Genomic DNA, 69,656 nt, shown 5'->3' with positions numbered 1-69,656 from the left:
GCCTCGTTGGGTTTATGTGCTCCAGGCTTCACATCTGAAGAGCATGGCAACCTTCTCCACATGGCCCACACTCTCTTGAATGATAGTGGTGGGAAACAAGACCTCATGCATAAGGTTTCTTCTCAGCTTCTCCAGCTCAGCAGACACTGTGCCTGCACCTAGGTGGGGTGGGACATTTTGGGTGTCTGCACTGCTGCTGGCTCACCACCCCAACCCCAAAATAAATTGCGCGGGGCCCCGAGGAGAAGCTGATGCTGGTGTCTTTGCTGTGTCCTGCCTGCACAAGAGGCCCCAGCCCTTCCCACTCCATCCATACAACACAGCTGGGCGATCTGGTGTGACAGTGCCTGTGCTGGGGGTGCTGTCATTGTCCTCCCTGGGAGGTCAGCAGATCTCCTGTGGAGAATCTGAAAGATTTGGGTGGGAACAGCCAATGGGGAAGCTTATACTCCTGTGTCCCCTGTGCAAAACCTCTGAGGAAGACAACATATGGAACCTCTCCAGACCCCTGAGGAAACCTCACCCACTTTTAACCAAAGGTTCGTGGACCTTCTGCTCAGGGAAACACGGTAAGCGTCTCCCAGGCTGATTCTGTGTCTGACCCCTGTGGTGCAAAGCAGATGAACCCAGTGGCAATAGCACTGTCCCCTCATGAGAAGGTCTCCCCTGGGGGTGGAGGCCATGAAGGACAGGAAGGATTGCTGGGTGGCGATGACCACAGCCTGGCCTTGAAACTGAGCGACTTCAGGCATGCCACTGCCTCTGGTCACGGCCTCTTGGTATGGCCATGCGGCATGGAGGGTGGCTGGGGCGTGCACAACCCCGGGAGCTGGGCATGCGTAAGTGCCTCCCCAAGATGGAAAGCCCACACAGATTTGCCCACCTGGGCCTCCAGGAGTCACATCTGGAGCAGCAGATGTTTTAAAGGGACTTTGGAAGAACACAAAGCTGCTTCTTTGGAGGCCTATTTTCTGGACTGAATATAAATATTTGGTGGATGAAAAACACTCTCCCAGAGGTATGTACCTAATGGATCTTGAGGAGTTACCATCTCTCTGTTGATGGTTTATAAAGAAACTCAACTATTCAACCATTGGAGAAACACAACTGGAGAATTAATAAAGGCATATTTCCAATATACAAAAAATTAATGAATTTGTATGGTATCTTGCCTACAAGATGCATTAATTTAGATAGACAGCACTCAAGGCTTTAAGAGCTGGTACTGCAGAAGATGGACAGAGCGAAACCAAAGGAGAGTAAACAGAGAAGAGATTTCTAAGTGCTCATGACATTTGTTCAAATATTTTATTTCAATCAGCTTAAAAGGGAAACACAAAGCTGGGGTCGCTCCTAGAAAAGAGAGTGAAATTGAAAACCAAGTAATGCACTGAGAGCAATTCAAATGGAGCTGAGAGGCAGCCGTCTTCTGCGGAGGGGGCAGGAAAAGACCCAGGTGGGCCCCTGCTTTTGCTCTTCTTCCAATATTTTTGTTTCCACATATCATTTCACATTATGTCTTGTCTACGGAAGAGAAGCCACTCCAAAAAAAACACTGCCTGAATAACAGTGGGAGATTTTCACTTGCTCAAAATAAGATATTTTATATTTATTCTTTCAGAGAATCCAAATATTTGGGGTAGGAGTCCAGGCTGGGCAGAGGAATTTGCCCTTCAGGGGAACGCTCAGCATTTAAAGCTCATGTTTGATTTGCTTTAGAAACTCCAAGAATTGTTGCAGAAAGAAAAAACAAAACCCAAAAGATTATTTTAGAAAAGGTGTGAAATTTCACTTCAAAGCTAAAAATTCTTGTTTCAAATTCTCTCATCACTTTGTCTTTGGACGTTCTTTCACATGATCTGGGAACATGTCGGGGGTAGGACGTGGTGGGTAAACGCCTGGCGTATGAGGGTCTTTTCTCCTAGCCAAAGAGCAGCACCAAGGGGGATATTTAGGAGCAGATGGGAATTGCTTGTTAAATCTGGTTTTGGTGGAAAAAAGGGGTTTGGGGCAAAGTGATATTTTTGGCAGTGCTTGCTTTCTGAGGAAAATTGTGATTTTTTGTTTGTTTGTTTATTTGAAAAATGGAAAACCAACAACCTGAGGAAGAAAGAAGGTTATTTCTGACCACCTCTAGACTGGTCTGTCTTACAGAACAGTAGACTGTGGGGTAAAAAATGTATTTGTCTGGCAATGTAATTTACTTCTAGTGACATAGAAAAAAAGGTGAGGCTATTGATTTATTGCTATTTTATATTTGTTTTCTTCCTTTTCATATTCATTAGCACATAGAGTTTCTTTTATCTGGGCACTGTGTCTGATAATATTCAATACTTTTACCATTTCTATAAATATGTAAATAAAGAAGATCTGTATGTGTAAACACACACATGCATAAATAAAATGGTAATGATGTGTATATCTATTTTTGTGTATACATAAAAGCTAAATTATCTGCATCATATCCAAAGTCCTTTATCTCTCTTATATGTATCCCAAGCCTGCATTATGCTTCTAAGTACATATAGTCTTCACATTTGTATGAAAATGGCATCTGTGAGGAATACGGATAAAAGAGAGTAAGAAGTGTTTCTGATGGACAAAATAACTATTAATTCCTTAATTTCTTTTTACCTGCTCCTCAGGGCAAGCAGTGAAACATACTTAAATAAGTCTGCAGAAATTTATTTAGTGTCGTTGTTTAGCTGTTTTTCCTGTGGTTTGTATTACAGGTATCTGAGGGGATACTGTGAGTAGAAAGCAATTTGGAAACTTGTGTTTTATTTGTCATGATCCAGGGCAAAGTCTGGAACTGCACATGGGGAAAATTTTGTTCCATTGAATAAAGTAAAGGCTGAGAGGAAGGAAACCGTTCCAAAGAGACCTTGAGCTAAGTTTTCCTTGAACACCAGGTGAGTAGGAGGCTTACATCTTCCAATTACACAGACATCTTCTAATCTGCATGTCAGTACAGACGAGCACGCTGTGTGCACACATGCCCACACGTCAGCCAAAGCAAACGTCGCTCCTGGGGAATTCACCTGCAGAGCTGACTTCACCAAGCAGCATTGGCCTCCTCAGCACATGAGTGTATTTACTGGCATTCCTGGAGTTGTTCCTCTTAGCATGAGCTGCAGCAAGTCCAGATGAGAGTTCAAGAATAATTGGTGCTGTACTGAGCACTCAGCCTGGGGACCACGATGGGAAAAAGTTGTTCCTCCCTCAAGTCCTCAAAGTCTCTCTGTAGCTACTCAGGGTCTTCCCAGAGCTCACCCCAGGGGCTATGCTCCAAGTGGGCACAGACAACTGCTCTATTTTATACCATGCAGAAACAAATAAAGCTGGCCTCATGTGATGCACACCAGACATCGTTGTCCCTGAACTGGTGTAACATATGACTCAGTGATAAGGCTCTCATTCAGAAAACCTCACATAGATGACAGCTGTGCACATGCAAGGGCTGGGGATGGCTGGGGCTGCACAAATGCCCACATACTCCCCTGCTTGCCCCAACCCAGCTACAGCATCCCAGGGACTGTCCCCTTTTGTTGGAACAAACAGGTCTAGTTTAAGCTGAACGTCCTCCAGCAGCTAGCAAAGAAAATCAGATGAGAGAATTCTCCATCCTTGTTAAAAGTCATGAGACTGTCCGGCAGCAGCCCAAGATCCAAAAGGTCTCTCAAAGGATGAAGCCTTCAGGTCACCATAATCTTTGCTGCAGACTCTACCCTCTGCTCCGAGACCATCTCCCAGGAGATTCTGCTGGTTCAAGGCAGAAAGGCCCTCATGGGAAGGCAGGTCCATGGGCTGGGATGTTTTATAAGCATGAGCAAATTGGGCTCAAAAGGCCAAATGCTGCTGAAATGTGAACGAGAACCGGGAAAATCAGAGGGTTTTTTTAGGTTTGCACAAGAGATGCACGAGCAGAATGACCCTAGAGATTACTCCCCTTTCTGATTTATCTCAGGATAAAGCAATGCACCTTCCAGGCAAATTAGTGGGAGCATATTTGGGGAAGGGGCTTGCTCTCCCCATATGCCCAGAGAGCATTCGCTGGCTGACCTGCCTCGAAGGCAGCTGTGTGGATGCGTGTGCGTGGGTGGGTGTAGTTCTGCCTGTGAGTGTGAGTGCAACTTCCAGGGTGATGTTCTTCGTCAGCCATCAGATGCTATATACTTCATGCACTAACTGTCCCAGACTGCAGCAGTGATCATTAGGAGGGAGATATCATCCTCAATTTCTCTTGAGTTAGTTTGGAAGCAAACTGCAAGATATGAAACTTTGACTCATTTGCAAGGACTCCTCCGAAAGGAGAATCAAATTAGGAGGAAAATGTGCTGGATAATTTCTGCAAGGCGGCGCAGCACACTTTGGAACTGCACGAGCTCCCCCTGCAGCGCCCTGGGAAAAGTGGTGCGTGCCGCGTGGCCAGGCCTGCGTGCCCCGTTCTCATCATCCACGGGCTTCCCCTCATTCCCTGCAGGGAATCGGGAAGTAGATCTCAAGTCAACCCGAAATGGCCCATTTGTAGCCAAGAAATGGTCTCCGGAACGGGGTTCATCCCAGGCTGATGTGCGTGCGAGAGGCACAAAGACCCTTGCCTGTAGCCTAGATGCCCTCTCCTCCTCTCTGTTCCCATTTCTTTCGCATACCTGGATTCAGGGAGTCTGAATTCAAAAACCACTGAACAGCCCTGGGTGCAGCCTCTGCCCCAGCCACACAGACAGAGCACGCAGCAGCCTGCCCTGCCGGCTCCTACACGCAATGGGTCACAGCATAGGCAAAGGGGAGACTTCTATCAGACCTTGGCCAGGAAGGGCCCGTTCAACACCAAAGGCTCTCAATAATTTGACCTGCCCTGACCACAGCACCATGTCCAGGGAACTCCCACCACCGTGTGGTTAGTGCCTGGCTCCCCACATTTCTGTTTTAGGCAAGTTTCAGGAAGCTTTTGAAGGTGTCTCGAACTATTTTGCACCCCTATGCCTAGAAAGGTCTAATGGAAGGAAAAAATGCCACAGATATTTTGGGACTCTTGAAACAGCAGTTTCTCAGATAACAGCATCCTGGCTTTAAAGGCCACTGCCATGGGATCACGTAAGTTAGAAGCTATGCTCTGGTCCATTGCTTTGGAGATCATTTCTTACTTGCTCTCTAATGGAATAACAAGACATTTATAGATCTGATGGGTCATGCAGTCCTGGACCTTTAAGCTGTCCCTCATCCAAGAATCTCTAGTTCTGCTTTTAGGCTGGAGTAGTTTGGAGATAAGTACCCCATGAAGAGAGAGAAGGGGAGCTGTTTCCAGCTCCGCCTCAGGCTTGGCCTGCATCCAGGACTGGATGTGAGCACCACAGGGTCTCCTCTGTGAGGATGTGCCCTCCAGGGGCTGGGAAGGGCTGGGCGCCGGAGGCTCAGTGCAGGTTCATAGGGCTAGGGCTTGGCAGTTCCTTGGCCCTGGCATTTTGGGGGAGAACATAAGCAAAGCCTGGCCAAGCCCCACCACGGCTTGGCTAAGTGTAGCAGAGGCATCGCTTGCATTTGGCTGGAGTTGCTTTGCCATGGGCTTTGCAAGGAATTTTCACTGTTTTTGCTTCCCTACGAGACATGAAGGTTATTAGAATTACCATTCACTCATATTTCACTCTCCTGAGTTAAGATAATGTCCTTGGGATTATGAAGTGTTATTGGATAGTGGAGCTAAGATACAATGCCTGAGTTCTGCATTTATTTATGGATTCTCAAGAGCATGCACTCCCTTCAAGATCTCTATACAGATGACTTCTCTTTACCACAAGGACGCCAGTGCAGGGTTTTGTCTGGTCAACAGATTAAACAAGTCCCATGTCTCACGCTCTTATAAAACCTGTTAGAAAGGGAGCTCCGCTGGGTTGTTCTGCTCCTTCCGCTACAGAGAGCACGAGCAGAGCTGTGACCTGCTCCTGGGGGGTGTCTTTTTCCTTCTTTCTGTGCTGAGGAGGATTCAGAAGTGGTTCTAAGTATTTTGCCAGGAGAGATTTCCTGAGATAAGTACTGTGAATCAACCCTGGGTGAGTGTGAAAATGAGAGGGGCCTCATGTTTCACCACAGTTGGGCAAGGGAGGAGGGAGAAATAACAATTAAAGCTAACTCAGCTTTTGCTGGCTTCTCAGCAGTCAGTGAAGTTATATCAGGGATGGTTACAGCCTAATGACTCTTTTGACATGCAGGGGATTTGCATATTTCCCAGGCACAGCCCTGCTGCAGAAAGTGAAGGTTTCTTTATTATCAATTGCTATCAATGATGCAGAAATGTCCAAATGTGCGATACAGGATCTTCCACTGCAGAAAACTTACAGTGCAAGAAGACCAGTGAAAAGCATGCGGTGCTAGTGGTTTTCATCTGCAAGGACATGCTTGTGGATGTGACCGCCGAGGGGAGACCCAGTCTGGAGATGCAAGGGGGGCATTGAGCTGGGATTGCTCATGTATCCTCCTCATCCAGAGCCCTGGCTGCAAGTTTTCTCTCCTCCTGCTCATCTGACCAGCTCCCTCACCTTTGGTGGAACTGACACTGGGTGTCTGGGCTGGAGACAGAGTGGGGCTAAGGCTGAGCTGTGCCGAGGGGGGAGAGGGCCTGCCGTGGCATGGGCAGCACTGGCCACAGGGTTCCCGCCGGGACTCGCCGCAGGAAACGTCCCCCAAGCACTGCACGTAGGACTGCTTTGGAGCGCCCAGGTGGAGGTACCTCCCGCCACACAGAGGACAGAGGTGAGGGTCTGGATGCCTTTTCTCCTGGGTATGTCATACAGTTTGCCCTCTTTGCAACCCTCAGGGATTTGTTATCTGTAATGACAGTGCATGTGAAGGGAAGCAGAGAGCAGCGCGCTGCTGCTCGGTGGCTCCACAGCCATGTCGGAAGGGGCTGAGACCTGAGGTGTGAGCGCTGCCGCCCTGCCGAGCCGGGGGGCCTGCGGCACGGCCTGCCTGCAGCACGCACGCTCCTGGGGACACAGGCCTCCGCAGAGGGCACTTCCCACGGAGCGGGCCATGCTCGGGCAGGGAGCATGGGTGGCGACCATTTGGAGAAGCTGGTTTCAGAAGCCTGGGAAGAACAGGGCGATGTTTGTAAAACCCCGTTTTTTGATACGCGTGGTTTCTATCTGTGCAGCTTCTTGAAATATTACAACTAAGCATGAACTAAGCTGGAAGAAGAAGATCAAATAATCAGGGCTGAAGGCTGAAGAGAACAGGTTCAGACAGCAGTGATTCTTGGTCAGGCTGGATTACTAGCACAGCAGCACAGCCCTACTACCGCCGAACTAGATGAATCTAGATTAAAGCAGTTAGCACCCCATAAAATCTAATCTTTCCTTATCAGCTCTGACGCTAGAAATCACAGCTCTTCAAACTGACCGGTCCAGTGCTTCCTGGCCTCTTCAGCGCATACGCAGGGGCAGCATCCCCATGGCACCAGCAAAGTGCTCATACGGCCAGCTTGCTGCGAAAGGAAATCTGTAAACTCAGCCGGTTCCTGGCATTTACATCCCTCGTGCACCTGCCTGATAAAGTATTGAGCATTACTGCTGCCCGAGCAGCTTTGTTTCGATGCAATTAATGTCAAGCAAAGCTCAGCCCTGTCTGTTGAATCAGCCTGGATGGGGAAAAGACAAAGTCCCTGAGGTTTGGGGACAGACTCCAGGCAGGCGGCTCCTGCCGGCCCTTCCTCGCGGGGAGCTCAGCATCTTCCCCAAGGAGAAACCACAGAGGGTGAGAGTCAGGGATGAGGAGAGAGGCTGGAAAAAAGAGAAAAAAGACCAGATCGGTGCATAGAGGACGGGGGAGGCCAAAAAGCACAGGGACACCTATTTACCTGCCACCCCAGCCCCCGTGCTGGCCCCTCCAACTCTGCTGCCTTGGCCGGCGTCCCCTTGCAGCACGTGCGAGGGAGGGAGCTCCCCTGCGGCAGGGTCATTTCCCTCCCAGAGGTTTCAAGCCGCTGGATCTGCGTGAAGCAGCGAAAGTCATTAGCGTCCCGCCGCTCTAATCCGGCTGTGAATGGGAGGAACAGCAGGCAGCGCGTGGCCGCGGCGGGAGCCCCTTGTGCTTATTACTCGCCCAGGCGCCGCCGAACAAGGGGAATTACGCGGAGAGGCTGGGGGACGCCCCGGGACCGGCGTGTGCCGCAGCGTGGCAGCCTCCCACGCTCCCGTGCTAGCCTGGGCCCTCCCGGGGCAGGGCTGGTCCTCTGTGCCAAACTCCTGCCTCTTGGGGTCAATTTTTTCCCTGGTTTTCCTCCGTCCTGCGGCTTGCTTCCCCCTTCCGTGTCGCAGGCAGCCCTGGGCCGTGCCCACGGGCAGGGTTTGGGCTGGGGAGCCCGAAGGAGGTGAACTTACCCCACACCTTAGTGCTGCTGGAGAGCAGGGATCGCCCTGTGTGGCAGGCAGGACCCAAAGCCAGGGGGCTAAAGCCATTTCGCCACGGGTGAAACCAAGGGGAAAGCTCTAACAAACCGTTCCCCGACTTGAGGCCTCCCGCTGAGTCAAGTGACTTGCAAAACTGCTCCTTGCTGGGGCAGCTGGTTACGGGAGCGCCAGGTTTTGCCCCAGTGCAGCCGGCGGCTCCCTCCCAGCCCGGAGCGCCTCTCTGCAGCCGGAGCCGCCGGCCCACCCCGCGCACCACGTCGGAGGGCTGGCCCCCAAAACATGGGCAAGCCGCAGCTTTAGCACGCGAGGCAGGAGGGGCAAACGCCCAGAGCCAGTGCACCCTTTCCCGGGCATCCCTGCACGGCAGGCGCTGCCTCCCCCAGGGCCGTGGGGCTGTGTGCCGGCTGCCTGGGTGGCTGGGGAGGGTCCGACCTGAACCGTCCAGCCCCCTACCTCGTGCCGGGTAAAAAATCCTGGGTAATTCCTAGTGGGAAATTGCAGATCCCCCCCCGTCCCCTGCCCCCTTTTTCTAAGTGTTCTGCAAACCCTGAGCCATCCTTTTTTAACCGCCAGTGAAACGATGGCTTTCCAGCAGCAGTTTTCAGGCTTCTTTTCAAAATTCCGAAACAAGAAAAGTTCGCCCAAGATGACCGGTTTCCACAATTCTCTTTGAGAAACAAATCAAAGTCTTGGCAAAAAACGCCTGCAGCTCTGCAGCACGCGGCCAGCTGCCACGTGTCCTTTGCAACCAGAAGAGCGTGCCACCAGTGCCCGGCGCTCCCGCGACACTATGAGGACAGTCGGAGGAGCCTGGAGCGTCCGCCCGCTGCCGTGGCCTCGGCTGCTGCCTGCAGACCTCGGCACGGCTCCCCGGGGCTGCCGGGTGCCCTGACGGCATCCAGCTTTTGCCTTCGGGCTTGCGTTGCTCCAGGCACCATCCGCGGGGCCTCTTGAATCGGCGTTAAATGCCTGCCGTGGCCTCCCAGCTAACAAATTCCCTCTTCCACCCTGCTGCAGTTTGAAGAATCGCCAGGATTACTTTCCAGACTCCTCTGTATCATTCTTCACTCTGCTGCCCAATATTTCATCATACACCTCAGCAAAATGTATATTTCCCTTTTAAGAGCTCTCCTAGAATAATATATTTTTTATTATCGTGACAGTGAGGGCTCCTGTTGCCATGGTTACATGCCCTTTGCTGGAGCAAGAGCTTCCTGGGTGTTTTAAATTCTGCTATTTTTCCTGATCTACTGGGTTTGATTTTTTTTTAAATTGGTATTTATTCACATTATAGTCATCTGAAACAACAGGTCATCCATATTGCATATGGATATGTCACCATTACAGTAAAGCCTTCAAAAATAAGCATCTGCTTTTAGAAGGAATTCTGGGGGTGGGGGTGGGGTGGGGGAGAACCCTACCATGCAGCATTGATAATATATAGTATAACAAAAACACGGAAACTCTGAAAAGGTCTCATCTGTATCTCTCCACATTATACATTAAATTCCATTCCTGGCTTCAGAACTCTTGAATGAGTGTTATAAAACAAATTCCAATTTTATGTGGTTTTCATGGGCTTGCTGTAGAATAAACCTATATCTTCTGGTTGTCAATTCAGCTGTCCTCAGTTCCAGAGCCTCTTGAAACCTAATCTACTTTAGAACACACGGAGAGAAATTAAATGGATATATTAAATGGATATATATATATATCTCACTTCAGCTTTTCACTCCAGCATTTCCTCACAGTCAAGCGCCATAGTGTTTGCACTTGCAAAAGGATCTCACGCGCATGCGCGTGCGCGCGCACACACACACACACACACACACACACACATTACAGGAGCCTTCCCAAAATACCTTGTACTTTGGAATAATTAGCAGCGGAGAATCGCGCTGTGTGGTTTTGATATTCCTGGCTGCCAAGGTGCATTGGGAGGGAACAGGAATATTCCCGTTTTACAGGGTGTGAAACTGAGGCACAGAGCCAAACCATTCCTGGTCCCAAAGCAGATGAGTGGCAGAAATGGGATGTCAAATCCAGATTTCTCTGACTCTCTGCCTAGTTTTTGTCCCAGTGGGACAATCCCGTGGAGTCCTGGGCCCACCTTGGCTCCATCCACGCCATCCTGCGAGAGGTGAGCTCCGGCCCTGGCGGCCCTGGACGGCCTGGTGCAGACCTGGGGCCAATGCCACCTTGCAAAGCCCTTGGCAAAGCAAAGCCCTTTCCTGACCAGTGAGTTTCTAATGAAAACTGCTGGGGAAAAAAGGCTGAGCGCGTTTCCTGATCGCGTCCCTTCCGGCCGCTTCCCTGCTTCGCGCAGACCAGGAGGATAGTGTTTTAATGCTGTTTCATCACATGAGGAGCAGAGATGCTGAGGTCCATTTGCTTTTCTCTCCTTGTACTCTGGGCTCTTTTTATTCAGTTTTTTAAAACTGAAAATAGTAGAACTTCGTGCAAGCTGGATAACATTAACTGGAACACTCCTAAAAGAGCAAATACCCCAGAAAAGACACAAGACCCTTGGCTTTTAATAAGGCAAAATGTTTGATGCTGAAGATTTAAAAGGCAACTGCTGGAGTGAAATACTGAGTGGATTTAATTGTTCACAAAAATGTGCATATAACAGAAATGGGATACAAAGATTTTTAGCTGGGTGGGAGACAGATGTCATCAAACCTTTCCGTACTGGAGACGCTGTGGGAGATTTCTTGCACTTGTAAGGAAAGCCAAGGGCATTTCATGACTGCATCTTTGCACCAGGCCAAGGCATCGCCACTGTGCCCTTCACGTGCGCGCTGCCCGGGAGCCACGGGACGGATGCCGGCAGGACCCCGGCATGCTCAGGGCAGCACATCCTAAATGCCATGTGCACTGCAGCCCAGGTCTCCGGAGTCACCACTGTCCCTCAGGTTAGGCAAAGAAAAGCAAGATGGAGGAAAAGCTCAAGCCCAACCAGCAGGGTTCTGCCCGGGCTCTGCCCTGTTTGCAACCCAGAGAGCCATTTCCCATCCCAAAAAAGTGGCTTTGCAGCCAGCGACCTGGCTGAGGATCGCTGCCGTTGGCTGCCGCCAGCATCCGCAGGAGCCTCTCCTTGAGAGCATTGCATGGCAAAATGCATTTTTCCCTGACTTGATTGATCCCAAATGCAGAGGGGAGAAGGTTGTTCCTGACCCATTTGGTGCGCTACCTGCACGCTGTCACCTCCCCATCGGTCGCCATGGCGATGTCACCCGCGAGGTGGAGGCGGGGTGCCTAATGCCCCAGGAGCCAGGCACCAGGTGGGGAAGGAAAAGAGAAAACAAACATTTTCCATAAAGACAGGAAGAAGGAGGAAAACACAGGAAAGTGATGGCCCACTGGGTGCGATTCCAAATCTTACGCGAAGAGGAGCAGAGTGAAGGTCCTCGCGGACTCGGCGCCGTGTTCCCCCATGTTTCGAGCACTGCGGCGCTGGACTGCGCAGCTCGTGGCCGGCGTTCGCCTTTTGCTGGGAGCACTCTAGGGCCTTAGGGACACTACGATGGTGGCTGATACGGCTTCACTTGAGAGCCATCTGCATGCTAAGAGTAATTTTTAGGTGCAACATGACTTTGGATGGAAACGAGAGAAATAAGCCTCTTATTGCCTTTTCTAAAAAATGCTTTATATGTGTGTTTCCTTTATTCATTTATAAAAACACTGAGCCATTTTGCTGAAGGTGCATGCCCCACCTGCACACCGGAGACACGTTTTACACTTGCATCTGGTGTGAGCACGTTATTGCAAATGGTTTTTGCCTAAGCCATCTGCGTAGATGCAGCGCTATCCTGCTTCACAGCATTTGAATCTCCTCTTCTTCCTCTTCCCAGTCCTGCATACTGTCTGACCCTTTGTCACGCCGTAAACAAAAAACAATGGCAGAGCAACAACTGAAGACTACAGGCACATTATACAGACAGTGGTCTTTTTCCTCTGAGCAAAATATTTTCATGTACTGCTACTTTGGGAGATGCTGTTAGACATAAAGTGATTGCATAAACAAATGCTGATTCTAGCTCTTATGCAAAACCATAACGTGCCGGCCCTCTCGACAGCGCAATGGCAGCACTTCAGCAAAGCAGCACACTTAGCAATACTGAGAAAGCACAGCACTAACAAGTGCTTTGGACATCTCATTTTCTGTTTTTCTGTATTCTAAATGAATATATTAATTTCTCCAAATGTCATATTACCCACGGCTGAGAACAGTAATGACTCAGCCATGTGGGGCAGAGTATTTATGTCTATTTAAGCATATTTACAGGCTGAGGATGCTTCTGTGCAGGGCTGGAGGGTGATTGGCTGCTAAAGACCTTTTCAGAATTGGATATTGTCTCTCCTTTTGCTGCTGTTGTTTTGTGTTTGAGCCCGGCAGGACGAGCACTGAAGGTAGCGAGCTTGTTTGGGCTTTGTTTTTATGGCCTCAACTTAATAAAGTGGCCAAGCTGTGAGTGTGTGACACAGACAGTGGCACTGAGGTGAGCCAGGGACCATGCCATGGTGGTGGCGAGGGGGAGGGAAGCCAAGACCACGTCCATGCACAGTCCCACCAGCCCTGAGACAGGGCTATGGTGCGTTTGGAGCCAAGCTGTCCTGGGTCACCTGGCATCAGCCCTTCACGTCCTCCCCAAAACATTTCATGTCCACCTGAACGTGGCCTTGAACTAGCAGCACCCAAGGGTACGCCGAGTGCCCAGGCAGGTGCACCACAGGACACGCCGAGCACCCAGTTTCCGGGTGAGGATGCCACCAAGGGGGAAGGAGAGAGACCAGCCTCATTACTGGATCCTCTGCATTGAACATACCCCCCCCCCCCCCCCCCCACTCCTGTAGGGCTCTCGCCCAGGCAGGATCCCTTGTGTTTGCATTCACCAAATGCCGAATACAGTTTCTCTGCACCTGGAAGGGGAGATATTGGTGGGATCCGAGGCACCGTGGTGTAGCAGTAACTCCAGATGAATATTGACTTTTTAAAGATAAGGACTCCAGTACAAATAGCAGCTGATGTGATGCAGGCCGAGGCAGACCGCCGAAGAGGGCTGGCACACATGTTACTCAGCAAATGAATTATTTGATTGCCATTCCCTGCAGCATGCTGTCTGCTAGGAAGTTTTCATTTGGTCTCTCTAACTTGAGAACCAATTGTAAATGTCAGAGCTAAATGCTCAGATTTAAGTGTTAGGTTGTCTTGTTTGATTACGGCGCTAAAAGGTCAGGACTGACTAATGAAAAGTACAAGTGATATTGCTGGGGAAATAGCGTTCTGCCAATGGGTAAGCAAACGTCTCGGGACAACGTAATCATTCTTTCCACTGTATCTCTCTCTTCGCCGTGGCCGCTCCTCCCTTTCAAGCTCCAGCTCTCGTTCAGGGCTGTTTGCCACATCCGCCTGTTTGGAGGCGACGGCTCTTTCCTTGGGGCCTCCCACCCACTCCAGGTGCCGTTTCGTGGTCCGGGGCCCATCACCCCTGTGGCAGGACGTGGCATTTAGCAGCTTGCTAAATAATGCCCCAAACTGGTGTCCCAGAGCTGCTTAAACGCGTTTGGAAGCGGCACCCTTCACGCTGCCGCGGGTTGTCCGGGCTGGCCCTGGAGCTGGCGGTGGCATGGGGACATCTCTGTTCAACCCAGCCGTCACCCTCCAACTGCAGCCCCAGGAAGGGACCAAACGCAAAGCCCAGCTGCCCTGCTCTGCCTTGGAGCAATTTGCTTTCCCGGCGGACAGCCAAGGCCGGGGGACGGCACGAGTCACCCGGCCCCGACGGGCTCCCCACTGCGTCTCTCTGTGCACGGCTCAGGCTGGCACGAAAGTGTTTGGGTGGAAATGTCTCTGCTTCTCCATTTAAGCCCCCATTTTGGCCCCCCTTGGGCCACCATCACCCCAGGAGCTCAGCATATATACCAAAACTGGGCTTTTTTCCTCTCTCTTTCCCATTTGCTGTCCATTCCCCCTACGCTCACAGCACCTTTAAAATCCACTTTACCTGAACTCTTTAACTCATGGTGGCCAAATAAATTTGTAATTGCCTTGAACTGCTTTAGCTTGGGAAATCTGCTTTTTATCTGAGCCCATTACCATCATTCCGGTTGCATAAGCCAAGTTCATTATATTTATTTTAAAGCGGCTTTCAAAAATATTAGTTCTCATGCCATAAAAGTGGCTGGCACTATAAAAACCCATATAAGCTATTATTCGTCTCTGAGGAATAGCACTGTGAGGTCCCGAATGGGAACACTGATTGCTTCTAGCAGTCACTCTGTACAGACACCGTCCTATCACAGCAGAAGGCAGAAACCTTCCCTGTGCTGACAAATTCAGTGCCAATTCCTGATATTTGAATGTTTCCAGATATTTGATATTAATGCCACAGTACAGAAAGGTGCTCTTTGCTATAGAAACCTTCCCTGAAAATGCTCTGGCAAAACAACATGCTAGGTCAAAAAGAGTCAGAGCTTGTCCCTGTCTGAGTGCACTATAAATTCCTACAGGATCCAAGATTGTGAAAATTAGGGATTTTAGGAAATAGGAGTTTTAGGCTGTCAGGAGGAGAATTGACTGGAAGGACCTTTGGCAGAAGCCGTGAGGAGCAGAGGCAAGGGAAGCTGGAGGAGCTCCAGGCAGGCACTGCAGTTTCCTTTTCCCTTGGAGGCCTTGGCTCAGGTTGGATGGAAGCAACACTGGGATCTGCTCCTACCCTCACACGTCAGGGGAATGGCTGTGATTTCTGTAGCACAGCTGGAAAGCACTTGGTACCTCTTGGGTTTCTTGAAACATGAAACTAAATCTTGGATCGCAGACACCGTTGAACTCCTGCCGTCCCCCCGACGAGATGCTCCAGACATGTCTGGTGGTTCCCCCTCATGTAATCCAAGTTCCCTCCTCCAGGACAACCTGAGACGGGGGTGTAGGTGGGTGTAGGATTTAACTCTGTTCTTCTAGGGTAGGCACGTTTTTTGGCTTCATTTACAGCAGGAATATAAATTGCCACAAAAGAAAGCCTAGAGGGCTGGGCAGAACCGTGCAAGCTGGAATATCTGGCACAGCGTCCTCTGTGAGGATGGGGGATGACACCAGCACAGCATCCTCCATGAGCACAAGCCCGTCCTGAGCACCAGCGCTGTTTGGTCTCTCAATGCCTAAGCCGCGGCTTTGCTCCAGCACGGCTCAGCGGCAGGAACGATGTGCCGAGTTTAAAATGAATCCCTATGCTGACCCTCGCTCACGCTCCCTCCGCAGCCCTGTCGGTGGAGCACGCTTGCACCACGGCGTGCTGGCTGGAGTTTCCCGTAAGGGCCCCAAATCCTGCGTCTGAGGTTCTTATGAGCGTCGGAGAAAAAACAGCATTTTTTTTCCAGTTTGCCTGTTGAAGTTTGCCTCCAGATCCCCAACAGGACCCTTGGGTTTTGTGGAAAGACTTCAGAGTCTCTGAGGAACATGGACCTAATGTGTCCCACCTCTCCGGAGATCCCCCCGGGAACTGAAGCTGGTTACTGCTGCTGCTGGGTTGCAGAGGGACCTTCACAGGCTCCTCTCGGGAGAGGCAGTGCGTATCCTCGGGGTCTGGGTAGTTCCCGTGACAAGGTCCCAGGTGGCTCAGAGAAATAAGAGGCAGTTGTCTTAATTACAGGCCCCTTTGCAAGAGCGTCACTGAGGAAAGGGTCCCATAAAGCAGAGGATGCTGCCAGGAGGGTGAAGAGGCTGAGAAACTTCCATAAAACAAATGGGGAAAAGAATCCCAAACCCATCACCAATATAAACGGGATGGATAGAGGCGGCTGGCAGGGGGTTGCTCAAAAAAATCAAAGAAAATAAATGTCTGTTGTCTCCAAACTGAGCCAGTTCTTTCACAGCCCAGACATGCAGCAGGACAGCCCTTCTGACCTGCACTTGTAAAGTCAAGGTGGTTTGTGGTCTAAAAGATTAATAGGAAATCTCCTCTGGCTTGGGAGATATTCCCTCTTTTATTGGAATAAACCCCAAAGAGTAATGGCTGTAGGGCAGGAATAGGAAGGTAAATTGCAGTAATAATATTTTTCCTTGTGCAGACATGCCTTTGATCATAGAAAAATACACCATCTGCTTCTAAATTACTTGTTGTATTGATTTAACAGTTAGTAACATTTTTTTTCTTTTTCTTTTTCTTTTTTTTTCTTTTTTTTTTTTTTTTTTGTTTTGCACTCTATTTTGCAGGGTCTCTTGGAAATCTGACAGTTATGTGCAATAAAAAGCACGGGCCCATCCAGCATGAAAGATTACGGCTACCAGGCATGGAGGCTCTCTGGGTGAGGACGAATGGGTCCCTCTTCCGGGGCTGTACCTGCGTTCGCTCCTCTAGCGCCCTGTCCTGCCACGAGCCAGACGCAGCCCTTTACAGGGACACAGCTTATCCCAGTTAGGACCGTCCGGCTGCTGTTGCCTTGGGGGTGCATAGGATTTTATCACAGTTTCCTAAGGGGAGAGGCAGGAGGAGCATCCCTCCCTTTTTTGAAGAGCTCCAAGCTGGCGGAGCCCGCTGCCGAGCTTCGTGCTGCAAACGTGCATTCAGTCTTTCCCGCTTTTCCTGCCTGAATGGCCCTGTTCGACTTTTGCAGCAGGAACGAGCTTTTACTTCAACTTTTCACTCTCCTTTTGAAGCTTCCCTGGCGAGGGTCCCGGCTGTCGATGGGGCTCGCAGAAGGGCAGGCTGCAGCAGGCGCCGGCTCCGCAGCGTGCTCCTCAGCTTCCCGGGCCGTGGGCACGGGCAGTGCCGCTGAATGGCTGCGCTACCCTGGGCAGCTTTCCTGGAAGGCAAACTCACACTCAGCTGAGGATTGCATACTCCGTAAGAAGGCCAATTTCTTCATAGCAAAGGGGACCCAGCAGGTGGTTGCAGTTCTTTCTCCCTGATCAAACAGGATGCACTTTGTATCCCCAGATGGTTTTGCATTTTTTATTGCTTGCCTTTCATTTTTTGCAACTTATGCCCTGCTTCCCCCCATGCATCCCAATTGCTGCATCGGCACCCTGCACTGGGGAGCAGCTCTGCACATCTCAAAGCAAGTTCCCTGCCAGAAGCACATCCTCCCCCCGAAGCAGCACGCTTTTGCAGGGTTAGCAGGGGCACGCTCTGCCAGAGCCCCGGTGCACGAGCCCCCCATGCTGAGAGCCCTTTGCTGTGCACAGTAACTGCACCCACCCACCTGGTTCGTCTGCCTGGAACAAGCTCATCTTCGTTAGGCAAATCATTAATTTCCAATCTCTCCCTGGTGCTTCGAGATTTGCACAAACTGGCTCATCTCCTTGGAGCAGAAACCCAGCAGCTAGCAGCCTCCTCGTCTAGAATTGCCACCTCCACTTAATGAGCACCCAAATAGCAGCATTTTACATACACAGATGATTAGGGAAAATAGGAATTTCCTTTCTCAAATAAGCCCCCAAAAGGAGCGCCAGCTGCAGTCAGCAGCCTGGCCAGCAATGCTGCCGATGTACCCCACTGCTCTGATTAGTGTCACGCTGGGGACGAGTTCACACAGCATAACAGGATACATGAATTACATTAAAAATAATATTATTATTTTGCTGCTAATTATTTGCTATTATACTACCTGCAGCCAGAGTGTTAGCCTTCCACCAAGTTAACTCTACTTGCTTTCCTAGGAGACTCCAGGCTCCCTGACATACATGTATGGGGCCAGGACAAAAGGAAAAGGTTAACCCAGAATTTGTCACTTAACAGCAATGTGAACAAGGCCCTTTTCTGTCCCTGTCTCATTGCAGATGCTTCACTGAGAGCTCTGCTCATGCTGCTGACCCGGAGGAGCCAAGCTAACAAATCTCCGCTCCCATTAGAAAAGTGTCTTCAGATCACACATCTCATTAAAATATGCAAATACCTTGCTCCAGGCCGGCCTCTCCATGGAGAAGGGGCTCCGGAGACACAGCCTTCCTGGAGACCTGCCTCCTTCTCTGCTGTAGACAGAAAACTCCCAAATGTCAAAACTAATTTTAATATCTACAGCCAGCTCCATATTTGCCTGCCGTCTCCTTTCCCCGTTAGCCAGGCAATGCTTCTCCAGGCTCTCCAGCGACGCTCCGAGCTCAAAATCGAAGCTCGTGGCACGGTGTGGAGCTTTCCCCTGGAGACGGTGGGCTGTCCGGGCCCACGGCACAGCTCGGTCACGCACGATTTGGTTGCTAACAGCTTTCGTGGAGCGCCTGGAGATGCTTCGAGGACCGTGTCTGCTCACAGCATTGATGCTTCATGTTGTGCATCTGTGAGGATGAGGTATAACATAAAACCATGAAATGCTGCCATATTCTGCAGATTCTGTCAGTTTTTGTCCAGGATCTTTGCGATTTCTGTGTGTTTTCACTGCGATTGGAAACACCCTTGTCTGCAAACACATCTCTGCTGGCTTTAGGAAATGTAGAGCAGTTGCTGTCTGTGTGGTCCCTCAGCCAGCAAGCTCAGCACTTGGGAGAGCCATCGAGCCCCAGGAGTAACAGGAAAGCACCCAGCTAAGAGCAGTCAAAGTTAGTTCAGGAAACACCGTAAATATTGTCTGTGCTGCGAACTGTGCACAGTCAATGGGGCTCCTGCAGAGACATCATGAACGCAGTGGAAGGACTGGGTTTATAGCCTGACTTTTCAGCCAAGAGCTGCATGGTGAGGGAATACTGTTCAAAGCATCTACTACTGCCCAGCCAGACGGCATTTTTATTTGAGAGAGGGAAAGAAAAAAAAAAAAAAGCTTTGTCGAGAGCTGCCTGAAACTCTTGGTCTGAAACCGATCTTAGAAAAAAGATAATGAGATGTTAGGTCATCGGGTGAGACGCTGGGCCAAAGGGAGTGTCAGCTTTTATGAATCCCCTCCTGTCCTCTGCTAAACATTGCAAAGCAACAAACAAAGCTAATTCCACCTAGTATTTGCCAAAGAAAGAGCAAGGGTCTCCAAGGACAAGGGAAACTGAGGCAAGGTGATCTGCCCAGCATTTTGGGCCAAATGCCTCCATCCTGATCCTCTGAATCTCTCCTGTGACCACTAAAGCAGACTTCTTTCTTGCAAATCTCAGGAACTGCCACTCCGCACCGGCTTCCTGAGCATGCCCCCAGCACCTTTTCCAGCCAGTGTGCGGCTCTCTCCAATGCCCCTGCGAGGAGGTGCTCAGCATGGCGGGGGGCAAGACATGCTGGTCTAAAGCATCTACTTTGCTGGGCTCAGCCTTGAACAACTCAATGTCAGGAAGCCTTGAAAGACTTTTTGTCGCAGTCTGGAATCCCGACACAGAGACCCCAGCACCCCTGAACCGACACCACGGACTTACTGCAACACCTGATGGCCACCAAGCAAAAGCTTTCACTCCCCTTAATCCCCTGGCAGAAACACCTCAAGGCACAGTCCAGGTTATCTCCCCTTTACAACCTTTCTACTTCTCTAAGCAAAACAGGAGACAGATCTTGGCTCCCACTGTTTGTGATCTGCAATGTTTATTTCACCAAAAAAAATAGTAATTTTCATGCAGAATCTTTTGGTTCATAAAACAAGTTGTTTCCCACCAGCCACCTGACAACCCTCCCCCCATAAACCAAGAAATAAAATGATCCTGGCTGGATCCAGGAGTTAGCAAAAGAAAATGAACCATCCAAATCTAACAGAGAAAAGTGGTTCCTATCATCAGCTACAATACTGAATAACTTGGCAAATAGAGTGCTCATCTGGAGTTCCCATCTCTCAAGCAGTATGGAGTTGGCTCAGGTCTCCAGCTGTTGTGTTTCTAAAATGCGTGTCTGGAGGAACAGACACACTTGCTTGCTTTACACTATTCGAGGACTTTCCCGGGGCTTAAAACAGGGGGACAGAAGCTGCCACATCAGCATCTTTAACTGGGCTATATAAATATAAAACATCAATACAAACAGATTCTTTGTACAGAAAATATCATCTCACAAGGCACTAGAGTGATAGCATGGCCGGTCAGGTAGGCTTCTCCACTGGAGACTTTTCAAGCTTCTGGTGAGTGATGGTGTCGGAGGTGGGAGGGGACAGAGCAGCTGCTGAACGAGGGACCAGAGAAGTCCTGGCGCTGCATCCTGACTACAGCTGCCAGAAGATACCCCAGCAGTGCTTTTTTTTGGACGGCTAGTGCTTTTCCTTGGCTGTTGTGGCGTGACCAGGGGGTTCTTATCTCATCTGGATGGCTTTTGGTTTGGTTTAGCCTGGAGGGAGTTGTAGGTGCATAGATCTCATACAAGTGTTGGGTACTGCTCTGTCTGGCTCTTTCCTCTGTCTTCATGCCAGCAGCCCAAGCCGGGTCACTTTGGCCGAGAGGAATGAGTGGATGATGAAGACAATCGTTTTGGGGCAGGAGTGAAGGTCCAATTGCTGCAAGAAAGGAATGAAGGGACATGTGCAATGGTAAGGGCTGTGCTCAGAGTAGCCAACTTTTTCCTTGTGATGGCAACAGCTCTACAGTGTGCCACGAAGAAGCTGCAAGGGAGCTGGGAACCACTGGGAGCCTCCCAAATCCCACCACAGCTTCACTGGGGCTCTGCGAAGGGCTGCGGGCCACAGAGTGCCAGCACGGAGAGGAGGGAGCACAGCCCCAGGAACAGCAGGAAGAGGCCAGCCCTCTCCTCCCTCTTGCTGGGAAGGATGGGTGCTAGGCAGGGTGCTGGTTCTCCTCCAGCTCCCCTCCCAGGGGGCCCAGCAGGAGTGCAGGGGAAGCAAAGGCATGAGAGAAGCCTCGGACAAAGCCAACTCACAATCTCTCCCTCCGGGCCACCAAAGTCCAGGTAGAGCATCTTGGTGCCATCGTCAGAGGACATCTGCAGCTTCTCAAAGGGCTGCTGGAGCAGGATTGTTTTGCTGAGCCCAGGCTCCGTGGTGAAGATGGTGAAGCCTTTGTCAATGTGGATGGACAGGGTGCAGTCCTGCCCATTCCACGTGCAGGCTGAAGGAGAAGAGGTGAAGGAATCAGAGGAGTCCCACCAGCGCTTGCCCCAGCTTCCTCTGGTAACCTCCTGGGTGGCCAGGAGCTGGCCGAGCTGGGCATCGTTTGGCCCTTTTGTGACCATATCGGCTTCAACAACTGTGGCGCTGATGCCTGGTGTCTCCCAAGCATGGCATGACCAGGAGTGCGACTCCCACGAAGCCAAGTTGAGCCTGCCACAGCACCTCAGCAGTGACATACTAGCATGGGGGCAGCCCCCCCGGGGTCCCACTGCCACCCACCCTGCGCTGCAAGTGGCTTGCACGATCAGGTCCTGCTTGCACGCTTGGGGGCCTGATCCCAGGCAGGGGGACAGGCCTGGGGGACTCCCACTGCCACTGCTCTGCATCCCTCCAGGGCTGCGAAGCTGAGCTCCACGGCTGGCTCAGAGCCCACAAGCCAGGGTGACCCGTGCCCACCACCACTGCTCTGGGTACCACCACCACTTTGCCTTGCCGTGGGGGATGTCCGCCTGACCACGGCGGGGGCGGTCCGCAGTCCTTTCTCCACTGACCTGCAGAGACTTCCTGGACGAGCTCGGCCGCGCCGTGGGTGCCGTCCACCAGCATCCGCGTCCACATGGCCAGGTCGCGGTGGGTCTCCAGGCTGAAGAGGTGGGTCTGCACGCCCAGGCGGGTGCCGGTGCGCAGGGCGAAGGAGAGCTCGGCGTCGTACAGCGGCGAGCCCTTGGCGGGGCCCGAGTGCACCAGCCTGCCGGCACCGCCCGGGGCCGTCAGCGCCGCTCCGCGCCCCGCGCCCGGCTCCGCGCTCGCCCCGTGTCCGCGCTCGCCCCGTGGCGGCGGCAGCTGCGGCGGCGCGGTGCGGCCGGCAGGGAGCGCTGCAGCCCCGCGGATGGGCCCGCCCCCCCCCTCCCCCCGCCCCGGGCAACCCCTCGCAGCGCGCACAGGCGCGCGCGCACCCCGTGCACGCACACCCAGCACACACGCACACCCCATCTGTAACCAGACCCTCCGGGGATGCCTGGCTCGCTCCTTGCCCCCCTAGGCCGTGGGGCGCCCCAGCCCCACGCCGGGCCCTGCAAACCCCCCGCTGCTGTCGTGGCTCCGTGTGAGCCTGCCCGTCGCGCTGCCACCCACCCCGAGCAGGGTGGCCCGTGCAGTGAGCACGTCGGCTTCACCTACCTGGTGGCTATGAGGGGGTAGTTGTGCGTCGGCTTGTTCAGGGCATCCCTGTTCTGCGGGAGGCTGTTGTAGAAGAGGAGATCCTTTTCGGTCAGGATGGCCAGCACATTCCTCGTCCCGTCACTGGGGAGCTGGGAAGCAAAGGGTTAGTGGGACACAGCGGGGTCCTGCCGGCATGGGGCAGGGTCAGAGGGACCACCCTGGCCAGCTCCACATCCCCCTGCCCCTGTCCCCAAACGCACATTTCCAGGTCGGCCACAGCCTGAAGCAGTGGCTGGACCAGGGCTGGACCCATGGGACGGGGCGAGGAACTGGGGCGAGGAGGACTCGTCTGCCTCAGCCCCCCCCAGCACCGTCTCCCGCTGCAGCACAGTGGCCCATCCGCCCTGGCGATGGGATTACCTGCTCCGTAAGCCAGCCGACGTGCTTGACGTCCTTACTGGCGGCGATGCTGGCAGCAGCCAGCTGGGCTCGCAGCTCCTCCTTGACCCTGGGCAGCAGGGCGTTGGCGTTGGCCTGGATGGCGTTGAACCACGACTGGGCTGTTGCTTCGTCCTTCGCCCGCAGGAAGAGGGGCACGCGCCCGTCCGCCGAGCACACCTCCAGGTACCTGCAGAGCCACGGCCCCGCTGGGTCCCTGCGGGCAGCTCCGGCGTCCCACCGCGCCGCCCACGCTCCCGCAGCCCACTGCGCTGTCCTGCGCCCCCGGGTGCAGGACGCCCCGCCGGGGCTCACCGGCGCCCCGCTGGCACCCACGTGGCGCAGGAGAGGCAGCTCGGGCCGTGGAGGGGCCCGCCGAGCCCTACCTGTGCTCCGGGTCGCTTGGCAGACACTTGCGTGACACGTAGCACATTTTCAAAGGCAGGTTCTTCCCTTCCTTGAGGTCTCGCAGGGAGAGGACAGGGGAAGCCTGTTTCTGGAGGGAGGCGGCGGGAGAGGGGTCCCAGCTGACGGTGGCCCCTGAGGAGGAGTTCTTGAAGTAGGGGGAGATCTCCTTCATGTACTTCACTGCAAGGGGGGACAGGCTGCGGGTGAGGGCACGGTGCCAGGCGCCCCGCACGCCGCGGCAGCCTCCTGCAGTAAGCCCTCACCACGCCCCCACACCATGCTCCGTACCCTCTTTGGGGAGACAAGGCTCATCACTCCATGGGGACCACGGGGCCGAGCATGTCCTCTGCCCGCGCCCTGCGGTGGCGCTGGATCATGCTGCGGGGTGCCAGACAGCAGAGAGGACTGCTGGGGGGAGGTGACTTCCAGCATCCTCAAAGGCCTTTCCCCCTTTTTCCGTTCCAGATGTTGCAACATCTGGAAATGAAGGATGCCGGAGGCATACAAGGAACCGGTCTTGGGCAAAGCAGAGGCAAGGTGAGGAGCGAGGCAGAGCTCTCAGAGGGTGCTGCAGCAGCGGTCCTGGCACGCTGCAAAGGCTAATTGCCACCGATCACATGGGGACGTGGCTAACAGGCTGCAGATCCCGCATCTGCTGAATATGGCACCCCCTACGCTGATCCCTGCACGCCCAAGGGTGCTGGAGCACCCTCACGCTGCCGGCCAGAGCGGCGTCCAGCCTGGCATGTCCCTGGATGGGGGAACATCCCGTCCCAAGGCAAGAGGCAGCCTGAGCCACATGATGACTCCGCTGATGCCGTGTCGTGCGGGGAGGGCTGGCTGCAGAGCGCTGCAGAGCACGCCACGCCGCAGGCTTTTCAGCAGCTCACCCGGAGGCCCAGTTCCCTGCAGCAGAAAGTCTCCAACACAGCCTCCCTGCCTACACGCTCTGCCAACATGTAGCAACAGAGCGGGAATGGCAAAGCTGCCCAAAGAGCACGCTCGTCAGCCAGCGTGGCTCGTAGCCAGTCCATGCCCGGAGCAGCAGCACAACAAGCTCCGAGGACACCCAGGGCCCGTCATGCGGGACCGCTGTTGAAGCCGGTAGTGCATGGGAAATGTGGATGCGGGAGCATGTCTGGCCTTGTACAGGAGCAGCCAGGCAACTGCGTAAGGAGGAAACTTCCTGAGAAGGCCCTTTAGATGCTCGCTTTGAAGGCCGTCTCCCCCTCATAGCCATGCTGACTCGGCTGCACTGCTAACCACAGCAGGGAATTGAGCAGGGTTAAAAATAGCCCTTTTCTCATTTATTTTAACCAGGATCAGCTCACAGATCCAATTCCAATCTGGTCCCCCTGTCAGCCAGGGGCAGCACACAGAGGCATGGGGCGGGAAATGGGCAGCAGTCCCAGGCCAAAATTACACAGTCCAAATTGTGCTGGTACAGCCAGTCCACCAGCCAACTAGGAACAAAGCGGTAATAGCTCTTAAATACCATGGCTTGGCCCCAGGAAAAGCCTTGAACTGCATTCATGCAGCTCACATAACCGCTGGCTGATTAGTCATGAACTAGGGACAAGAAATCATCTCCGAGTACCCAGCAAGTCTGGCTCCAGAGCCCGAGCCCTCCGAGTCGTGTCTATACCACAGCCCAGCTCCGGAGGTTTAGGGGAAGGGGGAGATGAAAGTCGCTGAGAATTGATGGGGCCCCAGGGCTACATCTGAAAAATTAGGTCATTGGCTCTCAAGGCTGATCTACAGCACGGGCCAAAAGACTTTGGCGGAGCGCAGAGGAGCCGGCAAGCCCCGCTGCCCACCCTGCCGGGGGAGCCACGAAGAGGCCGGGGGGGAGTGAAGGCAACGGACCCTTTGTGGTCCTGCCCCCCAGGTTGAGACACTAAGGGTCAGCATGGGCCCAACAGCTGGCTTCGGGCAAGGTGTTTCCTTTGGTGGCCCTCCCAAAAGGAGCAGGGGATGGACGTGCTCCTGGTGCCACTGCTGATGCCAAGCCATTGCAGCTGGGCTAGGCATGGGTCCAGCTGCAGCCCCAACTGCGGGGCAGCTCTGGGACAGCTCAGGAGCGCGACTGGAGGGAGGCTGAACTGGGCAGGGGGGACACAATCGGGCGCTGAGAGTTTGGCTTCGCGGCGCAGTACTGTAGGTGGGTGGTTGGCCACTCTGGACCAGCTCCATCCCTGTGCCGCAGCCACTCCGGACCAGAGGTGCTGGGCAGATGCTCCTCCAGCTTAAAGTGATTTCATGCCAGATTGAAGCTCTTTTCAGGGCTCCTTCCCAAGGGCAGGAGCGAGGCCAGCGACACAGCGGCCTGACTCCAAAACACCCAGCTGTTTCCCTTTAACGGAGCAGGCGGCTCTTCGCCACCCCCTGCTAGGCCTGACTTACGTTTCCCGGCCGCCCTCGGCTGCAGTGAAAGCCGCTGTTGTGCGGTCAGGCCCTGACTCCAGACAGCTGGGCTGGGGCTTGGCCCCGCGCCCTGCGCCCACCCGGCGTGGCCGGCCCCGGGGCCAGGCCCCCCCAGAACCTCCCGGCTCCTCTGCCGGCGGGGTCCGGGCTGGCAGCAGGGCAAGGCGCAGGGCCCAGTGGTGCCTGTGTGCATTCCCTGAGCCCAGCCCACCCCGGGGACCCCGGCCGGCCCATTCGGTCCCGGTCATTCGCCCCCCTGCTCTTGGCACCCAGCTTGTGTCTGTTTCATTTATACTCCAGCGAGTGCTGCGAAACCGCAGAGCCATGAGGTCCCGTGCGTGAAGGCACCGAGCCCTTGCTCACTTGCAGAGCCACGACGCAAACCCGCAGAGGGCAACGGGAGTTGCGCAGATCAGCACGAGAGCACAGCCAGGCCAGAGGCCCGCGTTTGCTCCCGACAGCGCAGGCGGGATTGCTAATGAGGGATTGCTGTAACCTCTTGGAAACCGCTGCTTCCTGCAAACAAGGCGCCGGTGACCCTGGTGCCCTGTGGCGGCCAGCGGCTTGGGGCTGCGCAGTGCTGCGCGGAGCAGCGGGCATCCCGGGAGAGGCAGAGCCGCAGCACGGGCACCCGCCGCCGCTGCTCACCCACGGCTGAGCTGCAAGGTGGCAGACGACCGTTACGGTTTGCTGTCCAGCTCCTCGCAGGTTTGCAACGTCCTCCGACACATGGGGTCAGCCGGAGGAGCAGAGGGGAGGCGAGCAGAGCCCCACAGAGAAGCCGTGTCCCAGCAGCATGGCGAGGACCTGCTCAGGGCTGCTTCTCCCCGAGATGCGCAGAGCCCAGTGGGGCAGCCTGGCTGGTCACGGGAGCACCGGTGCAAGGTGACCGGGGGAACAAGGGTGACAAGGGGACCACAGGGTGCAACAGCCACTTCCGGACAGCGCTGCGGCGCAAGCATGGCTGCCTGCAAAAGTCCCGCTGCCCGGGAAGGTCCCGCTGCCCGGCCGCCTTGGCTCCCCCTCAGGCTGCAGCACGAGGGCAGGGGAGGTCATGGAGCCTCCTTCCTTTTTTGCCCCAAGACCGGAGCACGCTGTTCCCTGTCCCGGGAAGCCCTGCCCGCCCAAGCCCCAAGCTATAAACGGAGGGATCCTGCTGCGGCACAGGGGTTGGGTTACGCCGACGCGGCCTTGCACCCGGTGCCACGGCGCAGTGTGGACACGGCGCCGGGCTGCCAGCCTCGTGCTCCACGCCGCCCGTTATAAATAGCTGCCTCTCGCACGCAGGCATTGGAGCTCTGCTGGATTTTGCCCCAAGTCATTAATCTTGGCAGCAGGACCTGCCATTATTCTGGTGCCTGGGAACTAATTGGATTTCAAGAAGATATTTGTATTCTGAAACGCGGCTGCGAGGGGCAGGACAGTGCTGGCGGGGCACGGGCGAGAGCATGCGCTTTCTGGCCGCCTGGCCCTTGCCCTTGCTGCCCCACAGCCCGTGAAGCCTCTCGCTGCTGGTGCCCATGCCGCTTCCCGGCTCTGGCAGGGATTTCACACGAGGGATTCCGCCCCACAGAGGGACGTGGAGCAGCCGCTCCCTCGCTGCCCTTGCAAAGCGGATAACGGAGCTGAGGATTTTCATGGAGCGGGCTCAGCAAGCCTGTCCCGCTCTGCACTGTGCCGTGGGCACGCCGCCACCGGGCACGCTGCCAGCCCGGGAAAGCAGCCCCCGGGCTGCCTGTCCCTCTCCCCGCCCCAGGACGATTTGCACAGTCTAATTTCTGCTCCGCTTTTCCAGCCTTTGAAATGCAAACTGCCCCGGACAGGCGGCTCTGGCGTTCCCAAGGCACCGGGGTCGTTCGGTCGCCGGAGCTGGTGCCTGCTGCCGCCGTGCTCCCCAGCACCGCTGCTCCTCTCCCTCGAGGACCAGCAGCCTTCTGGGTTGTCCCCAGCCCTCCCATGAGGCACGCAGTCCCTGCCGGCCACCCCTCCTCATGGTGGGGCCCTGGCATCCCCACGTGGATTGGACTCGGCCTCCGCCGCACGAGGGACGGACCGCGGTGCTGCCTGGGCGCTGGGCACCAGCAGACAGGCGCCTCCAGCTGTAGGCAGCAGCTGACCAGCGTTGGCTTTCTTCTTCACTTAGTTTTAGCCCCAATCAGACCAAACCCCATCGGGGACATTTCTGCCACAAGGAGACTCTCCGAAGTTCACAGTCTTCTTGGCATAACCTGGCCATCAAGGGCCAAACCAGGGCGCCCCAGCCTTGAGGGGTCCCGCGTCCTCGGCTGGACCTGGAGGAGCAGGGAAGGGGGTCCCTCACTTGGAGGCTGCCCAGCCGGCAGGCTGTTCCTGCGCCAGGTCTCCTGTCAGTAGCTCCACTCAGGGGAAAGATGCCTCCGAAATCCAGGACGCCACCTCAAGACCCTAACACCTAACCGAGGTGTCTCTAATGCAGTACATCCAGGCTGCCAAACTGGCGCTTTCTGCCACAAGTTCCCCTGAGAATATGCCAAGCGTGAGGCTGGGGCACTGCACTTGGAGAGGACCAACAGGCTAACAAGGCTGATGGCCCCGCTGGAGGCACCTGCATGGGGACGCGGGACATCTCCCAAGCAGGGGTGCCGTGCCATCTCTGGGGAGCAATTTGCTTTGGATCACATGGGGAAATAAAGAAGTCTTTGCAGGGGACCGAATTTCAGGCAGGATCCAGGTGCCATCCCAAGTCACGATTAGCCACGCACCAGCCGACAGGAAGCCACGAAGAGGAGCATGAAAATGAGAGGGGCCACTAAAGGCAGCACTGCTGTTTTTATAGTGGATTGACTTAAACTTCTGCCAGTTTTTTTATTACAGTGAAATAGTCTGCTACTGAATGGATTAATTAATTACATTCTTCTCATTAAAGCAAGTGACTGGGACCATATTATGTATCATCTCTGCCACTGGCAACTCTAATTCTTATACTGGATTTTTTTTATTTAATTAACATTTTACAGTCCTTGGGCTCCCAGGCTGGCTGTGCTCTCCTTGTTAGTCAGCACCACTCCAAAATCACTCAGCAGAAATATTGCTTCACTGCTCTTGATTTAAAGCCACTTCCAGCAGGAAAAAAGCCTCAGTGGCTGCCGGCCCAAATCTGCACAGCCCCTAAAGCGATGTTGCCTCCCGAGGCAGTGCAAAACGGTCACCCCTGCTGAGCTTCCCCAGCAAGCAGAGGGGAGGAACAGGACCTTTTAACCACTTGGGGCTTTGCAGGTTTGCACTGAGCAATATTTCAGGTTTTGGGGAAATGGCAGAGAACAAAAGTCTCCAGAGGAGACCAAGGTATCAGCATCTCCTTGTGGCCATGCATGCCCAAACGGCTCCCTTTGCAGAGAGCAGGCACAGCCCAGGGGTGTCCGAGCATGTGGGATCGCTCAAGCATCCCGCATACCCCAAACCTGGCAGCGAGCTGCCTCGGGACGGGAGCTGCGAGGCTGCATCACCTGCACAGGGACCATAGGTTTACCCAAAGGCCTGAGATGTGTCCTGCTTTCCTCACTGTATTGCAGTTCTCATTTTTTCTGAGCACTCCAGAAAGTGGCAAAAAATGTTCAAATCCTTATTTTTACTCCTTGGGTTGACAGTTCCTCCCTCTCTACCAGTGCATCCTTTCCAAGGGAGATGAGAGAGCCTGAAGCAGCCTTTCCCGCTGCTCTCAAGCCAGAGTTAACATGCTGTGCACCATGCGTCAAGCTCCCGGCTTTCGAGGGCTTTGCCAGGGAGCCACAAACTTGCTTCCAAGTTTGGCACCAAACCCAGGGCCACATTGGGGCCACATGGACAAGGACATTTATTATTGCACCTTTCGCCATTATTCCTCTCTTAGGCGCAGGGTGCTCACAGCATAAGGCTGCGGGGCTGCCCCGGCCCTCACCTGCGAGACCCAGCATCGCCGGACAGCAAAGGTGGGGATTTGCATGCAAGCTCTCACTTGTTTAACAAGAAAACCCAGGAGGCACATTAAATACTCCTGGAAGCGTTAAGTAAGCATCCCCTTGAGGGCTAATTCTGCCTCGGCTGGCCTCCTGCCCTTCACGACTATTTGTTCTCCTTACTTGCTTCCAACCAGAAGGCAGATGCAAAAGGCAGTGTTGACCACCAACCCTGCAGGTCACCCTGCAAGAGCAGTGCCAGCCATGGGCAGCCTCCCTGGTATGCTGCCATGCTCTGCTTCAGCAAGGTCACACATTAAAGATCACAACACAGATTCATCGCAGAGAGGTTTGAGACTGAACTACCAGTCAGGGGTAGGATGGGTCCTGGCTCTTCCCGAGAGCCAAGAGCTCTCCAACGGTGTCTGCACAGTATCTGTACAGCATCGCAGCTCAGAGAGCTCCAGCTATGAGTGGACAACCCAATGGGAAGGCTTCCAGCAGCCAGGCAGAAAGGTCCTGGGGTGGGCAATAAAACTGGGGCCAACAGGGAGCTGGTGAGCTGAGCACAGACAAACTTCAGCTAGACAGGATTACACACGACTTACGTCAGTCAATGGACAGGCTCACGGCATGCTGAAACGGGTGTCAGCAAATGCACATCCCCAGAGAAACTGTGAAATGACCTACACACCTCCACGAACTGAAGAGCATATGCTCTTAGGTGCTCTTCCTGAGCACGCCAAAATGCAAAAGGGGACAGAGAAACACTGCCTCACCCAGCAGGTCCTTCACCAGCAGGTAGGTCAATTATCCAGCCGGGCTGAGGGCTGAGGGTTCCCGTTTACGGTGGGCAGCAGAGCTGTGTCCCCTGCCCACCTCGCCCTGGGACACCGTGGTGGCAGGGCAGCCGGCTGCGCCACGAGTCCTACCACCCCAAGGCTTTGCTGCTGCGCCTGCTCGCGCTGGCACAGGCCGCGGGAGGTTTGCCTGCTGGCGGGCTCCTGCTCGGGCCATGGCTCAGCAGCCACGAGGGGTGTGCGGGGGTCCTGGCTGCAGCAGGCACCCTTCGCTGCGCCGCGAGGCAACGCACACCCATGGCACCTTGCTCCCCAGTGGCACGAGAGCGGAGGTGCAGCTCCGTGCAGCATCTGCAGCACGAGCCTCCCTGCCTGCTCCTGGCAGCTGGCTTTAGAAGGACCCAGGCATCAGGAGTGGAAGAAGCAGGAGAAACTATCCTGCTTAATTCCCTCCCTCTAAGCAAACGAGCTCCTCCGTGCAGATTTATGCAAAGCAGCCGACGGTGGTGCATGCAGCAGGCACCTCACTGAGCCTCTCGGTGCCTCAGCCGTGCATCAGTGCAAGCCCACGGCTACCTGCTCTGCCTGCTAACGTGCATGCAAGTCCAACCCAAAGCACAAGCAACACTTCTTGCTGGAGGGAACGAGCTCCTCGTGGGCTGAGACTCCAGTGCTCGCTTGGAAAGCAGGCCAGCATGGCAGCCCTCGGCCCACAGCCTCCCTGCGCCCGTCCACCCCTGCAGAAAGCAGCGCTCTGCTACAGCAACCCATCGGGGCACTGCAAGGGTCAGACTCTATTTGGAGGCAAAAGCCTGTTGGCACGAACCACAGTGAGCTGCAGCCGTGCGAACCTCCCCACCAGCCTGTGCACAGTCCTGCTGCTGCGCTACTGCAGCTCTCCCACCGCCACCCCGGCTTCACCTTCACCACCGGCACGGTGCTCCCTGAAATTCCCTGCCTGGCTTTGGTGCTGTGTGAAAGGCACGGCTGGCTGCTGGCTACCCAGGAGGTGCAAAACACTAGCCGTGCAAGCCCCAAAAACACCAAGCTCTCTCTAGCTTCATCTTTTACTGCCCCCATGCTGCATTCATTAACCATTCCCCTGCAAGATGCTGCGGCAGATCCACTGCCTCGTGCCGTGCGCGGCCTCATGCGCTGCCCAAACTCTTCCAGGGCCAGGCCGAGCTCACCATGGGCTGCGCAGGCGCTGTCGAAGGGATTGCACAGGCAGGCAGAAAGCTTGGGCTCAAAGGGAGAGCCCCCCATCTGCGCGTCGGGGCCGCATGCACCCGGCGCGTGCGCAACCTTTCAAGCCAGCCTATTTTCCGAGCCAGAGCTGCGTGGGGGGGGGTGGGGGTGGGGGTGGTTATTCCACTGCCCCTCCTCCCTCGGAGGGGGAGAGCACCAAATTCCTTCTCCAATGTCCTTGGGACACTCTAAGCTTCAGAAACAGCCACAGACAAATCACTGTACGGGAACTGCTTTGCAGAAGTAGGAACTGGAAACACGAAGCCTGGGTCAGACGCAGACTGCAGCCCTGACTGGCCAGAGAGGGAAGAGCACAGGGAGCAGGAGGAGGGGAAAACGTGTTTCAAGGACTCACATTTGCAAGAGCCCAATTTCAAGTATCCCACTATATAGCAGATAAAACGGCCAGACCCAAGCAGCCTGGCTTGCTTGCAGCTGAGGAGCAGGAATCCCTCTCCTGGGCCTTACCCCCAATGCTCTCCTCTAGTTTAAGGACACCCCCATTGCTGCCGCGCGCCACCCAGCCTTTGCCCATGCCGAGGAAGCAGCTGGCTCCTCTGCACACAGCATCTGGCTCTTCCTTAAAAGGGAAGCAGCAGCCAAAGACAGCATTTTCTGAGCGCCGCAGGGGATCGGCGGCCCCACGCAGAAGCGAGTTGGGAGGAGCGTCCTCCGTCATCGCTGGGAGCTGCTGCCCGGCTGCGAGGTGGGAGCTGATGATGGGGGAGAAGCCTGTTTTTGCCCCAGCTCGTTCACCTGCTGCCCCCGCGAGGCTGCCTTCACCGCTGACAGCCTGGACAACCCTGACCGCAGCGGCATGGCTCACGACCCTTCGCTGCATTGCTTCAGGGCCCCTAAAGCAGCAGCTGCTAGCCCCGGCTGCAGCAAAGCTGCAAATTGTTTTGGGAGATCCCACAGCAACTCCCCGTGCTCCCATGGGAGGAGGCACGGAGATGAGCCCCAGAGAGAAAGCAAAGCCTCGGGCCGAGAGAGGCGAGATGCAGCTGAGAGGACATGGACCCTTGCCGTCTCTGTGCATCACACCCAAAGCGGGTTCAAAGCCTCCATTTCTGGCTCAGTTCATTTTCATCTTTAAGCCACGGGAGCACACGTGGCACTTCCTAGGCTCAGCCCAGTTGCCCGCGACCGGAGGACGGTCACGTCTGCCAGCTGGCACTGGGAGCAGTGTCTCAAAAAGGGCTGGAGGCCTCCCTCACTCAGGGGTTTCTTTAATTAAGCACTGCTGAGCTGAAAATCCTGTGGGAGAGAAGATGGCACTTCTCTTGGGCAGGCCCCGGAGGCCAGCGGCGATGGGAATCGCACTGAGCCATACCCAAACGCGGCCGTTGCCCACCGCACCAGGGGGAAACCAAACTTGCGACTGTGCAATTCTCAGCCGTTGTCATTCAGCTGCTGCTGGAGGGTTTTTCCGTTTTCTCATTAAATTCTGAACAACTCGAGGCAGACACAGAGCCACAGCCTGGATGGGATGCTCAGCCCTGGACCCGCTCCCCAGGGGCTGCTCCCTGCCTCGGAGCACCTGGAGAGGTGATCGGCGCATCCCGCTTGGGGCTATGCTCCAAGGTCACGGCACGCAAATGCAAGCCCTGGGTGCCACCACCCACCACTGCCTCAAAACCTCCTTCCAGTTCACGTCACACATTATTTTCCATGGTGCCAGCTCCATTCTTTGGGTTTTTTACGTTTCACACCACGCATGTATCTCTACTGCCCACAACTGCCGGGGCTTCCCATGTTTAATCCAATTAGTGTGCCAAACCTGAGCAACCCGAGTGCTCTGCCTTCTCCCTCCTGCCCCCCTTTAGCTTTTCTGAATTTCAAGCTTCTGAGCTGTTACTTGGCCAAGAAAGTCCCAGAGACCTGTGACAGCACCAGAAGCTGTCAAGGTGCTGCAGGCAGGAGACTTTGAGTTACACCACCCATGGAGCTGAGACATCTGCTGACACAGGTCCTGCCACAGATCCTTTCTGTTGCTCCCTGCTGTTTGCAGTTCACTCCACTTGCTGATACAGCACAGGGACCTTTCCTGGGAAAACTACTCCTGGAAAAACTGCTTGTCCTCGCACTGAAGCCATTCCCAGGGCAGCTGGAAGGATGTTTACCAGCCTTTCCCCTGCCACGGAGGCTCTCTGGACACAAAGCAAGAAAAAAAAGTAAGGGAAAAAGTAAAGTAAGACAGAGCAACTCTCCTCAGAATAACAATGTAATATAAATACAGGCAAACTTCTCATGTAAATATCAAGAGAGTAGTTTGGCACATCCAAAAAATCTTGGCAAGACGCAGAGAGAGGTATCTGCATGTCATCATGCCCGGCCAGCAATGACACCGGGGATCTGCAAGCCCAGTTCAGCAGTGCAGGGTAAAATCTACCAGGCGACACTACTTCTGATACCTGGAATAAATTAATGCATTAGCTCTCAGCTCCACCATTTGATCATTTTCCTAATTAGAGCAATACAGAGTTCTGTTATCTTTTGAAACACCTCTTGCAAACTATGCTCAAAACTACATCTCCAAGAACAAACTTTGCTGAGAGGAGAAAGGTGGTAAACAGATAGTAGCTGTGTTAAATGCCCAGTATTAGATTTTTGGTAGTTATAGAAAATGTGAATGTAAGAGAAGTTGGAATTAAATTCAAAGCTGGGGGGGAGGCCAGGGGTCAGCTTCCAGGCCTTGAGTTGAACCAGCCCAAGGCTGGGGTCAAAGCAGCTCTTCCTTCATCCCCCCAACTCTGACCACCACACTGCCATGGGAGGGAGGTATCTCTCTTAGCTTTTGGTTGGTGGAAAATTTTTGAAGTTTTGCCTTACTGTAAATTAGAGAAAAGTCTGAAATCTCACGTAGTCTCAAAGGAAGAGAAAAAACTTTTGCCCGCAGCTCTGCTGTGAGCTGCACCAACCTCCTGCCTCTGCCCACCAGGAACCTGCTGCCTCCAAGCCCCTTTCCTCCTCCTCCACCTTTCTGGGACTCCCATCTGGGGTTGCACACCCAAGCCCAGCACCAGCCACCAGCAAGGCCCCACTGCGTCACTGCCTCATGGCCAGCCACCAAGCACACGGCGGTGGTCTGCACGCGGGAGTGGGGCCGCGGCGTGCCCATCTGCTCTGGGTGGCACCGGGGCCCCACATAGCTGCGGGGGCTAGAAAGGGCACAGGCACCACGGCGCAAAACAGGCAGCCTTCGGGCGGGCACGCGGCATCAGAAAAACCTCCTACGTCTCAAAACAAACTCCCTTCACAAGAGCAGCGCAGCAAAACCGCTGTCCTCAGCACACTTGTCACCCTGCTGCCTTGTTTGTGCTTGGCTGCCTGACTTTGCACGGGAGGGACGCGCCGCGCAAGCGCCCACCCGAGCTGCCTCCAGCGGCCAGGAGCGAGGCTCTGCCCAGAGGGTGGGCTCGGTGGCTCGCGCCTCGCCGCACGGCCCTGCAGAGGTGATGCACATGGGACATCTCCCGAGCTAACTGAGCCGGCGTGGGGCTGGCATGGGGCAGCCTGACAGGCTGGGGGGACGCACAGCAAGCCCCCTGCGGGGCCGAAGCCAACAGCACGAGGTTTTGCAGCAGGAGCAGCCACCGGCTAACACGTGCCTGACCTGGCACGACATCGGTGGCCACTGTCCCAGTGCAGCACGTGGAGTGGACCACACGGGACCCGCTTTCCAGCGAGCGGAGTTTGTGCAGACTGGAGGTGCGTGGGGAGGAACGGTGCAAAGCGCAGGTCCCAGGCACGACACCGCAGCACCGCTGTCTCTGCCCAAATGAGGGTCCCTCTCCCCTGTCCCACCCTGCTCTGCAACGTGGGCCGCCAACCAGAAATGCCGCTTGCCAGCTCAGCCCATGCCAGCGGCTGGATGCCGGTAAAGAGACAAATCTCTCCGAGCGCAGCGATACGACCGCACAGCTGCCCCACGCCGGCCTTGGCTGGGGCACTGGCGCGGGCCAGCTGCCGCCGAGCCCTCGGTGCTCAGCGCCGGGAGGCTGAGCCGGGCTCCTGGCGGAGCGACCCGTGCAGCGAGCTCACCAGCTCCCGCCTCTCGAGAGTGGCCGCCAGCGCTCTCAATTCCCCCCTCGCGGCACAAACGGCGCCTTTCAGAAAGCTGCTGGCTTCCAGCTGTTGGGCCGCGGCCGGGAAAGCTCGGGGACCAGGAAGCGCCTGCTCGATGTTAAGGGCCTTGTGTTGCTTTTTGCCAAGCCTTGGAACAAGCCCAAGCGCAAGAAAGGAGCAGGAAAGTCCCCACTTCCCCACGCCGCGGGCTGCCCCTGCTCCACGGGCTCTCAGCAGCGCCGTCCCCGCAGCCCTCTCCTCGGCCGGCACAAGAGGCAGGGTTTCCTGGCCGGCACAAACAGCGCTGCCGCGCTCGGCCCCGGAGGAGGTTTAACCTCACCTCCGGGGGCACGGGAAGGAATAGCTTGTCCTTGCATCAACTCTGCGGAGAGATACTCCCCCACACAGCTGAAGACTGGCCCCTCCAAGCCACGCCGGCGTGGGACAAAGGGAACGGGGAGGCTCCCGGAGAGCCAGAGCGGCAAAGAGCTATAACCATGGCACGCATTTTCACTGGGTTGCAGCTTTGGTTAATCTGATCCACCATCCACAACTCTCCAGAGTTACACCAGCAAAAGTAATCAGCCTCTTCATGCAGAAGTTAAGCGACGTGAAGAATGGCTGGTATCGCTAGCAAAGTGCTCCCAGCTGGGCCTCCTAGCAACCTGCCCAAAACAAAAAGCAGGGCTCGGATGGGAGAGCCAGGCTTTTTGCTGGGAGGAGTAAAGGACGGTGCTGGTGAGCCCAGTGTGCACTGCTCGCCTGGACCCTGCCCCGTGGCTGTGAGCTCTCACTGGCTTGAGGAGCTGCTGCTGAGCTGCCCCTGTCCAAGTGGTGCCAGAGGGGGAGCAGGAGGGGTGATGGGATATCCTGGCCCAACGCAGGGCTGTCACCTCTTGTGCTGCTCCTTAGGGCGCACCATGCACCATGAGAGCTGTGAGGGAGCCCCAAACACACGTGCTTCCTAAATGAGAAGGCACCGGTACCGCGCTGCTGGGAGGGAAAAGCCCTGGGAGGCGCTGGGCAGGGCTGTGCCAGCCCACTCCATCCACACTGCTGGGCGGCACCACCAGCAAACTCAAACTGCCTGGGCTGTTGCACCTGCCCCCACCACCTCAGCAAGGGAGATGGAGCTGCACGTGCAAGGATGCCAGGTCCCAGCGCCCACGGGTGGCCAATGGTGTCAGCTACAAGCTAATTGGAGATGCTCTGGCTCGTCATCATGGCAGCCAAACCTATCCAGCTCTCTGAAGCATACCTGCTGGGAGCTTTAATTTATTAAGCAGCCTAGCGGGTCTCGTCTGAGCTTGATGAAGGACAGCCAAGCCCCTGCCGGCAGCTGCCTCCCAGGAGGGCAGCCTCGCAGCACTCTCCCTCCGTCTTGGCTCTGGGGGAGGCAGAGGAGGTTGGGCAGGTCCAGAAAGAGAAGCTGCTCTTTAGAGGAAGGGCGGCTCATCTTCACCTCGTGCAGGACCTTCAGCAGAACAGAAATGCAAGCCAAAGTAAAGGATGAAAAGAAAACAGCAGAGAGAGGGAGGTCTGGGTACAGCAGGCTACAGGAAGGAATTTCACAGACTCCAAGAGAAAGAGGTTCTTGTATTTCTCTTTGGTCAAAGAAAAAAAAAACAACAACTATCGGCTCCCAGCAGCTGTGCAGAGCAGCACATTCCTCAGGCTGAAATGTGGCTCTGCGGCTCCCAGGAGAGGAGGAACCCATAGCAAAAAGGGCTGAGCAAAGCTAAAATTAAAATTTGGAGATGATACAGTTTAGGGAAGGAGCAGGAACGAAAATGCCGTAGAGGTCATTTGGAGCAGAAGACACAGCTCTCTTGTCCAGGCAATGCCTGGGGAGCCCAGAGCGCTTCCCCAAACTGAAACCTCCTTTTAGGATCTGCAGCCCTACAACTGCGCAGGAAACTTTCCAGGACAGAGGCCATCTTGGTGAGCCATGGGTAACCCATCAGGAGGGCAGAGACACCCCCCCCAGCTCCGCTCTGGCACCCAGGACAGTCCACAACCACACCAGGTGCCCATCGTGACCTGCAACCAGAGGGCAAGGACTCCGGCTCCTCGCTCTTGCCCTGCTACTGGCTGCAAGGGAAGAACCCTCCCAGAGGATCTGGCTGAATTAGCAGAGGTAGGAGCAGGCCCAGAGCTGATGGGACAGATAAAGTCATCTTCCCTGAGGGAGAAAAGCAGGGCACACCACTCCGGGCTTCCACAGCCCTTCGTCCCAACACATCAGACCTAAGCCCAACCTCCAAGCAGGGTCTGGAGGGCCTCTTGTGGCATGCCAGCCCACAGGAGCCGGAGAGGCAGCAGGAACCAGTGGCTGTGGCCATCTGGGACCAACAGGAGCCTCATTTCCACAACTCCACCGGCCTGGAGTGACTGAGTGGAGCCTGGGGTCAGCAGAGCTCTGCTCCCCTCCGAGAGTGGTTTTACGACGATGACTCCCAGCACAAAGCCCTTCCTGATGACAGGTGTCCGGCTTCGGTTTCCCATGGGACGGCGAAGGCTGCGAGCCCCAGGATGTTTTTAGCCTTAGCCACCAGGCATGGGTGTCTGTGGTTCAGATGCACGCTCTGCGCTCCCAGACACCCCGCTGCATGCGGACGCGCAGCCACGCACTGCCGCTGCCCACGGCCCTGCTTGCGGGGCACCTGCTCTGGCAGCTGCACTTGCAGCCCCCTGCTTCTAAACCTCCTAAGCTGGCCCTCCCTGCACCTCAGCTCCCTCCTGCCTGCCCAAAATCCACTCTAGGAAAACACAGAGCAGAAAGAAATATTCCCAGCAAAGAGCTGGGAAGATAGCACACACTCTCCCCGCTGCTGTAAATCTGCAGAACCACGTGGCCTCACTCCAGCCAAGGATGTAGAGTTAAATGAAAATCATGGGAAAATCAAAGGGTTTACCATTGCCCCATGAACTGTTCCATGGGTGGCACCAGAAGACAAAAGAGTTGCAAAACCCATAAAGACGCCCCACACCTCCTGTCACTGCCCGCCTGTGGTCCCTGCAGCGGGGGAACAGCATGGCTGGGCTTCGAGCGGTGGCATGAGCAGCACAAGCCGTTCCCTCCGTCTCTGGAGGGACATCCTAGCAGCTATTTCCAGCTCTCCGGATAAGCAGATAAGCCAGTCTGCACATGTTGTTTTTCATTTAAAAGAGTATGCAAATGTATACGCAGTGGATGTGCCACCCTCAGGCCCCCAGCACAGCCCTGGTGCGCTGGAGCAGGCGCCCTGCATGCCTGATGTTGGCGCACATGTGGTCCGCAGAGCACCCAGCAGTGCAGCAGGCTCCGGCAGCCCGGTCTGGTGGCGAGCACAGCTCACAGCCCCACGGCGCTGGCAGGGGTGACAAAACCCCATGTGTGGCCAGCTGGCAGAGCCGGCACAGGTGAGCTTCCCTCACATTAAGGCTCTTCAGTGCCCACCCCAAATGCTTTGGTTTCTGCTCCCCACAAGGAGAGACCGAGAGTTGCAGGCCCTGATCACGCTCCTGGCAGGTGGGATGATTAACACAGGGTGGTTTATCATGCCGAAACAGGAATGACTAGGAAACAACATCTGGGAAAGCACATTGGCCACATCACTGCACGTGCAGGAGCAGAGGGAGCAGGAGCACCCACATCTCCTACCTTCCAAAACCACTTCCTTGCCGGTCTTCTTCAGCGCCTGCACTGCCTCGTCGTGCGTTGCCTCCGAAAGGTCGGTCCCATTCACGGAAAGGATGGCATCTCCCACGTACAGCGCCTCTGTCTGATCTGCTGCCAGCCCCTTAAATATCTTGGATATCAAGATGGGCATTTTATTCTCTCGGCCACCTTAAAAAAGAAAAGAAAAGGCAATTATGGGTGTTGTGTGCATGCACAAGTGTGTGTGTGGGCAGGGGGTGCTTGGGTACCAGCTGCCCTCAGCAAATGTGCATCCTTCTCCCAGGCCACAGCCATTCCTTGCTGGGACTAGCCGATAGCTCAGATGACCTTGGCATGGATATAAGGACAAACTACAGCTGAGGTTTTATACAGCAGATGAAGGTAACTGCTCCAAAAAACTAAGAGAAAATCTGCAGCCATTCTGAGAGCAAACACATACTCTTGCCATCTCCCCATCAATTTTGGCACGGCAACCATTTCATTATTTCCATTATTAATTGAACATGTTGAGTGACCATTTTGCTCTGAGGACTTTGTGATCTAAACAGACAAGACAGCTGAATGTTTGGAGAAGTCAAAGAGCCAGAGAGAAGTGAACCAATCTGGATATTTGTTCCTCTCCACACAGTAGCCCTTTTTACCCGCTCTTCCCCATTCTTCAACCTAAAAGGATGCTATTCAAACATCACTGGAGCTCGAGGAGATCGATTTGCACACTAACTTTTGAACCCGCAGGGAGATCTGAGCAGCATTTCTTCACGTGAGCTTAGAAATAGCAATGCAGCAATTATCTTTAAGCCTCTGCCCTGCTTTGGGAAGAAAAGCGTTACAAGCACTGGTACGGAGCAGGGACCAGGATCGCCAGGCACCTGATAACCTACACCTAAGCACAGCCTCTCCCATGGAGCATCTCTGAGATGATTGCTTGTCTCTGGCGGAGATCATGACCCCAGCTAGCACACCAGCAGCACGCCTAAGAGCAGAGAGTTATCACCGTCTGCCCCAGGGCTGCTCGCAGGCAGTGCCACAGGCGTTTCCTTGCTCGGATCTCCGCCAAAGCTCGCATGGAGCAGAGGACTCCACTTATCAGCTGTTGGAGAGGCCTCTGCAGGGGCCTCTGTGAGCTGCTGAACACATCCTTATAGCAGCGATTCCTAATCTGTGCTCAGGCTGCGGACGCGGCAGCCTCCCACCGGGGTCCGGAGCGGCTGTCTGACCGCCGGGCGTGCTGCTCTCCGACGGCTCCCGCACGTCACCCTGCCCCGGCAGGGAAAGGAGGTGCAACCCCTCTCCCTCCGTGGCTCCCCGGCCCCTCCAAACAGGGCTGCAGCCGGGGGCTTCGCCACAGCACGAGTCACCATGGGCCCACAGGGATGGCCAAAGAGCCGGAGTCCTCGCGCAAAGGGCAGCTCGCTGCAGCTGGGGTCTGGCTGCAACGACACCACAACCAGCAGGGTCCGATCCTGACCGAGCCACTTTAGGTCCTGCCGAAATAATTATGTGCAAGTTAGGTGGAGGGACAGGGAGCAACCACCAACCGGAGAGAGAGGCGGGAGAAGCAACAGGCAGGCAGGCGGTGGTACCGTGGTGGGAGTGATGAAGCAGCTCCACCGGCTGCGAGCTGGCTTCCAGCGCCCCTCCCCAGTGAAGAGACAGGCATTTGCACAGCTCACGTCTGATTCTTCCACGGAGAACAGAGCCCGACCTCAGCGAGAGGAAAGGTAGCACAGCAGCGACAGTGCCGGCCCAGGGTTTTGGAGCCAAGTGACCATACCCAAAACACGTCTCAAGACAGGACACTTAGCCCTCACCCCAACCCTACCAGGGCAGCTCTAGATGCGCAGGTCTCAAGGAGCAAACAGACCTGCTCTTCAGCATGGTGAGGGGGCAGCAAAAACCAGTGGGACCCACACCTGGCTACCGCGTGCGACTGAGGGCCGGAGCTGCTGCCCAGGGCAGGGAGCAGGGCCGTGCCCAGGTCTCAGCAAGCTCATGACATGGCTGATGTGTGCAGCCAGGCCCAGGAGCCTGGAGTTGCCCCAGTGCCCTTGACCTACCCACAGTGCCTGTGCGTTCCCAGATGCAGTATCAGCCCCTGAGCTCCAACCGTGTCCCCGGAGCAGCCCGATGTGAAAAGCAACGCCAGCCTCAGCCACCTCCACTCACACAGCACAAAGCACAGCTGTTGTTTGCACCAGAAACCAAGGGGAGGCATTTCTTCAGCACTGTGCAGACGTCGTAGCTTCAGCATAACGGCCCGCTGCCTCGCACCCTCGCCCAGGAAGGGGGAAACGGGGGCCAGGCCTGCGTCAGCCAGAGCAGGCTGAGTCAGCAACAACCCTAGGGCTGCCCGGCAGCAGCCCCATCCCACCCCTGGGGCCACCACCGAGAGAACAATATACGGTTGATGAGGCTGGAAGGAGAGAAGCAAGAGGCACTTCTGTGGCCTCAGCCCTGGGGCACTCAGGCATTTTGCAGTGAAGAGTCCTCAGAGAACATGAGCTGCCCTGAGGGCTGGGAGCAGGACTCCTGGGGCCAGGCTGTCTGAGCACTTCTGCTCCACAGAGAGCTGTAAGACCTAAGCTGCTTTCACACTTCCCTTGGTACCTGCTTCTGTGGTAAAGTCTGAGGTTAAACCACAAGAAATGTATTACTTTTTAACGGGAAAGTGTCACCACCCCAGTTAAGAAGGAGCAATGCCTTCCCTCTGCAACAGTGGTGGTCACCTTCAGAGCTGCGTGACCAGCTGTAATGCTTTATAGCTCCCATTTCAGATTACTGCTGCTTGTTTTCCACATAGTTTTTCACTGCAAAAATAAAGTTTTAACTGAACCAAGTAACGTTTCTCCTTTCCTAGGAGAGCCACAGAGCTAGCAATAACTTTGCAGCCAAGGGGTTATCACAAATGGGGTTTTACACTTCCCAAAAGGAAGCACTGGCAATCTCAGGCATCCCATGGCGGCAGACACAGCAAGCAGCACGAGAGAAGCAAGTTGGGGTTTCGATCGAATCCCAGCAGACGGACATCCACATCACAAAATCTTCCTGCGTTGGGCACTTGTACAGCTGAAGTGGAAGCAGGAGGCTGAGGCTAATTCCCTCTGACCACCGAGACGAAGCCCCGTCAGAAGGTAAGATTCATACCACCACTGCCTATGGGCCTCCAAGCATGCAAACTGGCCTGTCGCTACATTAAATTACAAACTCTCTTACCCATGCACAGGGACAGACCTTTGCCCATGGTTGACTATTTAATCCTTCTTTCACTGAATTTCTAACAAGCTCAGGGCTGCATGAAAAATAAACACAAGAAGAAATGCAATCCCTGCCCCGTGAAGTTTTCAGCCTATAGTTCAGGCAAATCACCAAGGAGCAGAGAAACTCGGGAGGGGAGCAGTGGAAAGGAAAACAAGAATTATAACGACGAGGCTTCCCTGCTGCTCAGCCCTCCGAGACCGGACATCTTCAAGCTTGAGAGTGTTGTTTTAATGCCCCAGCTCTTAGGCGGTACTCTGTGTCTGGAGATCCCCAAGGACTTTACAAAGGTTGCAATCATTTTCTTCATTTTGCCGACAGCTTGAAAGGGATATTTGTCAGCCCAACAGACATGGGGTCACTGAGGAGACAAAGACAAACATGCAGAGACCTCCGTTTGCAGCAAAGGGGCAGCTTTTCTGTCATGTGGGTACCCTGCACGTCCCATCTGCTTCATCAGACATCTCCCCTACCAAGAAAGTGCCAGCGTGTGCAAAGTCACAGTGGGAGAAGAAGCTCTGCCAGCCCTGGCTCACAAGCAAAGAGCTGTGAGCACCCCCCTGCAGTGTCCCAAACGCAGGAGAGGAGAGGAGAGCCCTGCTCCCGGCCGGGGCTCCCGAAAAGCTGGCCTGTCACCAGCCTCCCCCCCGCACTCTGTGCTGAACTCCCCAGGAGCTGCCTGGCTCCAAAGCACCGCTCTTTGAGCACGCTGCAAACATCCTTCAGCCCCTTCCTACTCCAGCTTTCACACCTCCCACCTTGCCCTTCCTCATCTCCCGTTCTGCTAGGTTAAGAGCCCAACCAAGGCGTGAGGACCCCAGTTCCTCCCCGGTCCAGAGATCAGCTCTGCTCCTGCGTATGGTTTTCACCCAGTGAAAACGTGGAGTCCAGCTGCAGAAGCCGGGCTCGAAAAGGGGACGGCAACAGGTCCCTTCTCCCGAAATCCCCGTCTCACAGCCCTCGCCGAAGACGCTCTGCTCCCCTGCCAGGTGCTGCCCCTCTGCCTCGCGCTGTGAAGGTCAGACCCGCGCAGCAGCCGCGGCCCGCAGAGCGCGGGCGTCCCCGGCTGCGGGAAGCCGCTCGCCCCCAGCGCCGCGCTCGGAGCCGCCGCGGCCCCGCGGAGCCCGGACGGGCGGCGCAGCCCCGCGGCCGCGGCGCCGGGCGCGCTCCCGCGCCGCCGTCGGGACCGCAGCCGGGCAGCGCTGCCGCGGCCCCCGGCCCTCACCTTTGATGCTGATGCCGAGCCCCCCCACGTCCTGCTTGACGACGCGCACCGTGCGCCTGACGTTGGCCAGCGCCTCGGGCACGGCGGAGCCCGGCTCGCCGCCGTTGAGCTGCGCCGGCGGCGCCTCGCCGGGGCCGGGGCCGGGGCCGGGGCCGGGGCCGGCGGCGGGGCTCACGGCCAGCACGTCCTCGGCCAGGGTGAGCAGGACGCGGAGCCACTGCCCGCCGGGGCCGCGCAGCTCCAGCAGCCCGGTGCGCGGGGCGCGCCTGCCCGCCGCCATCTTCCGCGCATGCCGCGCACCGCCGCCGCTGCGCCGCCCCCGCCGGGCCGCGCGGCTCGGCTCGGCGCGGCTCGGGGCACCGGGCACCGCGCCGCCCCGCCGGCCCTGCCCCTGGGCGGCCCCGGCCCGCCCCGCCCCGCCGGCTCGGCCCGGCCCCCGGCAGCCTCCCGGCGCGGGGCTCGCCCCGGCGCGGGCCGCGGCGGCGCCCCGAGCCGCCCCGTCGGGGAGGCTCAGCCCCGCGCCCTCGGTGCGCCCCTGCCCGGCGCGGGACGCGCTCGGGGTCCGCGCACCGCTCCGTGCCCCGGGGAGGGCGCCGGGCCCCCGGTGCTGCCCTGGCTGGGCCCGACGTGCTCGGGGCCCCCCGGCTGCGCCCTGCCCCGAGGAGCCGTGGAGGGAGCCAGGCCCCCGGCGCGCCCCTGCCTGGCCCGCGCTGTGCTGGGTGTCCCCATCCCGCTCCTTGTCCCGGGAGACAGGGCAGGAGCCAGACTAAGGGGGCTGCTGGCTCGGCCCTCCATCCCGAAGGGAATCGCAGCCCCCGGTGATGGGTGCCCAGATGTGGCAGGATCCGGCCGCCCGGCGAGGCTGCAGGGTGCCTCAGGGGCTCCTGCTCCCTGCAGCGACTTGCACACCCTGCACGAGGTTCCTAAAACACTTTCAGCTTGTTCCCAGGTACCAAAAAACCTGCTTTCAGGGAACTTCGCATGCAGGGCGCAAAGCTCTTCCGAAAATCTGGCCCCGAGCAGGGATGGGCTCTCAGGAGCCGCTGAACCACGCGTTGGCTCTCGTGCTCTGCTGTACTTCAGCAGCAGATTTGGGGCTGATGCTGGAAGCGCTAGATGACACTTTTTGGCCTAGATAACATGGCATGTCAGACTAGATAATCACAACGCTGCTCTGCAGCCTTGAAGTCTGTGCATCCCTCAGCGGTGTGGTGGCGGAGTGCAGCACGACTGCGGAGATGTCTGCAAGCAAAAGCTTGTGACACTCTGTTATCCTGAGTTATGTTTTGCTAGGCAGAAAAGTTTGCATGGGCAGATTTTTCTTGGCGCCATCAAAGTACAGAGCTGCGCAGGGCGGCGGGTAGGAGAAGGCGGCCCAGAGCTGGGTGTGATCCCGGGCAGCGAGACCCCTCAAAACAGGGGGCCATTCTGGAGGCCTTGTCCTGCGTTGCTGGTCCGGGCTGGGGGGCTGCCTGCATCCACCCTCGTGAGCCAGGTGTTGCCCCGTAACTGATTTCTGCGCAGAGACTCTGGGGTTGGCACCTACTAACAACCCCTACACAGTGTCAAACAGGCAAGAGATGGCAGGGCAGGGGGCTGTTAGGACATGCAAAGGAGTCTCTGTTGCTTTTTCCTTGCTTGTCCTGGTCCTTGAAAATAGGAATGATATTTTGTTTTCTGTAACCCAGTGGTAGCAATTAGAAAACACCTATTAGTGCATCCCCCCCTTGCGCTCCTTTCTCCTAATGCTTTGTGCAGCTCTAGATGCCTCCAGGCATGGGGCTTCCTAGGTCCCTGAGCTCTATTCACTACAAAATACAAAGATTTAAAAGAATTTCATGGTCTTTCGAACAGGTTGGAAAGGGTACAGAGTGAGTGCGTTTAGCGGGGGACCAAGGGGTGCTGCTCTTGGCCGCTAGCTGCCCGTGGCGCGAGGGATGCTGCAGACGCGTGGCTCAGCACAGCCCTTGCCCCCTCCGCGCCAGGGCTGCAACCCGCCCTGTGGGTCAGCCATGAGCAGGGGGGGAAAAAGCTCTCTCTGCTCCCATGCAGAAGAAGTTGTGGCATTTCTTGAGGCTGCAGCAGAAGAAACCTTGAAGGTTATTTCCGTAGAAAACAGACTTTTCGAATAATCCAATTTTCTTTCCGATAAAAGGTCCGAAGTTTGGTATAAGTGACTTTTCATTTTGCGTAGCAGCTGTAAAGGTTCCCCTTTGTGTCAGGAGGTGCTTGCACATAACTGTGTCACCCACCCAAAGGTATTTGCTTATGATCATGTCTTCTGTGTTGTACCATGTGGCCACACAGGGTCTGGCTCTCCGTGCAGCATGGTTTGTTTACAGCAGAGGGGAATTTTGTCCTTTCGTCCTCAAGGCTCTTTTTCCCTGTGCCATCAGCACTCCGAGTACTCACTTTACTTGCCAGACAGCCAGCTGCAATCAGCAGTTTGTCTGTTTTGTTTTTTTTTTTTTTCCTTCCCAGCGCTGCTCTTGTTATTTCCAGCGCAGGTGATTGTTTAAGGCCACGTTCCCGTTTGAAGCGGTGGTGGAAACTGTAAATACTGCTTTTAGTGTTGCATAATTGCAACATTTGGGTTGTTTTCTTTGCTTTCTCAGCTCTGTGTCTGCCTGGCAGCGCAGATGCAATGCTCAAGCACGTCCTTGATGCAAGGAGACAATCTGGATCCTGTCAGCGTCACATGGAGGGAAAAGCCCTGTCCTTCCCCATGCCTGCTGCTGGGACGGATGACGACGCAGTGGTCCCAGAGCCAGGCCAGGGCCAGCCCCGCGGTGCTGCGGGCAGCTCACCTACCGCGCAGTGACTGTCCCTCAGCAGACACAGCAAGACTAACACGCAGGCACTTAGGCAGCCCCAGCCCTGTGCCACTCCTCTCCCAGCAGCAGATTTGCCTAAACAAAAGGATCATTTATGTCCCCTTCACTAATGACATTTTAATAAAGTCCTGTCAGTTACAGAGGTTCCTGCCCTGCCCTCGGCTGCGGGAGCATTGAGTTTGCAGAAATGTGTGCCGTACCCTGTCTATCCCCATCAGGAAATCTTTCTCCAGCCTGAATGTGGAACGGCTTCATCAGCACTGAGCACACAGAAACGTCAGCGCCGGAGGAGAAGGAGGACTCGTGACACCCACAAATCGCCCACCTAGCGTCACGGTGGCTGCAGACAGGAGACGAGCTGGCGCGGCTGCACTCAGGGCTGGATCTTCCCTTCAGGAGACCCTAGGGCTGTTGCTATCCAGGTAGAAAGATGATCACGTGGACACTTCTGCTATACATGATCCAAGGCCCCCCACCCCCTTTTTCAGCAATTTAGTATTCCTTTAGCAATTGCATCAGGTACTTACTGATGGGACAGTGATCCAAGTATTTCAGGTGTTGGTTCCTTCTAATGCAAATCAGGACTAAGAAGGGCCCTAATCCCCCCAGGAGCTGGAAGATGCATGTCCTGAGGGGCAGCTCAGAGCTGGAGAGCCAAAGGAGATGAAAACTGCCACTCCCAAAGCAGTTTGAAGGTCCCGCGTGATTGGCGTTAGAAACTTGGATCCGGGGCTCCTCTGGCTTTTGACAAGAAGGACTTGCAAAAAGGACTTCTGAATTTTTCATGACTGCAGCAGTCAGCACTATATATAGCCAGGGTTCACCTGGCCTGGAAGCGGGCAGATGTGCAGGCACGGTGCCGTGGGAGGGAAGCGTGACAGATTGGCAAGCGTGAGGAAGGTCCCCCCTTCCCTTCTGCCCAGCTATTGCTGCCTAGCGAGGCTTTCTGCAAGGATTCAGTGGTTTTACACTGTACCTCCCCAACCAGGGCCCTCCGTTCTTCAAAGGGCCTGAGGAAATGATACGGTAGGACCCATCATGTGGGTCCTAACTCTGGAGGCCCAGCTTGGGTGTTGGGTAGGTCAGCAGGGTATCGAGAGGGAGCAGCAGGTAGATTGACACAGCGTTCAGGGTCTGGGCTTTAATCTCCGAAGACTCAGATCGTTTGGTGTCTCCTCAGTGTGGCTGGGGTCAGGTGAGAGGTGCTGCAGTACTGGGAGGATGGACACGCCGGGATGCTCTGCGGGGGGTTCACGCTTTTGGGATGGCATGCTCCCCCCTGGGCACGCTCCGAAGCCCATCCTTTCCCAGGCAGGAGACTCCCGCGTTTCTAGGACCCCCATGCATGTCCCAGGCATGTGGTGAGCTATGGGAGAAGCACCCAGCGCTGGAGGCGTCCCGGCCTGCAGCTCTATTTGACACATGGCGAGACGTCATGGGAATAACTGCCGCGATGTCCTGCAGGAAGGACGAACGGCCGGGAGCTTGATTGACTCATGCCTTGGCTCTGGGCCAGGGGCCTGGGGGGGGCCCGAGTCTGGGCTGCCTGGCACGTGCAAGTGAGTTGCGCGCTTCCAGGCAGGTCAGCATCCTTAGTCAGGACTTTTTTGATGAACCGGAGTAGGGGGTTGTTTGAAAAAATCTGATTCGCAGAAACAGAAGCTTCCCAGAGAAGCGTTCGTGCGTCAGTGGCAGAGGCCCAGCTTGGAGCTCCTCACCGACAGCAAAACCAGTGTGAGGGGGAAGGGGACCAGGAGCGAGAGAAGCTGCAGGCTGGGTGCTGAGACGCTGCTCTGCTGCTGTGGCTGTGTGTGTTTTACCTTTCAGCGAGCACGTGTGACTGCGTGCCTGTATAGCACACTGATTTCCAGCATTTCTGAAACAACTGTCCAGATTCCCGTGTGGGACAGCTGGGCCACACGTAAAATCCGTAAGCTGTATGGCTTAGGATGATCTACTGGCCCCTTCCCACAGCCCACACGTGCCCGTGTGTACGACCACGTTACCCTCCTGCAGCAACAAAGCCAAAGACTCTGCTCGCTGGTAGCTAATGGGCTCCTTAGCCTGTTGCAAGCCGGGTTTTGCTGAGCTGTGTGTCTCTCCTGTTCGATAAAAGCCGTATCTGGGGCTGCTGAGGAGCTCCTTCCAGCAGCAGTCTCTCAGAGTCCTGTTGAGACCTTCTGATGCTACTTTCGCAGCTGATTTCCATCCCCTGCTTGAGCCTGTCCTGGCATTTTCTCTGCATAATCTCTCTGGTCCCCTGAACTTCATCGTTAAGCAGCTATTATTAGACTCATTTCTTGGCATAGACAGGAGCTGTGTCAAAGCCTGCAGGTCTATTTATAGAGCGCAGTTAGATGTTTTGTTAGTTGCATTAATTAAATTAATCCCTTCTGAAAAAATAAAAGACCTTAAGAGCTCACGTTCAGTGTGTGGAACAAGATTCCCAGGCTGCAGGCATCCGGATAACAATCCATCGGGCTTCCTGCGGTGCTGTGTCTATTCAGGCACTAATTAGTGCTCAGCGCCCAGGTGAGGGCTGCTGTGCAGAGGCACCGCTGGCTCTCCCCGGGCAGCTCCGCGGGAATCAGGGAGGGCGGCCGAGGGGCTGCCGGGGGCTGTCGGCAGCAGCGGGGCCAGGGGTGGGAATGAGCTGGGCACAGAGGATGCGGACACACAGACGCACAGACAGATGTACACCCCAGGAGGGATCCGGCCCCAGCTGTGCTGGGCATTTGCTGCCAGGCTTCTCAGCCAGAGCTTCCCAAACCTGGTGTGGCTTTACATGAGGGTCCTGGCAGAGCGAGGCAGGGGGAGAGAGCAGCATCAGCCACCACCTTTCCCATCACTGATCCCGCTTGCTTGCGCCCCCTCCGATTAGCAGCCCCTTCCTTACGGAGACTGGGCTGTTGCAGAGGACGAGCAAGGCTGGTGGCACGCCGTCCCCAGGATTACACTGACGCGTATTGCAAGCCCGGTCTGCCCGACCTGGCATTGGTGGGCATGTCACCATCCTTACAGTGCAGGGCTAAGCCCTGGGAAAACGCTGAAATGGATGGAAAGGGAAATGGCTGAAGAGATTTAGATGTGCAATATATGATTGACTGACTAATTCATCCTTTGTTATACAGGAGATGCAGCGAAATGGTATTGCCTGATCTTAAAATCACTGAAATCTATCACTCCCTTAACTTGACAGCACTTTCTGTTTGCTCTGGGATGTAATTTGTTATTGCAAAGTTTCTTCCTTCTCAGTCTGGGTTCTCCTCTTACAACATCCCTACAAGAAAGTCACAGTCACCTGGACTCTCCTGGTGTGCAAAGACTTTTGCTACCACACTGCAGGACTTAGGCTATCAAGGTAGGATAATTTCTAATGAAGAACAAGGGACAGGATGGGAAAAAGTAGCCCCTGGGCAGTAAAACAGCTTTGGGAAAGGCAGGAGTTGAGTGCTGCAACATACCTGTGCTGGAGTCCATCCCATCCTTTCTGCCAGTGAATCACTGACTATGAAATCCAGCAATTCTAACAGTTACTCTTTGCTTAAGTGAAACTTTTAATCTTCTGGAAGACTGTTTCTTGGCCTGCACATCAGTGAAACTTTACACATTAAACCCAAATATTTACTGCATGCTATACATCTGCTCTACAACCAAGTGACATCAACAGCAAGGACTTCAATCAGCCCCTCAGGTGATGTAGTTGACATAAGTTAAACATAAAAGTCAGCACATGAACTGCAGCCTGTAAAATCTACTGTCATGTCTGCAATTTATGCTGGGTTGATTAGCCCTGCTGGCCTCTTGGGGAATGGGTGTGAGACCCCAGTGTTGTGGCGGCTAATCAGCATCTTGCAAATGATAGTGCTGTTGCTTTCCTGCCAGGCCCTGACCAGCATGGCCTCGGAGACGCGCGAGCTCAGGGCAAATGCCCTCGCTAGCAGTGGGAGGCAGGGAGCAGCCCCCAGCCCCCACAGGGAGCAGCACCCAGCTCAGACAGGCAGCAGCCCCCAGCCCGCACAGGGAGCAGCCCCAGTTTTGCCTGAGCAGCCCAGGGCCAGCTTGCCGCTCCAGCTCCCCCAGCACGTGGCAGTCCCTTGAGACAAGGCCCTGGTGCAAAGGGGTTAAACCCAGCCGAAAAAAGCACTGGCTGCCTCCTCTGTTTAAACACTGCTCGCAGCTGCTTAGGGCTTCTCCAGCTATGCTGAGGGCCGTCTGCCTCTCTGCCAGGAGAAATGCTCCTCTTTGTTCGGACACGGCTCTCTGGAGCCCAGTGTTGTGGTGGGGTCCTAGCTTTAACTTTAGCACAGAGAGGTGAGGAGAGGTACCCTCGGATGGCACAGAGACTAGAGCTGGGCTGGGAACTGCCTCCTGGAGACATTAGCGGATGATTTTGCTCATCCCCTGGCTCCCATGGGCGCAGCTCCCATGGGTGCAGCATTCTCCTCTGGCCAGGAGCCGCCCACCCACACCATGCTCGTGGAGAAACTGAGACACAGAGCGAGGTGATGCAGGTCCCGGCTGGGTGTGGGATGCTGAAGGGTCTGTGCCACCGCAGCCAGGGCTTGGCCCGCTCCCCTTTGCTGCCTGGGCAGTGCCTCCCCGGGGAGAGCAGCCCGGCTGTCCCGCAGCGACGATCACCCTGGGCTGGCAGCACAGACGTGTTATTCGCAGCAGCCCCTCGGCTCTCAGCAGCTGGCTGAGGGCGAAGCCACAGCTGCCCTCATTTCTCCTGGCTCCTGGAGGCTGCTGCAGCTGGGAGCAACCTTGCAGACATGGGACAGCTCCAGACCCAGCAAAGAGAGTATGTTTTCCACTGGCTGAGAGCAATAACTCAGGCTGGGAGCGTCAGTGCAGCTCTGCTCCCGGCCTGGGTCCTCCTCCCAGCCCAGCTCAGCCTGATGCTGAAGTCAAGACAGAAGTGCAGAAGTCAGGACAAACACAGCAGGGCAGGATCTGAACCCCGGTGTTTCAAGCCCTGGCACTTCCGAGCTCATGGGCAGTCAAAATGGGCATGGCCCTGCAAGAAGCGCAGGCACTGAAATCACGCTTCCCAGCTGCACAGGCAACACGCGGGTGCTCGCTGGCTCGGAGGCATTATCTGCTGGCAAACACCGGTGACGTGGCCTTTCCCATGGGCACAGGCGGCCTCCTCCTCTAAGACTGGCATGTGCTAGGGCGCATGCTGCCTGCCAAGGTGTTTGACCTCAGAGATGCTTTGTTTAGACGTAGCAAAACCCTCCCACCCTAGCCCTGTTCCTCACCTGCTCCAGGCCCGGCATTTATTGCGCCTCACATGTCTGCTAGGGACATTGCGCTAGCCCTGGAGTGGGCTGTGAGTGCAGAGGGGAGAGGCAAATGGCCACGCGTGCTTGCAGGCTGGGCCAGGGGAAAGGCAAAATCCTCCTGCCTTGCAAATGCAGAGCCACTGGCAGTCTGGCCCGTGGAGAGACCTGCTAAACAAAAAAGAAAAAGAAAAAAGAAAAAAAGAAAGCTGCAGGCTGAAAGCCGCCACCCCAATACCCTGCCCTGCTCAGCCCAGCCTCCTCACCCCCACGAGCGAGCCACCATGTCCCCATGGGCCTGGAGTGATCTGCTGCCTGCAGCCCCCCTCGTGCCAGTTACCCACCCTCTTACCCGAGCCCCCGGGGGAGGACAGGCCAGCGCCGGGTGATGCATGGGCAGGCCAGCTGCCCTCCTGGCTTCTGCATGCAGCCGGGATGCCTGTGGGAAATGTCCTGGAGCGAGAGGAGATCTTGATGGATGTTACGTGAAGCTTTAAGAGAGCAGAAGTATTAGAGCAGCTGGCTGCAATACTTAGTTCCCAGGCCCAGTGGGAAACACTGGAGGAAAAGTCTTCTGTTGCCAACGTGGGGCTTCTCAGAGCAGGGGGGCAGGATGGGCAGGAAGACCCTCATGTCCTAGGAAAAGGTTGTTTATGAGCCCTGAAGGATGCTCCTCCGCATCTGGAAGAAAAGACCCTTCAGCGTCAGTTTTGTAAAATAAATTTTGCCTTGGGGTTCACCTTTCCAGCAGGTGTTTGGCCCATGCTCAGGCACAAGCTGGGCTCTGGCTCTGGCAGGGTGCTGCTGATGGTGCCTCAATAGCTGCTGCTGTTGTGCCGTGGCTGGTGGGCTTGATGGTGCTGACCCACCCTCCAAGGGACCATTTCTCCTTCCCACGTGTGGGGTGAGGAGTAGCTCTGGATCAAGTTATTATGTCAGGGTTCATCTGGAGAAATGCTGCGGAGCAAATCTGGACTAGTGACCCCGGGCTGTAGCTGCTCTGGTAAGCCCATAACCATGAGGCGCTGCAGCTTCCCCCTGCAGCAGTCGTGGTGCCCGGTGCCCAGGGTCTGCTCCGGTACGGCACGCTGGGTAAGCGCGGGGCAGGCTGCTGCAGAAACTGCTAACGGTGTGAGAAACAGCTGTGGGATGCCTCCGGGGTGTCTCCACCAATGCATCCTCTGCCCACAGGCTCCAGAGCCTCATTTAATCTCTGACCCTTCCCCACCGACCTTGCCTGAGCTACGCGGCGGGGGGGGGCTGTGCACGACCTCGTTGATCCTGCCCTTGCCTTGCCCATGACCTGCCTCATCACTATGGCCGTGCTGGCAACCGCCGAAGTGTCAGCTGGCCCTGGTTGCTGTCACCACGTCTGCTCTCCTCATCCTGTTCGGGTACTGTGGGATGGCAGGATGCATCCCAGCCTGGCAGCATCGTCCTCCCGGCACAGGCACAGCTGCAGAGCTGGGGCCAAGCCGTGGTCCTGGGGTGCAGAGCAGCTGAGGGAAGCCCCAGATGCACTGTCCTTGCTCTTGCCACACCAGGTGCTGCTGGATTGACCTCTTGCTGCTGATGCACTGTGCGAAAAGGCAAATGCATAATTTAAAGCTGACAGCAGGTGCCAGCAAAGAGCTATTCTACAGCAAGTGGAGGCCTGTTGTGTGCGGGAGGTGTTTGGCTTCAGCACCGTGTGCAATGCTGGGCATCTTCTGCACACCCTGCCCGAGGGCTGCCAGGCCCAGCATGGCCTGACCCGGCCTGCTGGGTGCCGCAGATTAGAGACCAAGCTTCTGCTTGGCCACTGACCCTGTCTGCGGCCAAAGGGGAGCATGGGTGGCAACTGAGAACCCCCAAACTTAACTCACAAATTGTAACATCAGCCCTGACCTGGCAGCCTGGTGGGTGCAAGCAGGGGTGCACCCAGCTCCTGCCAGGGGGGTGCACCCAGCATCTTGGGGCTGGGTGTGCTTGTGGGTTTTTGGACCTAGAGCTGAAGCACGGGGCATGGGCTTGGGTGTCCCACAGCCTGGAGAAGGGGACAGGAGCCCTGTCAGAGCTGGCTCCCTGGACAGAGGCTGCGCCTCTCTCCAGAGGGCACCGAAGCTGGGCCCCAAGCACCCCCACCCCTTCCGGAGAGGAGGCGGGAGCAGCTCCATGTTCAGAGCTGCAAGTGCCCGCTGCAGCTCCGGGCTCCTCTCCCTGCCCTCTGCCCCGGCACAACAGCTGGCAGCGCGGAGAGGGATGGGGACATGGCTCCCCTCTGGTCCATCTTGCAGGCACGGCATTGTGCCCTTGAGTCCTGGAGCAGCACCCCACGGGGACAGGGGACACGCTTCACCAGGCTGACCACTGACCGCTTCCCTGTTGGTTATCTAGGCTGAGAGAGTATATGAAGAGGGCTTTGGGAGCTCCTTCCCACTGAACTGACAGCCCAGCCCCTCCAGCCCTCAGCTAGCCCAGCCCTGGTTTTCACGGGGTGGTGCTGAGCCCCGTGTCCCTCCTCTGCATGCTCTGGCTGCCTGCTCGGCCACATGGCCCTGGCTCTCGAGGGCTCGGCAAAGCCGTCCTCACTGGGACAGCAAGTTTCTTAGCAAATTCCTTTGATACCAGCTGGGGATGCATCTCACGCTCCCTACCTGATTGGTAGATGTCCACGCTACTCCTGCTCTGCAACAAGAGCTATTTTTACTCCTAGCTGCCCACACACTCCTGCCTTCAAACCTGCCGGAGGAGCTCCCGATCTCGGGCGTCACGGGGCCCGCTTGTCTCCCTGCCCCGCCGTGCCCAGGGACCCTCGTCACTGCTGCTGTGGTGTGAACCATCCCTGCTTCCCCTCCCAGTAGCCCAATGGGACCCAGCCTTCTGCTGCCTTGGCGCCAGGTTCTGCTCGTTTTCACCTGCGCGTACCCCAACAGCCTCCACGCCGGGAAGGGAAACAGGACGGGCGTTTCTCTTCATTGGGGTTGTCACTTCTTCTTCCCTGGGTGGGAGGGACATGGTCCCAAGGCAACACAGAGCTGGTTAGGAGCCCACATCCTTACCCTCCATCTTGGTGTGTCTGTCCAGGAACTGACACAGAGGTCCCAAATGCCCCCCCGTCCCCCACTTTGCCGTGGGCTGAGCTCTTCCTTCCCGAGTGCCCCCTTCCACCTGGCAGTACAAAGCTCTTTTTTGTGGCCTGACAAGTTAACTGGAGCTTGTTTGATGGGAGGACTTGTGTATGTACACGGCCTCTGCTATTTCCCCCTTCCCAGTGGTCTTCTCAGGTGCCTATCCCAGCAGCAGGATCAGGGCCAGAGATGGACATCTTGTCTCTGGCTGGTTTCCTGTCAATCTTGGTGACAGTCAAGCCTCCTTCCCCTGGCAAACTCAGGGCTCCCTGGGACACAGCCAGCCAGGAGCTCTGCCAGGTATTTTGGATGGTCAGGAAAGGGCTCCTGGACCTGGGAGAGCCCCAGCTCCTCAGGTCCGGGGGCTGTGTAGCTAGCGCAGAGCGGCCGTGAACATCAGCTGTCCCTCCTCAGGCTGCCAGACCCAAGGGTCTGCCCCGGGGCACGCTGCTACCCTGGGCAAGAAAGGGCTGCTGCTCTTCGCCGCTGGCCGCGGGCTTCCTCTTGCAGTCCACGACACTTCCCAAGGAGCCTGCCAGCCCCAGTGGCTGCCCCAGGAGAAGAGACCCCAGGGAGGGCAGCGCGGACCCCCAGGAGACGGGCAGCCTGAGCAGGACTCGCGGCATCGGGGCCGGCAGCCACCACTCCCCGGTCACTGCAGAGCGCCCCGTCCAGAACAGCCCTTTGTTCCTTTCCAAACAGCGGTTTGAATTTGCCCTTTCGGCTGGTGAAATCCTATCCAAAGCAATTCCCCAGCCATTTCTCCAAATCACAGTAATTACCTCATTACTTTGATATTAATAGAATTCATATGGCCTGGAGAAGATAACTGAAATTAGCCCCGCGCCGTTTGTGAGGGGCGGACGAGGGGGCAGCGGAAAGCCAGGCTCCAAGCCAGATGCGAGGTGCTCAGCCAAACCGCGGCCGTGCCCCGGGTTATAACGGCGTTAACCTTCCCACCGCTCCCCTCCGCCCCGCCTGCGTCACCTGCTTCGTCCGCCTCTCCCTGCTGCCCCGGCCATGCCGCCCCGTGGCTGCTCGCAGCCTCGAGCCCCAGGCGAGGAGGACGATTTGGGAAGGGGCCGGGGGCACCAGGGCTTGCAGCAGCCATGCTGCGCCCAGCACAGCTCTGGCGCCCAGGCTCGGGGGGCTCGCGGGGAGTGCAGGGTCTCAGGAGCGATACCTCCCCAGGGCAGGCCTGGGGCGCCACGGGACACGGCCCATGTGCGGACAAGGCGGGAGGGGAAATTGCCCACTCGGGCCTGTGGAGCTCCACCGCTCCTGTGGCTGCAAGGTGGATGAATCCGGCCTTGGAGGCCACAGTGGCTCCGTGCATAGGCTCAGCACCAACCTACCCCATGGTAGGTCCGTTCCAGCCTCACCACGGCAAAGCCACGCGCCCTTGCCCCTTGCTCGCTCAGGTACTGAGCACCCCAGGGAGCCCGGCGGTGGATGCTGGAGCACCCTGGGATGCCAGGAGGAGCAGCCTCCAGGAATGCCTCTGCCTCGCGGAGCCCGGCAGCGGCTGGGATGGGGGAGAGGAGAGGCGAGGAGAGGTGGCAGCTGGTATCCCAGGGCTGGCTGAAGCCCAGCGCCCTCCCTGCCTGGTCAGCGGTGTCCCCAGGCTGGGAAGAGAAGAGGCAAGACTCGGCTCCCCTGCCAGACATCCATCTCCAAGGAGGGCCTTATCTGCTGCTAATGCCTCGCAGCAGATTCACAAAAGCTTGTGGGCTTGGTAAGATGCTCCGAAACTGCATTTGCTCCAGATTTGCGGTGTGATCCCCCTCTGAGTACAGTGGCTTCAGGAGTCAGTTGTGGAAGGCGGGTCACAAAACAGCGCAGACCAAGAGATGGGAAGGAGAGCTCTCTGGGCCAGGGCTTTCTAAGGCCAGCAGAAAAGAAAATCCCTGCTAAAAAATTAGACAAGCGTCAACCAACCGTGAAGCTCCTACCTATCATGGTCCCCGGAATGGCCATGCCTTCAGAGGCAGAAGCACAGTCTGCAGAGGAATTGTCACCTCATCTCCTCCCCTCTGTCCTCCAAAGCTCTGAGCAAGATGCTCAGATCCCACAGTAAGGCATTCACAAGCCCCTGTATTACCCCTGGGCACCCACATCCTACTCCGGTGCTGGAAACCCCCAGGGAGCTTCCCCCGGCAGAGAATAAAGAGTGTACTTCCAAGCACTGCTCTTACCTCCTGGTATTCTTTTGCTGCTCTTGTGATTTACACTTGGTCACAGCAGTCACCAGCAGCTCCTCCAAGAGTGGGACAAGACCTGATGCCTAGCTGGCAAGGCAGAGGAGCCGGAGTTTCTCTTCAACCAGCCTCAATGAGTTTTCTTGCGGGGACTGGGAAGGCCTGGGCTATCAAGGAGTAATCAGGGAAGAAGAGGGGACTCCCAGCACTTGCGCTCACACCTGTGTTGCCAAACCCGGCTCAAGCCCTTATGTTAGGGTGTCTGTGGCATGAAGACTGTTCTGCTTCAGAGTTAACCTTGTTTTGTCACAACAATCAGTTTGTCGAGGTGCAAAAGAGGGAGTGATGGGCCAGGCCATCTTCCAAGCAGGCATTTTTACATGAAGATAGGATCAGCTCTGAGCCCTTTCTTCTCCAGGCTGAACTCCATGCCAGCTCTCTCAGCCTCTGCTCATAGGACAGATGCTCCAATCTGTTAAGTCCTGAGGTCTAGTCCCATTTAATCTTGAAGACTTCTCTTTCCAATGAAGGGCGCACTAAAGACTACTCACTCACTGAAGCCAGTAGAAAGACTGATTTATGTCAGTGTCCTTGGGAGTGAGTTCAAAGGCTGGGCCTGCAGGGAGCACCACTCTTCAGGGCTCGCGCCCAGCCGTGATTTGGAGGCCTGATTCCAGTCAGCCTTTGGGTACTCAGGCAGCCAGGATTTGACCAAAGACTATGAACTGTGTGAGAAAGACACTGCCTTGCTGGAGGGCCGAAAGGGGCACGGGGAGCTGGTGAACGGGAAGGTCTGGCAAAGTGGCAGTGTGCGTGTGCCAGGAGGATGTCTCTAGCGAGGCTGCAGGTGGAAATGGCAGCTGGAGCCCTTCCCTTCCAGAGGTCTCCCTGGGACAAAGCAAAGGGCGCAGGAGCAGCAGCACTGGGGGTCAAGGGGGAGCTCCAGCTGCCTTGGCTCCGCAAAGAGCTTGCCCCCAGCTTCTGCAGGCAGGGCACAGAGGCTGTGCTGAGCATCGCCACCGCCTCAGCCGCACACGAGCCGAGCTGCTGTCAGCTTGAGTCACCAGGCAAAGGGCTGGCCCCGTGCGGGCACGCAGCACAGCAGGTTGAAGAAGCTGCTTTGGGGAAGGTGCAGTCCCTGCCCGCCCGCCGGCTGCAGAACCCAGCACCCGCCATCTGGCAGCACCGCTGCCCCGACACCCTCTCTGCGGGACAAGAGCAGCCCACGGCAGCCTGACGCTTTCCAGCCACGGCTGCACCCGCTCTCAAGGCCGACTCCTCCAGCCCCGAGCACATCCCCTGCTGACGGCTGCTGGACGGGTCTCGCTTGCCCAGCAAGCTGGCCCCTGTGCCAGGCTGGCTGAAAGCTTCCCTTGCTGGCAGAGATGAATTCCCACCCCTAGGGGAAGGACAGTAGAGCCAAGGAGAGACAGAGCGAGAGATTTCCCCAGTGCCGTAGGGTGTCTTCCTCCCTCAGAGGAAAACCAACCCAAACCAAGCAGCGCAGTCCCCCTGCCTAGCAAACTCCTTGAGGTGAGCCGAGTATTTTCCTGCTCTGGAAACGTGCTGGATTTCATGCAGCAGTGCCCCTGCAAGGCATAGCCCAGCCATTGGGAAGGGGCTGCACCGAAAGGTGCACGGAGGGTTCTGGGTGGCTCTGAAGCAACCCCAGGGCTCGTGCTGCAGTGGATTTACAGCAGGCATTCGACTGCTGGCCATGGAAATGTTTGCGGCGGCCCCTGAAGCACAGCAGTCTTCCCTCCACTGGCACCCTAACGTAGGGGCAGGAGCTGAGCTCGGTAACACAGGTGCGAGGGCAAGTGCTGGGAGCCCCCTTGCCTTCCCTGATGACGCCTTGATAGCCCAGGCCTTCGCAGTCCCCCGCCCCCCGCCCCGAGAAAACAGGCTGTGGAGCCCTTCCCTCAGGCAGGCGCGTTGGACAGAAACTCGGGCTCCTCGGCCTTGCTAGCCGGGCAGAAGGTGTCGGCCAGCTCTCGGAGGAGTTGCTGGCGACAAAGAGGAAATCGCAAGAGCAGCAAAAGGATACCAGGACGTCAAAGCAGCGCTTGGAAGTAAAGTCTTTATTCTGTGCTGGGGGCGGAGGGGGGTGGGGGATAAGAGGAGGAGGGGGCTCCCCTCCCCGGGGGCTCTCTGGCTCTGGGCAGCAGCTGTGCTGGAAGATGCTTAGAGGATCCCAGCTGGAGGGGCTGTGCCACGCGGTGAGGCCTGTTCTCCGCTGACACGCGAGTCGGCACCATCAGCAGCCCCTGCGGCTCAGAGAGAGCCAGGGAAGCACAGGGGCATGCGCGCCACAGAGTGCCGAGCCTTCCCTGGCCCGGCAAAGGCAGCGGGAGTGAGGTGCAGCACAGCCCTCTGCGATGTGCTTCCTGCATGTTCTTCTCCCCACGGATTGTTCCAGAGTCTGAGCAAGCTCCCTCAGCACGCGCATTACTCCAGCGTGCCCCTCACAAGCTTTCCAAGCATGCGTCTCTGCCGGGCTCCTCTCTGGGAAGGGGGCTTTGGAGCTGTTGGAGGGACGGGCTGCCTGGAATACTGCTGGCCCGTGGAGGGGAAGGTGTCTCGCGTGCTCCCTGGCCTCGCTTTAGCTTGGGTTTCTGGCACTGGAGCGCAAGGTCTTGATGGGGGTGCCGAGGGGTAATAGAGGGGCTTCTGCACGCCTTCTGCTGTGCTCTGAGCATCTTGCTCAGAGCTTTGGAGGACAGAGGGGAGGAGATGAGGTGACAGTTCCTCTTCAGACTGTGCTTCTGCCTCTGAAGGCATGGCCATTCCGGGGACCATGATAGGTGGGAGCTTTGTGCTTGGTTGAGGTGTGTCTAAGTTTTTAGCGGGGATTTTCTTTTCTGCTGGCCTTAGAAAGCCCTGGCCCAGAGAGCTCTCCTTCCCATCTCTTGGTCTGCGCTGTTTTGCGACCCGCCTTCCACAATTGACTCCTGAAGCCACTGTACTCAGAGGGGGACCACACCGCTCTAATAGCTGCTCCACTAGCCCACTCTCCTCCGTGCTTTCTTCTGAAGAGTCCTCAAAGGAGCTTGCCTTTGCATGCACTTCTTTTTCTAACTTCTCCTCCTCCTCCTTCTTCAGGCTGTCTAGAGCACCACGGACAATCCTTTCAGCATACGCTGTTAATTCTGCGTGGAGATGCTGAACCTGGCAAATGGCATTTTGGATGCCACGCCTTGCAAGCGTGCTACTCTCCGGGGATACAGTTGCAAGATTTTGCAAAGGCTGCAGCGGGGGCAACCTTGTGGCTTCTGACAGCCAATGTGCAGATTCCCTAGATGATCCTTCCCCTTCTTTTGTGCTCTGGGTGGAGACAGGCGTCTGGGGTGGCTGCGGTTGTCTCTCAGAAATCGTTTCAAGGGGCAGCTTCAGGACTTCAGAAAATTTACACTGGAAGTGCCGTTCAAATTGAGAAGCCACGAATGATTGCAAGGTGGCTCCAACACTCACAACTGCATCTGTGGGGATTTGGTCAAGAGAAGGCAGAGAAGATGCTCCATCATAGCCTGCTCCCTCAGCTTGCCTCGCTCTGCTTCCTCCCGCTTCGGCAGCTCGCGTGGCTCCTCCGGCAATGAGCTGCTGCCTCCGCCTGGCCAACAGCCTGGGCTCAGAGGCGTCTGACGGGCTGCATAGCAAACGCTTCCCTAAGCGATCCCAAAGGGTTGCTGCAATCTCTCTGGCCGCCTGCCCGATTTCCTGCTGGAGATCTGCAGGCGATGTCTCTGAAGGCTCTGCCCTTCTCGCACTAGCCAATATCCTTCCGCTGATGGCCAGGGGAGCCCGCCTTAAAACGTGGACCGCCGGATGCAGCTCTTTCACCCTCTGCAGCACTTCCTTGACCACGCTCTCAGCCAGCTCTTGCAGCTCCGGGGCTTCTGTCGGCGTAGTGCACACCAGCGTAGTCTGGACTTCGTGATGCACTTCTCCCCTTAAAGGCTTCTGTAACAGAAACCAGCAGGAACTGATGAGGGAACGGTGAAGAAAAGGGTAGAGGAGAGGGAGGAGGGTAAGTTGTTGGGCTGGACTCTTTGCGCTCTTCTGCCGTGGGTGCTGCCTGCTCTCGCGACACCTCTGCCTCTTCTCTGAGGCTCACTTGCACCTTTTCCAGTGCGCATGTGAAGAAGGCTAGTTTTGAGACCAAGAGAATAGAAAGGCAGTGCTTGTTCCTGGAGCACCCAGCTGCTCCTGTACTTTCCCTGCCAGGCTGCTCCACCGGATGGAGCCAGGCAGCATTTCCCACGCCCCGCTAATGAGACTCGGGCAACAGCAGGCTCTCCTCTAAGCTAACCTTGGAGCTCCTGCAGGAGGGAACTAGCCCACGGGTGGCTAAGCACTGGCACTATCGGCCTCAGGGACGCTGCATGTCTGGCTGCTCGCCACACGAGAAACAAGCAACAGGGACCGTGGGGGCACGTAGTGCAGCTAAGGGATTGATGCTGAGTAGGGGAGCCTGAGAGCACAAGAGCCCACCAAGAGTGCCGGGCACACCTGGTCCTGCTCAGCCTGCTGGGGGAGGCGTTTGTCTGCTCCAGGAGCCTCAGGCTTCTCCATGCTCTCCGCAATCATGGCGAGATACCTTTGAAGAGAAACAGAGATGGCTGAAACAGAGCGCCTGCAGCTCTCTTGCCCAGACCACTCCCTGCTCAGCCACTGCCCTCGTCCCGCTCTGGCCTTCCTGGCTCCAGCGCCCCAAACAGCTTCCAGCTGCCTTTGCCAGGCTCCAAACACTGATTGCACCACTCTAGGCACAACCAGCATCTGCTCGCGCAGCAATTTGGCGGTCTTCCGTGGAACGCAAGGCTCCAGCTGGCACCTCGCTGAAGGGCCACGGTCCCGCTCCTAGCGCAAGCGTTCCTTGTCCTGTCTCTTACCTGGCCCTCACGTCCCGCTCTGCAGCTCTCAAACTCTCTTGTTGCTCCCACAGCAGCCGCTCTCGCAGGTGAGAAATGTCCATCCCCTGTGGCAGTTCGGGGGCACTCTTTAATTTTGCCAGTTGTTCTCGAAGCCTTTTCTGAAAGTTGACACCGGCTCTTAGCTCCCCTCTGCCACAACACGCTCTCACGCACCTGCGTGTGGAGCCTTCACCCTGGCCCAGAGCAGCGCTGTGCTTCAGCCACGCACCCGGGGCGGGAGAGAAGGGCTTGCCTCAGCACTCGCGGCGGGCCCTCGGGCCTGCCTGTGCCCAGCCCCGCGCCCTGCGCTAGCTCAACACGGAGCCGCGCAGTCGTTTCCGTGCCACAAGGCCTGGCACGCCAGCGCAGCCTTCCCCGCTTCTTCAGGGCAGGCCTTGCTGAGGGAAAAGAAGTGAGGCCCCGACCCTCTGCACCGGGAAGCGTGCCTGTGAGCCCTGAGCTGTACGTACTTGTTCTCGACGGTACGTTTTGTGCGCCTCTGTCCTGAGCGTGGCCAGATACTGCCTGTAGTCGTTGAACTCCCGCAGAGTGCACACGACCTGCGGTGGGACGAGGGCAGAAATCACCCAAGGCTTGTCACGCTCGCTACGCAGCCGGCCTTGCCAGCAAGAGCGCTAACGCAGCGGGAGCTGCTCCCCTGCACCCCCTGCCCTGCGCAGCGGCTGGGGGCTCTGCTCCCACCCCCGCAGCGGGCAGCAGCGCTCCTCGCTCCGCCGCCAGGCCACGCACCCGCTGCTCCGTCGGCGCCCAGGCAGCGCGGCACGGCCCTGGCAGAGCAGGCGTGGGACTTCCCCGAGCGGGCTTTGGGCTCCTGCTGCCCCCAGGCAAAGCAGCGCAGCAGCCCCGCGCCCTCCGCCCACAAGAGGCGGCTGCAGCAAGCGCTCTGGCAACCCTGCCTCCTGGAAACTCTTCTTCTCACCCCCATAGCCAACCTACTTTGCCATCCCTGGTGACGCAACCTCCTCTCTGCAGTCTCCGCAGGTTGTCTTTGCGGTTGTAGTAGGCCTGCAAATGCGGGTCATGCAGACCGTTGTACTCGTTGCTTAGTAAGCGGCAGTGTGGGTCGCCCAGATTGAAATAACCAGATGGCTGGTGAAGCTGTAAAACGTATCGTCCGCAGCATGAGCAGGGTAGGAGGGATCAGGAAAGAGACAAAGACACTTCAGAGCTTCCTCAGCCCATAGGGTAGCTTCTTCAGCCTCTGAGGTTTAGAGTAATTCCTGGCTCAGCACTTAGCTCAGCTCTGAATTTTACCCAAAGGACAGATTTTGCTACTTGAGAAAAAGCCTGGGGCCTACAGCTTCAGTCTTGGGGTCATCTATTGTTACTGTATGCAAGTGAGGAGCTATTTATGGGGCCATTTGAGAAGATGTCCCATTTCTCCACTAACATTTACTTTTCCTTTTCTGCACCCAGTCTTGCAGTTCTAAGGAGCTCGCCAGAAAGTTTGCATCTACCTATGGTTTCTTTCCTTTGGCAATTCACTGTGATTGCAAAATGAGGTTGTTGTCAGGAGAGCCACAAAACTGTACGTGTGAAAATAGAAAGTGAGTTTGAATAGCTGATACCAGAAGTCTTTCCCATCGCTGTGAAGTCCTAACAAATAGCACAGCCACAGTGCAGGGCAGAGGAGGGTGGGGAGAAGGCAAGAGAAACCCCCCCAAGCAGAAGAGGCATGCAAGCCAAGCAGGAAGAAGTGCAGGAAATCTCCACACCAAAAACTTTTGTCCTGGTGTTTCAAAGTTAGCAAATCTCTGCTCCGCTGTAAGCAGTCTCCTCAGGGTTAGGCAGTCCTAAGGAGCGCCTTGGCTAACTTTGCCTCCGAGTAGTATCTGTATTGGCAACAATGTATTGAGGCCCGGAAGAAAGAAGAGACTCCCTCTGTTTCCCTAGCAGAGAGGCCATGGCATTGGCATATACCCAAAGAACTGAAGCAGGAGAAATTTTGACTCTCCTTGATGATGATGGTGAGCCCTCCCATTTCTTCTCCAGGCTGCTCAGTGTATCTGGGCAAGCAGAGGCTGAAAAAGCAGGGACTTTTCCTACTCCTTTCTACTGCTTTTACCTTTTGCCCCAGCTTGCTCCGGTAGAAGACAGGGTTGGAGCCAGGCAGCAAAGGGAGTTTGACCCCCAGCGGCATATCCAGCAGCTCAGGACATCCTGCTCCGAGCTGCTGTCTTCTGCGCCCGGGCTAGAAAGACAGAGACGCTCATGGGCATTCGGGCCTCCATCTCAAGAGCCTTCTTGCAGAGCGCTTACCGGAAATGCTCTTTAAAGAGCCCAGACAAGGAGAGTGCAAAGAGTGGCCTATTCCACAGCAGCTCTTTGCTTCATCGCCTCCTTCCCCACAGCTCCAACGCCTGTAAACCAGCCCCCTGGGGTCCTTGCACAGCACCCCTCCTACCTGCTGAGCTCAAATCCAGCACGGGCAGAGAGACAGGAGCCCCTGGGAGCCTGCACTGGCATCCCTCTAGGCCTACCACTCTCACTTCCCTCCGCACTGCCCCAGGCCCCAGAGCAGCCCGCGCGGTCGCCGGCTCCCAAGCTGAGCCCTCTCCATCCGTCCAGCACGCACCTCGCCCCTCTTCTCCTCTGCACTCAGCAGTCCGTCTGCGTCTCGCAGCCCTGCAGCCAGGTAATGCTCCATGGCTCCTCTCGAGAGCCCTCCTGCAGCTGCGACCCTCCACCGGCACCTCTCGCTCCAGCGGCACCCAGCTCCGGTCGCCCCAGCCGGTCTCCCGGCGAGCGGCACGCCCAGAACAATCGCGCATTGTTGCATTGCCGCTTTCCCGCGCCACCGCCCCGCCGCTGCCGGGCCAGCCCGGGGCCGGCCTGCAGCCCTGGCCTGCCCTCGGCTTGCAGGAGAGTTCAAGAGCAAGGCCGACCCAGTCCTTGGGGAGGCTGTGGCAGGCCCTCTGCAGAGCTCTTGACCTTTCCTGAGCACCAAGCAGAGCACCCAAGCTGCTAATCCCCAACCACAGACGTGCCCAGGCAGCGCTGCCAACCAGGCAGCCTGCGGGGTGCCGAACGGTGAGGGCGGAGCCCCAGCATCCCCCCAAAACCACACAAAACTGGAAGGAGACTCAGCCACAGCTGCTGGGAACTCTTCTGCTCAGTAAGGGGAAGGACATCTGCCTTCTGAGAAGAGCAGCCCAAACCAGAGGCCCGTGCAGGCCCGCATGGTGCTGGCGACCTTAGAGCTCCCAGGTCATGGCCCAAAGTGGCTCTCAGGATGTGAGCTTCCACTGCACTGGCGGTGCTGCTCTCTACCTGAGGAAGGTCTCTCTGAGCATGGCTGGGCTTTCTCCTTTGAGCAGGAGATGCCGTGATGCTGTCTGTCGGCAGTCATCACCTTCTCCGAGTGTGCCGGGACAGCCTTTCAGCAGGGCAGGCTCGCAGGTCGCGTTCCTTCCACGCCAATGTGCCAGGAAGGCAGTGCAGCACTCACTGCTGCCCTACGTGCCTGTGGCTGGCTGAGCAAGGGCTTTCAGAAGCATCCACCACATGGACATGGGGTGCTGGTGAAGGGGAAGGTCTGGCAAAGTGGCAGTGTGCGTGTGCCAGGAGGATGTCTCTAGCGAGGCTGCAGGTGGAAATGGCAGCTGGAGCCCTTCCCTTCCAGAGGTCTCCCTGGGACAAAGCAAAGGGCGCAGGAGCAGCAGCACTGGGGGTCAAGGGGGAGCTCCAGCTGCCTTGGCTCTGCAAAGAGCTTGCCCCCAGCTTCTGCAGGCAGGGCACAGAGGCTGTGCTGAGCATCGCCACCGCCTCAGCCACACACGAGCCGAGCTGCTGTCAGCTTGAGTCACCAGGCAAAGGGCTGGCCCCGTGCGGGCACGCAGCACAGCAGGTTGAAAAAGCTGCTTTGGGGAAGGTGCAGTCCCTGCCCGCCCGCCGGCTGCAGAACCCAGCACCCGCCATCTGGCAGCACCGCTGCCCCGACACCCTCTCTGCGGGACAAGAGCAGCCCACGGCAGCCTGACGCTTTCCAGCCACGGCTGCACCCGCTCTCAAGGCCGACTCCTCCAGCCCCGAGCACATCCCCTGCTGACGGCTGCTGGACGGGTCTCGCTTGCCCAGCAAGCTGGCCCCTGTGCCAGGCTGGCTGAAAGCTTCCCTTGCTGGCAGAGATGAATTCCCACCCCTAGGGGAAGGACAGTAGAGCCAAGGAGAGACAGAGCGAGAGATTTCCCCAGTGCCGTAGGGTGTCTTCCTCCCTCAGAGGAAAACCAACCCAAACCAAGCAGCGCAGTCCCCCTGCCTAGCAAACTCCTTGAGGTGAGCCGAGTATTTTCCTGCTCTGAAAACGTGCTGGATTTCATGCAGCAGTGCCCCTGCGAGGCATAGCCCAGCCGTTGGGAAGGGGCGGCACCGAAAGGTGCACGGAGGGTTCTGGGTGGCTCCGAAGCAACCCCAGGGCTCGTGCTGCAGTGGATTTACAGCAGGCATTCGACTGCTGGCCATGGAAATGTTTGCGGCGGCCTCTGAAGCACAGCAGTCTTCCCTCCACTGGCACCCTAACGTAGGGGCAGGAGCTGAGCTCGGCAACACAGGTGCGAGGGCAAGTGCTGGGAGCCCCCTTGCCTTCCCTGATGACGCCTTGATAGCCCAGGCCTTCGCAGTCCCCCGCCCCCCGCCCCGAGAAAACAGGCTGTGGAGCCCTTCCCTCAGGCAGGCGCGTTGGACAGAAACTCGGGCTCCTCGGCCTTGCTAGCCGGGCAGAAGGTGTCGGCCAGCTCTCGGAGGAGTTGCTGGCGACAAAGAGGAAATCGCAAGAGCAGCAAAAGGATACCAGGACGTCAAAGCAGCGCTTGGAAGTAAAGTCTTTATTCTGTGCTGGGGGCGGAGGGGGGTGGGGGATAAGAGGAGGAGGGGGCTCCCCTCCCCGGGGGCTCTCTGGCTCTGGGCAGCAGCTGTGCTGGAAGATGCTTAGAGGATCCCAGCTGGAGGGGCTGTGCCACGCGGTGAGGCCTGTTCTCCGCTGACACGCGAGTCGGCACCGTCAGCAGCCCCTGCGGCTCAGAGAGAGCCAGGGAAGCACAGGGGCATGCGCGCCACAGAGTGCCGAGCCTTCCCTGGCCCGGCAAAGGCAGCGGGAGTGAGGTGCAGCACAGCCCTCTGCGATGTGCTTCCTGCATGTTCTTCTCCCCACGGATTGTTCCAGAGTCTGAGCAAGCTCCCTCAGCACGCGCATTACTCCAGCGTGCCCCTCACAAGCTTTCCAAGCATGCGTCTCTGCCGGGCTCCTCTCTGGGAAGGGGGCTTTGGAGCTGTTGGAGGGACGGGCTGCCTGGAATACTGCTGGCCCGTGGAGGGGAAGGTGTCTCGCGTGCTCCCTGGCCTCGCTTTAGCTTGGGTTTCTGGCACTGGAGCGCAAGGTCTTGATGGGGGTGCCGAGGGGTAATAGAGGGGCTTCTGCACGCCTTCTGCTGTGCTCTGAGCATCTTGCTCAGAGCTTTGGAGGACAGAGGGGAGGAGATGAGGTGACAGTTCCTCTTCAGACTGTGCTTCTGCCTCTGAAGGCATGGCCATTCCGGGGACCATGATAGGTGGGAGCTTTGTGCTTGGTTGAGGTGTGTCTAAGTTTTTAGCGGGGATTTTCTTTTCTGCTGGCCTTAGAAAGCCCTGGCCCGGAGAGCTCTCCTTCCCATCTCTTGGTCTGCGCTGTTTTGCGACCCGCCTTCCACAATTGACTCCTGAAGCCACTGTACTCAGAGGGGGACCACACCGCTCTAATAGCTGCTCCACTAGCCCACTCTCCTCCGTGCTTTCTTCTGAAGAGTCCTCAAAGGAGCTTGCCTTTGCATGCACTTCTTTTTCTAACTTCTCCTCCTCCTCCTTCTTCAGGCTGTCTAGAGCACCACGGACAATCCTTTCAGCATACGCTGTTAATTCTGCGTGGAGATGCTGAACCTGGCAAATGGCATTTTGGATGCCACGCCTTGCAAGCATGCTACTCTCCGGGGATACAGTTGCAAGATTTTGCAAAGGCTGCAGCGGGGGCAACCTTGTGGCTTCTGACAGCCAATGTGCAGATTCCCTAGATGATCCTTCCCCTTCTTTTGTGCTCTGGGTGGAGACAGGCGTCTGGGGTGGCTGCGGTTGTCTCTCAGAAATCGTTTCAAGGGGCAGCTTCAGGACTTCAGAAAATTTACACTGGAAGTGCCGTTCAAATTGAGAAGCCACGAATGATTGCAAGGTGGCTCCAACACTCACAACTGCATCTGTGGGGATTTGGTCAAGAGAAGGCAGAGAAGATGCTCCATCATAGCCTGCTCCCTCAGCTTGCCTCGCTCCGCTTCCTCCCGCTTCGGCAGCTCGCGTGGCTCCTCCGGCAACGAGCTGCTGCCTCCGCCTGGCCAACAGCCTGGGCTCAGAGGCGTCTGACGGGCTGCATAGCAAACGCTTCCCTAAGCGATCCCAAAGGGTTGCTGCAATCTCTCTGGCCGCCTGCCCGATTTCCTGCTGGAGATCTGCAGGCGATGTCTCTGAAGGCTCTGCCCTTCTCGCACTAGCCAATATCCTTCCGCTGATGGCCAGGGGAGCCCGCCTTAAAACGTGGACCGCCGGATGCAGCTCTTTCACCCTCTGCAGCACTTCCTCGACCACGCTCTCAGCCAACTCTTGCAGCTCCTGGGCTTCTGTCGGCGTAGTGCACACCAGCGTAGTCTGGACTTCGTGATGCACTTCTCCCGTTAAAGGCTTCTGTAACAGAAACCAGCAGGAACTGATGAGGGAACGGTGAAGAAAAGGGTACAGGAGAGGGAGGAGGGTAAGTTGTTGGGCTGGACTCTTTGCGCTCTTCTGCCGTGGGTGCTGCCTGCTCTCACGACACCTCTGCCTCTTCTCTGAGGCTCACTTGCACCTTTTCCAGTGCGCATGTGAAGAAGGCTAGTTTTGAGACCAAGAGAATAGAAAGGCAGTGCTTGTTCCTGGAGCACCCAGCTGCTCCTGTACTTTCCCTGCCAGGCTGCTCCACCGGATGGAGCCAGGCAGCATTTCCCACGCCCCGCTAATGAGACTCGGGCAACAGCAGGCTCTCCTCTAAGCTAACCTTGGAGCTCCTGCAGGAGGGAACTAGCCCACGGGTGGCTAAGCACTGGCACTATCGGCCTCAGGGACGCTGCATGTCTGGCTGCTCGCCACACGAGAAACAAGCAACAGGGACCGTGGGGGCACGTAGTGCAGCTAAGGGATTGATGCTGAGTAGGGGAGCCTGAGAGCACAAGAGCCCACCAAGAGTGCCGGGCACACCTGGTCCTGCTCAGCCTGCTGGGGGAGGCGTTTGTCTGCTCCAGGAGCCTCAGGCTTCTCCATGCTCTCCGCAATCATGG

At 56.6% G+C, this 69,656-nt stretch overlaps 1 protein-coding gene across 1 annotated transcript; it reads right to left on the bottom strand.

Moving 5' to 3' along the window:
- Positions 1 to 19,867: 19,867 nt before the first annotated feature.
- On the bottom strand, positions 19,868 to 44,369 carry SNTA1 (syntrophin alpha 1). Its single transcript, XM_064521384.1, has 8 exons — positions 43,965 to 44,369; positions 39,467 to 39,652; positions 23,348 to 23,549; positions 22,944 to 23,151; positions 22,542 to 22,672; positions 21,914 to 22,110; positions 21,173 to 21,360; positions 19,868 to 20,792 (listed from the first exon to the last, which is right to left on the bottom strand). The coding sequence occupies exons 1-8, from the start codon at positions 44,242 to 44,244 to the stop codon at positions 20,700 to 20,702; spliced, it is 1,485 nt and encodes a 494-aa protein (XP_064377454.1). The 5' UTR covers positions 44,245 to 44,369; the 3' UTR covers positions 19,868 to 20,699.
- Between the last annotated feature and the right edge of the window lie 25,287 nt (positions 44,370 to 69,656).

This window comes from Dromaius novaehollandiae, chromosome 16, assembly GCF_036370855.1.
Source record: "Dromaius novaehollandiae isolate bDroNov1 chromosome 16, bDroNov1.hap1, whole genome shotgun sequence".
Lineage (NCBI taxonomy): Eukaryota > Metazoa > Chordata > Aves > Casuariiformes > Dromaiidae > Dromaius > Dromaius novaehollandiae.
The sequence above is the reverse complement of the archived record's forward strand: the minus strand, read 5'-3'. Positions and strand labels throughout refer to the sequence as shown.

Coding starts and splice junctions, on each gene's coding strand:
- SNTA1 (XM_064521384.1), bottom strand. CDS start 44,244: ATGGCGGCGGGCAGGCGCGCCCCGCGCACCGGGCTGCTGGAGCTGCGC. Junction 22,673..22,943: donor TCGGCTGGCTTACGGAGCAG/GTAATCCCATCG, acceptor TTTGCTTCCCAG/CTCCCCAGTGACGGGACGAG. Junction 22,111..22,541: donor TACCCCCTCATAGCCACCAG/GTAGGTGAAGCC, acceptor CGGTGCCGGCAG/GCTGGTGCACTCGGGCCCCG.